Here is a 72,089-nt window from a genome sequence, read left to right on the forward strand (position 1 = left end):
GCGCACAACTGGATTATTTTGAAACGGGAACATTTTTAGCATGGGATAGCGCAGGAACGAAGGTATGTAGAACTAAACAGGTTGTTCCCTGTTTGAGTATACATATTTCCTTTCAAATTAGCCATACTATTGTCTCCATAGCTATAATATAGAATATACGATGGGTCTGCAAACAGTCTAGGTAATTAATGGGAAACCCTGTATAATTAATAATATAAGAAAACAGTACAAAATGTACAATGTTGTATGGTTCAGAATGTGCCTTAGTTTACCTTAAACCAATACTCCTTGCCAACTTAAAACATACCAACAAATATTTTCATAAATATTTATATTATATTATACTATTTATATATAAATATAAAAACGTAGCCAAGATGAATAGTTAGCTATAATGGTAAGATCAATAATACTCTTTCTCTCAATCCCAAATAATATTGCTGCATTACCCTCTTCCATCAACAATGATCAGTAAAGACGTGAGTTATTCCTTGGCAGTAGAGAAAGCTAACTGGAACTGCAGATAGTCATTTTCAGAGAGACAAATTCCAATTGCCTCGTGTAAATGGCTCAATAAAATCATCTTCTATCTCTTTCTCTGCCCTATTTCTGGGAAGGGATCAAAATAGACTGAAGAGAGAAAACCCAGAGGCTCCGAGCGGAACGTCGGCGGACCAGCCATTCTACAGAGGAACTTGTAGTGCAGTTTGGTCCATCTGGGATGGGCTCCAAATCTGGACATATCGACCCCTGGAGGCCATTCCGGCTGCTTGTCACTCCAAGTCAATCAAATTAAAAACGGGTCTGGAAGGCTGGTCCAAGGAGACCTGAGACTGGAGTGATGGCTGGGGGTCAGAAGTGTGTGTGTGTGTGTGTGTGTGTGTGTGTGTGTGTGTGTGTGTGTGTGTGTGTGTGTGTGTGTGTGTGTGTGTGTGTGTAGGTGTAGGTGTGTGTGTGTGTGTGTGTGTGTGTGTGTGTGTGTGTGTGTGTGTGTGTGTGTGTGAGTGTGAGTGTGAGTGTGAGTGTGTGTGTGTGTGTGTGTGTGTGTGTGTGTGTGTGTGTAGGTGTGTGTGTGTGTGTGTGTGTGTGTCAGTGTGTGTGTGTGTGTGTGTGTGTGTGTGTGTGTGTGTGTGTGTGTGTGTGTGTGTGTGTGTGTGTGTGTGTGTGTGTGGTGATCTGCGTGAAGGCCAGGGAAGAAAATGTAGACCAGTCATGGGGGAAAAGTATACAATTTCCCTATCCACCTAAAAGTAAAGTCCAAGTAAAAGTGGAAATACCCTAATAGATTTAATATTCTGAATTTGGGTAGGCGGCGTGGGGGGGGGTAACGGATAACTGTACATTGGGTTATCGACGAAACCTTACTTGGTCCCAAGAAGAGGGTCTCGTGTATTATTGGCTTAGGACATTTACTGTACATTGGAGGGGTTTTGGTTAGGACATTTACAGGGGCCAGTTTCGAATTGCAGCCTCCCGTAGGTGCTCTTTGAGAGTGGTTTTGAAAGTGGGTAGTGATTTACATTCCTTTACAGCTGTGGGTAGGGCTTTCCACATTGACGTGGCATAATTTGCCCAACGTTGTGTGGGCAAAAGGTTCTGGATTTGGGCTTAAATTACAACAAAACAAAAAAGAAAATATATTGAATGTACCTAAGGATTTTGGGTCAGGACTTTGGACCCCAAGCCCTATTGCTGTGCTTTCTCTCAGCAGGGTCCATGCTGTACTTCATATTGGATACCTGCAGCCCTGGCTAGTTTGCAGCAAGCCTAATGCAAAGTCAAAAGTTAAAGCCATGCTTCAGTCTGTACAAGCTCCTTCTCCACAGCGCACCAAATGCAAAGCAGTGTGTTTGCAAGTATGTTTAAGTGCTTGTTACAGTAGCCACTGACTTTCCATTCGTTTTGTGGCTGACTAAGGAGGAGCTGGGTATTCGGTATGAAGCATGGACTGTGCTGACAAAGGACTCCACCCTGTGATAAAATCATCAATGAATAGGACATAAGGTCCATCTGAACTTACCCCTTATAGGCTAAATCTACCTTGGAAAATGATTTACGTAGTTGAGTCAATATCTATAAACACAGACATCTGTCTCCCTAATCTAGAAATCAAAGCATAAAATACTTGAATTTGTGACCATCTGAAGTTGATCCATTGCTGATGAATTGGTGAAAACCAGAAAATGTGTCTATTGTTACACCCTTCATCACTTCCCAGAAGGAGGCTGGGGAGAGAGGAGAATGGGTACAATTTATATAACCTTTATATAATATTTTATCCAAAGCGCTTTACAACTTATGCCTCACATTTACCCATTCACTCACATACAGACAGCGGAGGCAACCATGCAAGGTGCCAACCTGCTCATCGGGAGCAGTTAGGGGGTTAAGTGTCTTACTCAAGGACACCTCGACACGCTGGCGGGAGGAGCAGGAATCGAACCGGGAACCATCCGATTACCAGACAACCTGCTCTACCTCCAGTGTGTGAGGATGAGGTGAGGGCAGAGGAGGGAGGGTGAAAGGGAGAGTTGAGAGAGAAAGAAAGAGAGAGAGGGGGCTCTGTACTGTGTCCTCTCAGTGTCCCTCCATCAAGAGACTTCTTTATTTGGCGAGGGGGGGGGGGGGGGGGGGGTGGGGGGGCAAACCCTCGCCAGCTGTCGAGTGGAACCGAGGCAGGAGGAGGAAGAGGATGGATGGAGCGAGGGAGCTGGAGAGACGGCGCTGGCACTCATCCCTTCCTGGCCCTCTCTTTACCCTCTCATCCCCCCCCCCCTCATCCCCCTCGGTCTCCGTTTCCCTTTTCTTCTTCCTGAATCTCTTTCTGTCATGGAGATAAGTGATGCCCCGATAAAAATAAAAAAACACAGACCGGACGGACTGCGGTGGGGAGGGGAGGGGTGAGGCTAGGGCTGGGTATGGGGGGTTAGGTTGAGGGTGGACGATAGGGTCTCCAGAGCTGCCAAGACTTTCTGCCCAGCGGTCTCGCCAGCTGTCAGTCCCTCTCGTCTCTCTCTCTCTCTCTCTCTCTCTCTCTCTCTCTCTCCCTCTCTCTCTCTCTCTCTCTCTCTCTCTCTCTCTCTCTCTCTCTCTCTCTCTCTCTCTCTCTCTCTCTCTCTTTCTCTCTCTCTCTCTCTCTCTCTCTCTCTCGCTCTCTCTCTCTCTCTCTCTCTCTCTGTGGGCTGTGTGGGTGTCTCTGTTTTTCTCTCTCTCTCTCTCTCTCTCTCTCTCTCTCTCTCTCTCTCTCTCTCTCTCTCTCTCTCTCTCTCTCTCTCTCTTCTCTCTCTCTCTCTCTCTCTCTCTCTCTCTCTCTCTCTCTCTCTCTCTCTCTCTCTCTCTCTCTCTCTCTCTCTCTCTCTCTCTCTCTCTCTCTCTGCTGCTGCTGACTCTGACCTGCACCAGCCAAGCATGGTGACACGTATTTGTTCATTCTAGTTCACATTGTACCTTCTAAATTAAATGTTGGTAAAATATCTAATTTTGTTGTAGGAGGCAAAAGTCTAGTGAAGCAAAAGTCTAAAGTCTTCTGCCATGACATCATGTCTCATTCAAAAATAATCATATCCGGTTTGCTATCTGCCATAGTCTGGAAGTAGCATTTCTCACTCAACTCAACTCAACTCAGTAACACACACACCATCTCTCTCTTTTATGTACTGCGTGTTTGTTTTATGCATTTACATTAAAACACATTTTTACAGGCCGTTTCTAACCACGATCCAGCCCCCTGATTCACATCACTTCTGCCCTTTCTTCAGAATTCCTATAATAATTCTATGATTCAGTTAAGGCGATTCCTCGCCTCCAGGGCTGATTCAGTTACAGTGATTCCTCTCCTCTAAGGCTGATAGTTATGGCGATTTCTCTCCTCCAAGGATAATCTGTTTTTTTTGTTAACATAACTGTAATCATTCTGTAAACATTCTTTTTTTGTTATATTTGTTTCAAACGCAACTAGCATGATGCCACTGTAAATTTACTGATCTTTGTGGTATTAACTGTATTCCTCAACTCCAGGGTGTTTGACCAACAACCTCCAGATGATGGCGAGAGCCCCTAAATAAAAGATACATAACTTTATTTATGATTATTATTGTAGCTTCTGTGATGCTAATTGAGTTGTTGTCTGCTCATTTATACTACTATATTTATGTATAACGCTTATTTGTTCAGATCTAGGTCTAGCTAGCTAGCTCCTATGATGCAAATGTCTACTAGTCTTCAAGTACTAGTCTTCAATAAGCCACCAGAAAGCATAGCAAGCAAGCATTTTGGCCCCTAAGTGCTGTTTTGCTTGCCCTTGTCACATTTAGCTAGCCCTTGCGCCTAAATTCTTATCCCAACCCATGTTTGCTTCCGCGTTCGCGTTTTGCGCTCTGATTGGCCACTGACGTTTCTGGTCGAACCAATCGTGTGATGGCAAGTTATTTCGCCGGTTAAGCTTAGGCACTCTTTCGAAGTTGGTTAAGGTTAGAGTGTGGATCGTAGGCGTTAGGTAGTTTGCTGCTGGTCGAGGCGGAAATGGGCGCGCCACGCGATTGGGCGCACATGTCACATGACCAGAAACGTCAGTGGCCAATCAGATCAATCAGAAGCAAACATGGGTTTGGTTAAGAATAGACACAGCCCTTGCCCATAGATATACTTAAATAAATAACATAGTTTGTTAGTTAGGGACTAGTCAATGGACCTCATGCTTGAACGGACTTACGAAAAAGTTACAAACAAATTTCTTCATAACTCCACTTGCAAAGAGATTTGTTTGTAGCTACAAATGCAGAAAGGCAGTCGTAAGACTGGTGTGCGCCTGCGTTCTTAACGGCTTCATTTGGGAGAAATCATTGGTGATGATTCATCGATTCTACAGACATCCGCGGAATTAAATAATTATAATAATAATAAATATGACAATATTTGTTTCACTACACACATGAGTGCATGCTTACCAACTGTTAGTCTGCAACACTACTATCACTGACATCTAAGAAGGGAGATCCCCCCTGACTGTGGTGCATTTTTCCCTATTGTTAGGTTTTAGTGAGTTTTTCCTTACCTTCGCGTGGGGTATGTCTGGGAGTGCTTGCATTCATAGACGACTACATAATGGAGCAGTCGAAGCAGGTGCCCCACCAGTATTGAGCTTGGGGGGGCAAACATCTGATTTTGCACCCCCACTTTTTGATCATATGAAAAATATGATATACCCCCCCCCCAATATATAAATCTAACCATAACTACGTAATTTCAATCAAATTAATAATACGCAATGACACTTAATAACAAGTTTTTAAGTTTCCAAAGATTGCGAACCCCCCCCCCCCTGCCCCATTATGGTTTGTGTTAGGGTTTGTAACCGACCCCAAGCGCAACGGCACAGAGAGAGTTGTTTCAGAGTTAGCCAAAGCAAGGGCGTATTTATTCTCAGAGTCACAAGATAGAATTAGGTTGAGCAACAGAACAAACGGGGAATCTGGCATGTGAAGAATGTTGCGGCTCTGCAGATTCTCCCAGTAGGTGGTGGTGAGGAATGAGCTTGTGACGTCTGAGCCGCTCTGCAGATCCTCCCAGCATACACTCCAGGTGGAAACGGAGGGAGAGAGAGAAATCCCAGTTAGCCCAGCGCACAACAGAAACAGAGAGGTGACTGATCCAAATAAATATCCAAGTGACTTGATCTTCGGTGTGATACACACAGTTAGCAGAGTCCAGAGAAAAAACAATACGGTAATCCAAGGTGTAAATCCAACAACAAAAATTAGGTGAGAACAGTATAACAAAAACGGGATCTCTTCGGTGTTTCACAAACACACAAAAAACCGGAGGACCAGGCGATGTGGGGCTCGTGCAGCGCGAGCCAGGGCCGGCCCAGGACTACTGGGACAAGAGGGGATCTGGTGATAAGGAACTGGAGTCTCTCGTACGGGGAATCAGGTTCTCCACAGGGATACTTCACGAAAGTCCTGGGGAGCAACAGACAGGGAACAGCGACGGGAAAGACAGGCAGATGCAGGGAATATTCAAAACGATCCAACATCGATACTAGGGGAATCAGGGTATATAAAGCCACAGGGCGCTGATGACAAGCTGTGACAGCTGCGGGATGAAATTGATCATTGCTCCAGAAGCGTGTGGTGGGAAGAGCACCAATCAACACGGCATCTTACAGGAAAGAAGCGTGTGGCGGGGAATGCAATTAATTAACAAAATACCTTAAAGGAACGGAGCGAGTGGGTGGGGAGCGGACCAAACCTCACAGTACCCCCCCCTCCACGGGAGCCACCCGGCGACCAGGCCGACCCGGCTCGCCCGGATGGGCACGATGGAAGTCGGTGATCAGGCCGGCGGGAGACCCAGCTCCGTTCCTCCGGACCGTACCCCTCCCAGTCCACCAGGTACTGGAACCCCCGACCCCGCCGTCGAACGCCCAACAACCGGCGGACCTGCCACTGGGGGTGACCGTCCACCATCTTGGGAGGAGGTGGTTCCGGAGCAGGAGGCATCAGGGGACTGAGAGAGACAGGCTTAACCCGGGACACATGGAAAACGGGGTGAATGTGCATGGACGCAGGAAGCTTAAGACGCACCGCCGCCGGACTGAGTACCTTCAGAACCTCGAAAGGTCCGACGAACCGGGGGTTAAGTTTCTTGGCCGAGGACCGAAGTGGGAGGTCCCTCGCGGAAAGCCACACCCTCTGCCCAGGGTGGTACGTCGGCGCAGGAACCCGGCGCCGGTCAGCCCCACGACAGGCGCGCTCTGATGACCGGAGCAGCGCGGTCCTGGCGATCTCCCAGACCCGACGCCACCGGTCGAGGTGGTCCTGTACGGAGGGAACTGCCACCTCCGTCTCCTGTGCAGGGAAAAGAGGGGGTTGGTAGCCCAGGGATACCTCAAAGGGTGAGAGGCCGGTGGCGGAACTGACCATGGAGTTGATGGAGTACTCGACCCAGGGAAGGAAACGGCTCCAAGAAGCTGGTCTCTCGGCAGCCACACACCGAAGAGCAGACTCCACGCTCTGGTTCATCCTCTCCGTTTGTCCGTTAGTCTGGGGATGATAACCAGAGGAAAGACTGACCGTTGCCCCCAATCCCTTGCAAAAAGCCCGCCATACCTGGGAAGTGAACTGGGGCCCCCGGTCCGAGACGACGTCCTGGGGAAAACCATGGAGGCGAAACACGTGGTGTGTCAGGAGGTCCGCCGTCTCGGCCGCCGAGGGAAGTTTGGGAAGGGCCACGAGGTGAACCCCCTTGCTGAACCGATCCACCACGGTCAGAAGGCACGTGTTCCCCTGGGAGGAGGGAAGACCCGTGACGAAGTCCAGCGCCACATGTGACCAAGGACGGCTCGGAATGGGAAGCGGCTGTAATAGCCCGGAGGGTGCCTGGTGGGAGGCCTTGCTGCGGGCGCAGACTGCGCAGGCCATTATGAACTCCTTGACGTCGTTCCTCATGGTGGGCCACCAGAATCGACGAGCCAGGAAGGAGAACGTGCGATGAACGCCCGGGTGGCAGGCGAACCGGCTGGTATGGCCCCACTGGAGGACCCGGGACCAGACCGAGTCGGGGACGAAGAGACGATGAACCGGTACATTGCCTGGAGCGCGATGGAAGCGTAGGGCACGCCTTACCACCCCCTCGATGCCCAAGGTGACGACTCCTACCACCCTGGCCTCTGGGAGGATGGGAGTCGGGTCCTCAGTGGTTGGAGCCCCCTTGGAGTGTAACCGGGACAGGGAGTCGGCCTTCGTGTTGCGGGAACCAGGGCGAAACGTCAGCGAGAAGTCGAACCGACTGAGGAAGCTGGCCCATCTTGCCTGCCGGCCATTGAGGCGCTTGGAAGCACGGATGTACGTCAGGTTCTTGTGGTCCGTCCAAATGGTAAACGGCTCCTCGGCCCCCTCTAGCCAATGACGCCACTCCTCCAAGGCAGCCACAACCGCCAGCAGCTCCCGATTGCCGATGTCATAGTTCCTCTCGGCAGGGAGGAACCGACGCGAGTAGAAGGCGCACGGATGTACCTTCTGGTCCGTTGCCAACCGCTGGGATAAGATAGCTCCCAGTCCAGTATCCGAGGCGTCCACCTCAACGATGAACTGTCTCTTGGGGTCTGGATGGAGCAAGATCGGGGCGGAAGTGAACCTCTTCTTGAGGGAGCGGAACGCAGCACACGCCGCTGGGGACCAGTCGAACGGCAGGGCGGGAGAGGTCAGTCTGGTAAGCGGTTCCGCCACTTGACTGTAGTTCCGGATGAACCTTCGGTAGAAGTTGGCGAACCCGAGGAAGCTCTGTAACTCCTTCCGAGAGGTGGGTTCCGGCCATTCCTCCACGGCCTGGATCTTGCGAGGATCAGCTCGGGTCAAGCCTTTCTCCACGATGAAGCCCAGGTAATCGACGGAGTCGGAGTGGAATCGGCACTTCTCCGCCTTGACGAAGAGCCGATTGTGGAGGAGGCGCTCCAGCACACGGCGGACATGCTGGATGTGTTCCTCGAGGGTCTTGGAGAAGATGAGGATGTCGTCTAGGTATACTACCACAAACTCCTCTAGCATGTCACGAAGGACGTCGTTCATGAGCGCCTGGAATACCGCCGGAGCGTTGGTGAGGCCGAACGGCATCACCAGGTACTCGTAGTGGCCCCTGGGAGTCTTGAAGGCGGTCTTCCATTCATCGCCCTCTCGGATACGGACTAGATGGTAGGCACTCCGGAGGTCCAGCTTGGTAAAGACGGTAGCCTGGGTGAGAGGCTCGAAGGTGGAGTTCATGAGAGGTAGAGGATACTTGTTCTTAATGGTGATCTCGTTGAGCTGGCGATAGTCGATGCAGGGTCGAAGATCTCCGTCCTTCTTCCCAACAAAGAAGAAACCGGCCGCCACAGGAGAGGAGGAAGGCCGAATGAGTCCTGCTTCCAAGGACTCAGAGATGTATTGATGGGGTATGGTCGAGAGGTCCGGAGGCGGCTCCCCAACGGATCTCCGGGGAGGGGGACAGGACGCCGCCTGAAGACACTGGGCATGACAGGAGGAGCTCCAACCCTTGATGGTACCGGAGGACCAGGCGATGTGGGGCTCGTGCAGCACGAGCCAGGGCCGGCCCAGGACTACTGGGACAAGAGGGGATCTGGTGATAAGGAACTGGAGTCTCTCGTACGGGGAATCAGGTTCTCCACAGGGATACTTCACGAAAGTCCTGGGGAGCAACAGACAGGGAACAGCGACGGGAAAGACAGGCAGATGCAGGGAATATTCAAAACGATCCAACATCGATACTAGGGGAATCAGGGTATATAAAGCCACAGGGCGCTGATGACAAGCTGTGACAGCTGCGGGATGAAATTGATCATTGCTCCAGAAGCGTGTGGTGGGAAGAGCACCAATCAACACGGCATCTTACAGGAAAGAAGCGTGTGGCGGGGAATGCAATTAATTAACAAAATACCTTAAAGGAACGGAGCGAGTGGGTGGGGAGCGGACCAAACCTCACAGTTTGATCCAGTGCCTCCCATCTCCAGCGCTTAGACCTTGGCGCACAGCGCTGCAGTCTGCAGGTAGGCTGAGTGTAAATATCAAAGCCCACAGAGTGTGTCATAATATTGGTGGCAGGCAGGCAGGCTTTTCCAGTAAGTTGTTCAAATAAAAGGATTATGTTAGACATGTCTTTACTATTGAGTGGTAGAACTTCTACGGTTCTACCACGCAATACAATAAAAGTGTTTCACGGTCCCGAAATGCGATCTGGTCATACGGTTTCCTCTAATAAATAATAATAACGTTTCCCTCTCTGGTTGGCGTTAGCTTTAGTGCTAGCCGCTAGCTAACGTTATCTAGATATGTGGTGTGAGCTGGATGACGTTGACTTCATTTGCAAACGTTAACGCTATCTATATGGCAGACGAGCAGGGCCGGATTAACGACGGCCGCAGCCCGTGGGCCTTTAGTGACGAGGGGCCTCCTCCTTTTTTTTTAACTTTTTTTTTTTTTTTTTTTTGATCGATGTCATGACTGTGCACTGCAGACTCAGGGAGGAGGCAGAGAAGGAGAGAAAGAGACACAAGAGTTACAGGTAATGGAAATATATCTTTTTTCTCTTTCTTATTAAAACGTGGCCTATTTGAAAGGAGATTGATTTAATAAAAATAAATGAGCGAAAAATCAATATACAGTGTATATACAGTATATATATTAATATATTATTATAGTAATTGGCTATCATACTGCAATATAAACTGAGTTTTATAGTGAAAAGAGCTGCTTTATTGGTCAAGATTGAAGGCTCTATATTGCAGGAAATTGCACGTACAGCCTTGACGAAGAGCCGATTGTGGAGGAGGCGCTCCAGCACACGGCGGACATGCTGGATGTGTTCCTCGAGGGTCTTGGAGAAGATGAGGATGTCGTCTAGGTATACTACCACAAACTCCTCCAGCATGTCACGAAGGACGTCGTTCATGAGCGCCTGGAATACCGCCGGAGCGTTGGTGAGGCCGAACGGCATCACCAGGTACTCGTAGTGGCCCCTGGGAGTCTTGAAGGCGGTCTTCCATTCATCGCCCTCTCGGATACGGACTAGATGGTAGGCACTCCGGAGGTCCAGCTTGGTAAAGACGGTAGCCTGGGTGAGAGGCTCGAAGGTGGAGTTCATGAGAGGTAGAGGATACTTGTTCTTAATGGTGATCTCGTTGAGCTGGCGATAGTCGATGCAGGGTCGAAGATCTCCGTCCTTCTTCCCAACAAAGAAGAAACCGGCCGCCACAGGAGAGGAGGAAGGCCGAATGAGTCCTGCTTCCAAGGACTCAGAGATGTATTGATCCATCGCTGCCTTCTCCGGGACGGTCAGACTGTAGAGGCGACTGCCGGGAAGGGGAGCCCCTGAGCGGAGGTCGATGGCACAGTCGTAAGGCCGGTGAGGCGGAAGGGCCTGAGCCCTGGACTTACTGAAAACCTCCATGAGGTCGTGGTACTCGGGGGGTATGGTCGAGAGGTCCGGAGGCGGCTCCCCAACGGATCTCCGGGGCGGGGGACAGGACGCCGCCTGAAGACACTGGGCATGACAGGAGGAGCTCCAACCCTTGATGGTACCGGAGGACCAGGCGATGTGGGGCTCGTGCAGCGCGAGCCAGGGCCGGCCCAGGACTACTGGGACAAGAGGGGATCTGGTGATAAGGAACTGGAGTCTCTCAACGTGGTTACCAGCAATGGTGAGCAGGACAGGGCAGGTGCGTTGAGTGATGTCAGCCAGGCGGTGTTGGTCCAATGCGAATACCTCCAATGGCCTCACTAGGTCCTCAAGTGGAATGTTGGCCCGGGTAGCAAACTCGAAGTCTAGGAAACTCTCGTCAGCCCCCGAGTCAATGAGTGTCTCCACCGTGGCCCGTTGGTCCGCCCAGGCCAGGGTGACGCTCATCAGATGGCCAGGTGGTGCACGGCTCTGGGAACGAGAAAAACGGCTCACCAGGATCTCCCGGGGTCCCGGCGAGCCTGGTCTTTTGGCCGGGTGGGGCAGTTGGCGATACGGTGTCCCTCCCGACCGCAGTAGAGGCAAAGGCCGGACCTGAACCTCGCCTCCCGTTCAGCTTGGCTAAGATGAGAACGTCCCAGCTGCATGGGTTCCTCCTCGGGTACCGAACGGGAGGGAGAAAAGCCACCAGTCGTGTTGGGAGCAGGGCGACCAGCAGTACCGTCACGAGTACGGGGGGTCCGGAGTACCTCTGGAGGTCCCTGTCGGGTTCTCTCACGTCTTCTCTCCTGGAGGCGTCCGTTGATGCGAATGGCGATGCTGAACAGGTCCTCGAGGGACTCAGGTTCCTCACGGGTCGCGAGCTGGTCCCTGACTGCGTCGTTGAGCCCCCTCATGAAGGTAAGACGAAGTGCTTGATCGTTCCAACCGCTCTCCGTAGCCGCCAGTCTGAACTCCAGCACGTAGTCTGTAACCCCGCCGCTGCCCTGCCGGAAGGTACCCAACCGGGCTCCAGGGTCCTGACCACGGGCTGGATGGTGGAAAACCCTGCGGAGCTCAGCCACGAAGTCTGGGTAGGAGAAACAGAAGTCTGCCTCCATTGCCCAGGAGGCAGTGACCCACTGGGCTGCTCGGCCTGAGAGCAAGTTAGTCATGTAGGCCACTCGGGCTCCCCTTGAAGTGAAACGACTAGGTTGATGACGAAAAACCAACTCACATTGCATGATGAATGTGGCACAATCCTCGAAGTTACCGTCGAACAGCCGTGGTTCGGAGAGACGGGGCTCCCGAGGTGCGGGATCGGGAGGCGCGGGCCCTGCCAGGGCTGCGGGTGATGCTCCGGCCAAGGCTCCTGAAGGAAGTGGGGTTACAAGCAAGGTGTTAACGGTTTCACTCAGCGTGTGTAAGTGGAGGAGAATACTAGACTGCTGGCTAGCCAGAGAGCCCAGGGACCCCTGAATAGGCAGGACCTGCTCTCGGAGTTCCTGTACAGCAGCCGCAGCCGCATCTAGCAGTAGGCTGTGGCCCTTGGTTAACTCTATCTGGCCTGCCAATGCTGTTCTGACTCTCTCTGTGTCGGCTGGGGTCGTCATGGTTGGATCGTAATGTTAGGGTTTGTAACCGACCCCAAGCGCAACGGCACAGAGAGAGTTGTTTCAGAGTTAGCCAAAGCAAGGGCGTATTTATTCTCAGAGTCACAAGATAGAATTAGGTTGAGCAACAGAACAAACGGGGAATCTGGCATGTGAAGAATGTTGCGGCTCTGCAGATTCTCCCAGTAGGTGGTGGTGAGGAATGAGCTTGTGACGTCTGAGCCGCTCTGCAGATCCTCCCAGCATACACTCCAGGTGGAAACGGAGGGAGAGAGAGAAATCCCAGTTAGCCCAGCGCACAACAGAAACAGAGAGGTGACTGATCCAAATAAATATCCAAGTGACTTGATCTTTGGTGTGATACACACAGTTAGCAGAGTCCAGAGAAAAAACAATACGGTAATCCAAGGTGTAAATCCAACAACAAAAATTAGGTGAGAACAGTATAACAAAAACGGGATCTCTTCGGTGTTTCACAAACACACAAAAAACGGGTGATCCAAAAGAACTGTTTCCAAAAACTCACCAGAGTGCAACGCGTAAAGCGGGCAGATAAACGAGGCGCAGCTTCGTACGGGGAATCGGGTTCTCCACAGGGATACTTCACAAAAGTCCTGGGGAGCAACAGACAGGGAACAGCGACGGGAAAGACAGGCAGATGCAGGGAATATTCAAAACGATCCAATATCGATACTAGGGGAATCAGGGTATATAAAGCCACAGGGCGCTGATGACAAGCTGTGACAGCTGCGGGATGAAATTGATCATTGCTCCAGAAGCGTGTGGTGGGAAGAGCACCAATCAACATGGCATCTTACAGGAAAGAAGCGTGTGGCGGGGAATGCAATTAATTAACAAAATACCTTAAAGGAACGGAGCGAGTGGGTGGGGAGCGGACCAAACCTCACAGTTTGATCCAGTGCCTCCCATCTCCAGCGCTTAGACCTTGGCGCACAGCGCTGCAGTCTGCAGGTAGGCTGAGTGTAAATATCAAAGCCCACAGAGTGTGTCATAATATTGGTGGCAGGCAGGCAGGCTTTTCCAGTAAGTTGTTCAAATAAAAGGATTATGTTAGACATGTCTTTACTATTGAGTGGTAGAACTTCTACGGTTCTACCACGCAATACAATAAAAGTGTTTCACGGTCCCGAAATGCGATCTGGTCATACGGTTTCCTCTAATAAATAATAATAACGTTTCCCTCTCTGGTTGGCGTTAGCTTTAGTGCTAGCCGCTAGCTAACGTTATCTAGATATGTGGTGTGAGCTGGATGACGTTGACTTCATTTGCAAACGTTAACGCTATCTATATGGCAGACGAGCAGGGCCGGATTAACGACGGCCGCAGCCCGTGGGCCTTTAGTGACAAGGGGCCTCCTCCTTTTTTTTTTTACTTTTTTTTTTTTTTTTTTTTTTTTTTTTTTTTTTTTAGATCGATGTCATGACTGTGCACTGCAGACTCAGGGAGGAGGCAGAGAAGGAGAGAAAGAGACACAAGAGTTACAGGTAATGGAAATATATCTTTTTTCTCTTTCTTATTAAAAACGTGGCCTATTTGAAAGGAGATTGATTTAATAAAAATAAATGAGCGAAAAATCAATATGCAGTGTATATACAGTATATATATTAATATATTATTATAGTAATTGGCTATCATACTGCAATATAAACTGAGTTTTATAGTGAAAAGAGCTGCTTTATTGGTCAAGATTGAAGGCTCTATATTGCAGGAAATTGCACGTACAGGTTCATTAAATTTAAAAAAAAATCACCCCTTGCCTGTCCAAAAAAATAAAAAAATAAAAAAATATAAAAAAATATCTTGCACCCCCACTTTCAACTATAACTAGGCGGCCATGCTTGCATTCATTCATTTATTTGCATTTATTTTACATTTGTTGGACCTTATGGTGTTCTTGTTTTGTTCTTGACTTATTGTTATGTTTCTTCTTGACTTGTTTAAAGAAGACGGGTCCGGCCCATGGGGACATTAACGTGTGTTGTCGGGCCTTACAAATAAATTTGATTTGATTTGATTTGATTTGATTAACAATTACGTTTTTTTTATTTATAGTCATGACTCAACGAGGCATCGTGAGCACTACACAAACACTGCAAACGACAGTGAATAAATAAATAAATCAGAACTAAACAAGTTCACGAGTTGAACCCACACAAATGACCATGCACAGACACAATGGTTAAGTTTAACAAATTCCATATAAATCGATAGTTTATTAACGATGCAGCAGCCTGATGACGGCTTGCTGAGGATGCATACAGAGCGCTCCTGGGCAGCTGAACTCCTGGGCAGCTGTGCTCAGCACGCGCATGCGCACGCACGCGCACACACACACACACACACACACACACACACACACACACACACACACACACACACACACACACACACACACACACACACACACACACACACACACACACACACACACACACACACACACACACACACACACACACACACACACACACACACACACACACACACACACACACACACACACACACACACTACATCTATTGCTGCTGGAAAATATATATATATATTGCTGATTGTGCACTGAGGAGCCGGACCAGATGCTCAAACCCTGTGCCACCACACGTCCAGGTACTGTCCACCTTGGGCACATGCGCATCAACCACCTGCTCTACGTGGTCTCACGCTTCCCAGGAGGTGTACATAACTCCTACATCTTACAGAACAGATTTGTAGGTGCACTGCAACCCTGCCCGAGCCCGACGGGACCCTACCCCATTGTGTAACAATGAATGAGGGTCTCTCCCCTTAACAGAGAGTGGCGCAGTTTCTATATATTCAACCATAAAGGTTACATTTGGCGCAGTTGACAGGATTCAGAGGTTTTTGTAGTCTCATGTGTGGTTTGGTTTTATTTGATTTTATTGTGAGGCACAGAGAGTCGTTTTTTGGGGTTTGAGGAAAAACAGTGGTTGTCCAGGAGAAGAGGACATCCACCGCACTCTACCAACAGTGAACATTCCTACCTTCCCTGTGTGTGCGGGAGACAAAGACAGTTAAAATGAGTCTGATGGATACTGACATTCAAGAACAAATGAAGGCCTTGACTGAGCTTGTTAAACAGCTGCAGGCAGAAAATACTCAGCTTCGAGACAGGGGAAATACACCAACCCCTAAAGCATCAGGCCAAGCAGGACCCTCTGGGCCTCTAGCCCCGACAGAGAGTAATAATGTCACTATTAACCCAGCACCTGAGAGAGTGTATATTTATGCACCCAGGGAGAGGAAGTGTCCATGTTTTTCCGGTGTTATTGCCCAGGATAATATGACTGTGGAGGAGTGGGTGGAGGAAGCACGAAAGTCACTGTCTGTGCAGCAAACATCCCTGGTAGAACAGACAGCATTTCTGTGTGATCTTTTAGATAGAGAGGCTAAGAGGGAGGTTAAGTTTAGCTCCGCTACAGATAGAGCTAACCCGGAGGCCATCTGTCACATAGTAATGTCTAAAGACAATATCGAATATAAGCTGGAGCGGGCTGTATGTGAAAAACAGCCCCTCCAGTAGTGCATTAAGCAAGGTCCCAGGCAGGTAAAGAAAATAAACACAAGGCGTTGTTCCATATAGTAAATGATATTTATTATAGCGGGGATTTAAACCCACTGTTCCCAAAGGGGAAATAATATTTATTATCGTGGGGATTGAAACCCACAGCACAAACACAAAGGGCAAAGGGTAATTGGAGAACAAACAGGCAATATCTAAATACGACCAAACAACACTAAGCAAAATATAAAGTAAACACTGGGAACCACCCAGCCATAGAGCACTACAGTATAAGGGAATACTAATAATATATATATATAATACAATATGATATAATATAATATACAGTATTCTACTTAGCACCAGAGCAACACAAATAGATATATATATATATATACTCACTTCCAAGCAGGTAGGCAAATGGCTCTAAGGCCCACAACAATAGTATATATATCCTGCTACTGGAGTCCACACACAGTGGCAAACAAAGCAATGGCAACCTCCCAATCCTCTGATCACTGGCAACTGACAGAGAATGAGGCGCCCCGATGTGTGCCACCTCCCAATCTCTTAACCACCCATCTCCACTGCTTGTCTTGAAGATGCACCAATCAGGGGCAACCAATCCAATCAGGGAGATGAGTGGCATCTGCGGAAACAGAAACAGCGATTAGGAGATGACACAACACCACCCATAGAAAACACAAATCGCTGCTGTCGGGACAAAACCTCATAACTCCAAAAACCCAACTTTTCAGCAGATGAAAAAAACTAACACAGATTTGAGGGTGAATAGAGTTAGGAGGTTTAGACAGATGATCGGTTTAATGCTTTCCCATTGTTTAAACTTTGTAAAACCCACACACACATATGGAGGATGATCTACAGAGTTGATTTATATAATAATAAAAAAATTCAATAAATGGAGTTATGAGGTTTTGGCCCGACAGCAGCGAAATAATATATTACCCTGATGTTACATGGTGTTAAAATATATGGCAATAATGATAATGAACAACCCACGTACGTGACACCTCCCCCCATAGAAGCGAACCCACCGGGTGAACAAAACATTATTTCCTATACAACCAACATCAGAGCAGTACCCCCAGACCTACCCTCTGGATAAGGCATCGGCCACAACATTGTCCACCCCCCTTTTTGTGACGGATGACAATGTTGTAGCCCTGCACCAACAGGGCCCAACGCATCAACCGCTGGTTGTGGTTATACATATGAGCCAAGAACACCAGGGGATTGTGGTCCGTGTGGACCAACACCGGAATAGCGCTGGAACCCACGTACACCTCGAAGTGCTGGAGAGCGAGGAGCATCGCCAGCGTCTCCTTCTCGATGGTCGAGAAGTTCAACTGATGCAGCTTGAACTTCACGAGAAGTAGCAAACCGGATGATGCACCTCGCCCTCTCCCGCCTGCAACAGCACAGCTCCTGCCCCAGCAGCACTCGCGTCGCCCTCCAGCTGAAAGGGTAACGCAAAGTCAGGGGCTGCCAGAACAGGTGCACTGCATAGGAGAGATTTAGCAGCCTCGAAGGCGCACTGACACTCCTCGGACCACACAAAAGGTACAATAGGACTACATAATGAAGTGAGGGGAGCCACCACCACAGAAAAATTCCTACAAAAACACCGGTAATACCCTGCCATCCCCAGGAAACGCCGTAGCTTGCGTCTCGTGGAAGGAGCCGGATACGCCAGGATCGCTGTCACCTTAGCGTCCACCGGGCGGACCTGTCCGTGACCCACCTGCTTCCCCAAGTATGTCACCGTGGCTTTCCCAAACTCACACTTGGCGAGGTTCAGAGTTAACGAAGCCTCCGCCAAGCGTGCAAAAACCACCCGTAATTTGTCAATGTGCTCCCCCCAAGTGTCCGAGTACACCACCACATCGTCCAAATAGACGTTACACTTAGACACACCCCCCAACACCATGTGCATCAAACGTTGGAACGTGGCTGGTGCGTTCCTCATTCCGAAGGCCATGACGGTGTACTGCAAAAAACAGTCTGGTGTAACGAACGCCGAAATATCAGATGCTCGCTCTGTCAGGGGAACCTGCCAGTACCCCTTCAAGAGATCGAGTTTCGTAATAAATACAGCGGGACCAATACTGTCAATGCAGTCATCCATTCTGGGCAACGGGAACGAGTCAGGCACAGTCACCGCGTTCACCTTCCTGTAATCAGTGCGAACCGGGGAGACCCATCAGCCTTAGGAGCTAAAAGGCAAGGAGAGCTCCAGGGACTACGGCTATCCTTAGCCATCCCATGTTCCATCAGATACTCAGCCTCCTTCCTCATCACCACCCTCTTCGCCACCGGACACCGATACGCGTGTTGTTTAATGGGGGTCGCACCCCCCACATCAATATCGTGCTCCAGGACGGTCGTTCTGGAAGGCACATCAGACAACAACACAGGATAGGACAACAACAGTTGACGTACATCATCACTCTGTGACTCGGGCAGATACAACAGATGGGCAGTGACCTCACTCATGAACTCCGAGTTAGTCAAACGCCCCGTCTGCTGACCCTCGGACAACGCCTTCAAATCGTCGTCCGGCAGGGGATTAACACACATTAACAAAACAGCTGGAACAGCTCCTGGGCTGCCAGACTGCACCTCCTGCTCACTCTCACCAGCACGGGTGAGATACTTCTTCAACATGTTAATATGACACAACCGTGTCTTCCTGCGCCTCTCGGGCGTACATATAACATAATTGGTGTCTGATACTTTCCTCTCCACCTTATAGGGCCCTGCAAACTGGGCAGAGAGAGCTGACCCAGGCATGGGCAGCAAAACCAGCACTTCATCGCCAGCCTCGAACTGCCGCCCCACCGCCTTCTTGTCAAACCTCACCTTCATCTCCCCCTGGGCAGAGGCGAGGGCCTCCCTAGCCAGCAAGGACGCACAGCGGAGACGCTCCTTGCACCGGGAGACAAAATCAAACACAGTCGATTTAGGAGAAGAACCAGACAACATCTTCTCTTTGAGCAGTTTCAATGGACCACGCACACTGTGACCAAACACTAACTCTGCTGGGCTAAACCCAAGTGACTCCTGTTTAGCATCCCGAATAGCAAACAGTACAAATGGCACACCCTCGTCCCAACCACAACCCGTATCAACACAGAACTTTTTTAGCATCGCCTTCAGCGTCTGGTGCCAGCGCTCTAGCGCCCCCTGCGATTCAGGATGGTACGCGCTTGACGGTGCCTGACTGATACCCAAAGCCTGTAACGATTGATTAAAGGTCTTAGACATGAAATTCGAGCCTTGATCACTTTGCACGGTTTTTGGTAAACCGTAAGTTGCAAAAAACTTGTTTAATGCCTTGGTAATTGCTGGGGCAGTAATCTTCCTCAGAGGTATTGCCTCTGGGAAACGGGTGGCAAGACACATAATAGTCAACATGTATTGGTGACCTGCCTTTGTCTTAGGCAGGGGGCCAACACAGTCAATGATCACATGTTCAAAAGGTTCCCCTATTGCTGGAATGGGGTGCAGGGGAGCTAAAGGAACCCCCTGATTTGGCTTCCCCACAATTTGACATGTACTACAAGTACTACAACATTTTACCACATCGGCCTTCAGACCGGGCCAAAAGAAATTTTGCAGTATTCTGTCATAAGTCTTTGAAATACCCAGATGACCAGACCAAATATGTTCATGAGCTAACATCAAAACGTGACGTCTACACTCCACTGGTAATACAACCTGGTGCACTACATTCCAGGCATCCCCACACTCTAAGCCTGTCACACCTGGCCTAGCTACCCAAGTTCGCATCAACACCCCTTCCTCTATTTAGAAGGTGTGTTTCCTACTATCAGTAGTGCTGGCTACTGCCACAAAACAACTTGTTAGGGAGGAATCATTTTTCTGAGCGTCAATCAACGCTTGACGCGTTAGAGGCAACGGCATGTCGAAAAACTGGGGATTTACCAGTTTCCCCTGAACGCTACTCACACCCCTTTTCATCTCGTCACTAGACGGCCACCTGTCCTCAGATGGAGTCATGCAGCGTCACCGCCTGCTCTCGTCTTTCCTGAGCCCTAGTCACAGCACAGATAGGAAAAACATTTGGGTGACTTTTAATCAGCGCATCGCACAGAAACTCAGACACTGGGGCGTCCACCATCTCCAGAAATGGAATTACCTTCCCCCCAGCTATATCATTCCCCATGATAAAATCAATTCCGGCTACCGGAAAAGATGAACGAACCGCCACGGAAAAACAACCTGTGACTAGTTCTGATCTCACATGTATCATATGCAACGGAGCGGGTGTGAAGCCCATTTCTATCTCGCGCACAATAGCACTTGAGTTACAAGACGACTCCTCATTTAACGGCAATACATCCGCCAGAATAAAGGACTGCGAACCACCTGTATCACGAAGAATCCTCACCTCGCGTTGGTCACAGACTTTACCCGACAGTGACACAAAACCAGAAAATATAAAAGGTTCAAAACAACTGTCTGGTTTCTCCTGCTCTGGGCGTGAGACAGTGCTAATCAACCCCACCCCTTTTGGTTTTTGAGCTGGCTTTTTAGTATCCTGCCGATCGCGCACAAATGCATAACAGTCCGCCACCAAATGACCTGGCTTCTTACAATAATTACAATGTCTCTTTTCAGACGGAGGCGAGCGTGGCCGATACGCACGCTCGCCATTTCCCCGAAATGGTAATTCCCGAGAGGGAAACGCACCGTTTTTAACATACACAGTATCGTTACGCACAGAAGCATGTTTGTGCGTCAACGCCAATTCATCCGCCAAAACAGCAGCGTCTTGGAGAGTAGACACTTTCTGTTCATTCAGATACAGCTCGGTTCGTTCGGGCATACAGAGTTTAAATTGTTCCATGAGTACTAACTCACTCATGGCTGCAAGATCCTGCACCTTACTCGCCGCGCACCATCGTTCAAAAAGATTCCTCTGTTCACGGGAGAAATCTGTATTTGTCTGAGAAGGGGATTTTCTGAGCGAGCGAAAACGCTGTCTATATGCTTCGGGAACCAACTCATACACACGTAAAACAGCATTCTTCACCCGCTCATAATTTTGACTGTCAGCCATAGTTAATGACGCTACCGCTGCACTGGCTTTGCCAGTGAGCCTGGTCTGAAGTAAAATCACCCACATATCCTCCGGCCAATGCAGAGCCTGTGCAATCCGCTCAAAAGCAGAAAAATAAGCCTCTACCTCTGACTCTCGGAACATGGGCACCAGATTAACGTGCTGGCCGATATTAAAGTGAGCCGGGGAAACCCCAGCTGGAGAGGAGGTAGCACTACCACTACCAGCCTCCAACCTCATCCTCTCTATGGTCAGTTGAAGTTCCCTGTCTTTCTCCCTCTCTTCCCTTCTCTCATCCCTGTCTCTCTCCTCCACTCTCTCCTCTCTATCTCGTACAGCCGCTTTGTCCTCTCTGTCTCGTACAGCTGCTCTCTCTTCCCTGTCTCGCTCCTCCCTGCGCAACATCGCTCTCTCCTCCATCTGGAGACAGGCAAAACGCAGGCTAGAGCGCGTATGGCCAGAAGACGTGGATTCTTTATCTGAATCGCCCGCGCCCTCACTTTCAGCTGTGAGTACTACCATTCTTCCTAATAGCACCACCCTCCGGGTTAAGATCATGCAAGGGAGATTTATCGCCAGTGTTTTTAACCTCCTGGTCCACAACGACGAGAGGGCCTACCTGGAAGAGGTCAAGGTCCTGGCGGGATGGTGCCAGGAAAACAGCCTCTCCCTGAACGTCAGCAAAACAAAGGAGATGATTGTGGACTTCAGGAGGTCGGGGGTCAAGGACTACAGCCCCCTCAGCATCGACGGGGCACCGGTTGAGAGAGTCAACAGCTTTAAGTACCTCTGAGCCTACATATCCGAGGATTTGACATGGACCACACACATTGACAGTGTTGTGAAGAAGGCACGACAACGCCTCTACTTCCTCAGGCGCCTAAGGAAGTTCCAAGTCAGTCAGAAGATCCTTAAGAACTTCTACTCATGTACAATAGAGAGCATCTTGACCGGCAACATCACCTCCTGGTTTGGGAATAGCACTGCACAAGACCGAAGCAGACTACAAAGAGTGACACGTTCAGCCGAACGCACAATTGGAGGGGGGCTCCCCACCCTCCAGAACATTTACAACAAGCGTTGCAAGGGCAAGGCGAAGAGAATCATTAAAGACTCCAGTCACCCGAACAACTGCCTCTTTGAACTGCTGCGGTCAGGCAAGCGATACCGGAGTCTCAAGGCGAGCACAGAAAGACTCAGAAGAAGCTTCTATCCCCAGGCCATCAGGCTGCTAAACGAACAATGAATGAACACTACACAACAACAACCACCAAACGCACATAGCACCAGGGGCGTTTTTAGGGTTAGAAAACATTGGGGGCTTCAGCCCCCCCCCCCCCCCCCCCCTTTTTTATTTTTTTAAACACAGAAATACGCAATTATTGAGTAATTAGAAATGAATACTGAAGAACTCGAATCATTAGAGGTTCTCAAAGTGAGGTCCATGTCCATGAGAGGGATCTGGGCAGTTCCCATAGAAAATTCAAAATTAACAGGACCAAATCATCAGTTTCTTATTTATTTATTTAACCTTTATTTTGCCAGATAAAACATTGATCTGGTCCAAGAGGCCCCAACAGGAGTACAAATATACATATATACACATATATATATACATATATATATATAATATATATACATATACTGTACATACATACACACATATACACCAATAACAAAATAAAAACAGTTAAGAATCATACACATAAGCAAATAAACAAACAAACAAACATTATGCACAGCCTATGTACAAAAGAAATAAACAGTTCATCTCTAGTCTTTACAGTTTTCTTCAATTGCATAAACACTCAAATCAAAAGTATTACACAATTATCAAAACCTTACACTCAAGGAGCAAAACGTAGGCCCAGATTTGCACCCCTATAAGCACAATGTCAGCCTCACACTTTTTGCAAAACAATACACACAGTGATTTGCAAAACACTAAACACACTTCCATTACATTAGACACAGAATGTCAAATTACCACACATATGAGCCAATTGGTTAAACACAGCCATCAGATGCACAAACACACCATTGCTTAATTGTAGATACACCAATCAGGTTTAAGCACTATAAAAATGCAGCAGGTGAGTTCACCTGTCTTCAACCAAAATGGAAAGAGAGTGAAGTACTGTACACAGAGAACGTGAAAATATACAATGCATTCACCAAACACTACACAAGACAACCAATGATGCAGACTGATGAAAATATACATTTTCTCCCATTTTCCCAAATCAGTCAACATGTCAACATGGAGAATCACAACAAAAAATTATCTTGCCAGATCCATAGGCAAAGAGATAATGTCTAGTATTTTCTGTACTCTATTTAAATTTTTTCAAAATTGTTTTTGTTTTACTGTAATTTTAACCTGTACTGGATACAGTATTTTATGTTTGTCTGATATTTGCTGAGCTTACAGTGTTATGCACATAGTAGCATGAAAACTGGGACATGTTTTGTTGTGATTCTCCATGTTGAAATGTTGACTGATTTGGTTATATGGAGAGAACATTTATATTTTCATCAGTCTGCATCATTGATTTGGGTATATGGAGAGAAAATGTTTTTTTTTAGCAGTCTGCATCATTGATTTGGGTATATGTAGATAAATAAATTATATTTTCATCAGTCTACTCTACAGCATTGGTCTTGTGTAGTGTTTGGTGAATTTATTGTATATTTGCACATTCTCTGCGTACTTCACTTACAGTACTCTAATCACTGAGAAGTAGAATTGCTAAATGTGTTTTAGGTTAAGCACAGCAGTGTGTGTAACTGGTTCAAACAGAATTGAGTCATATGAAACGTGTGTGTCATATGGTAACAAAATGTAGTTTTTATAAATTAGTGTATGGTTTTGACAAGTGTTTAATTTAGCAAAGGATCTGAGGTGTTCTGATAATTGTGTGTGTGGTTGTGCTAATTGTGTGTTTTGAAACACCGGGCCCCGTTTTCAAAATCATGCTTAAGCAATCGAAAAAAAACTATTGTGTGTTTCATTATAATTATGTTTCAGTCTTCTCATAAAAAAAATATTTGATTTTTGGGTCTTTTCCTGCCTTTGGTCCGCTTTGCATTCACATCTCAAATGAACCGTAGCAGGGTTCACTTGCAAGAGTGAATGAGCTTTCACACCACCCCAAACCAACCGGACTATCCGAGGAAATGAACCAGGGTTCGATTAAAGCTTATTATAGTTTATCACAGTATCATGAGCATGTCTTTGTCAGTGGACACTGGACATGGGTATGGATGGCTCCAGGTGCTGCTGTGTTAAAGTGCACATCTTCAAGTCCACAAATCGGTGAATGAAAGAATGATAGGATCAAATGAAAACTACTTACTAAAAATGGATTAAAAGTACTAAAAACCAACAAAAAATAACAAACACTAACAAACATTCAGCACAGACAATGGGGATACTAAAAATAAATAATAAAAAAAAAAAAAAAAAATGTAATTTTTTTTTTTTTTTTTTTTTTTTTAAAGGTCCGGGGCTAGGAGAAAAACATCCGGGGCTAAAGCCCCGGAAGCCCAGGGCTAACGACGCCATTGCATAGCACACACATCCACACGCACACACTCACTTTAAACAAACACACTGTAGCACCCACTCCACACACTTTATAGCACACACCCACTTTAAACAAACACACTGTAGCACCCATTCCCCACACTTTATATTTATTGATGAAGGATTGCACTACAACTCGTACACCTTACTGTAAATTGTACCTAAATTGTACCTCATCCCATTTCTGCTTTGCACTATATAGTACTGTACATTAGTACACTGCATAGTATTGTATATTATATGGTAACTCAGAACATTGTACATATGTCTATACCGAACACTGTGACCTCATTTTCTTCTTCTAAAATTACATGCTATACTATGTTATTTGATACTATCTTGTCTAGCACAGTCTCTGGAGCGTAACAGTAAGAAGCATTTTGTATGAAAGTATTCTGTACTTCTGTATGACAACTATTAAAGAAACTTGAAACTAAAGAAACTTGAAACTTGAACTAACAGTGAATCACTATGACTTACTACTCCCCGAGCCGTGCTGAACACCTGTTGCTCCACTAACCCACCTATTACAGCCGCCTTCATATCAGCCTTGGACTGGGAACTTTGCACAGTAATATTATAATGTTTAGCAACAAGGCATAATTCCGCCTTAGTGCAACCGTCCAAATGATCCTCTGACGGATCCACTACAAAGACCTCCAAAACAAACGCAGACGCAGCCATAATATGTCCTTATGCGTGACTATGATACACCAAAAAAAATATATATATAACGTCCTCACTTAGCCAACCATGACTGTTGTGAAGGGCCAGATTAAACTGAATATATATATATGTATCGTTTGATATACTTTGTATATTATTTATATATATACACAGAATATCCCTTTACCTGCGTACAGACCAGAGTAATATTCGCTCTCCTATTGGACAGCGCCCCCAGGCGCCAACGCGCAAGCCCCCAACGGCAAGTTCAAAGACATCTCCAGGCATGTCAGAACATGCCCAGAGTCTGCGTAGTAATACGAGACAAGGACTGAGGTTGGGACTAGATATTCACTTAAGTATAAATACGGCGCAGGTGTAAACAGCAGTAATTCAGTTCAGTACCTTACCACCTTCACCACGAGTCAACGTGCAGTGAAGTGAGCAACCTTGCGTCTAAATAGAGCATTGAGAACCGCGTGCGAATAGAATGTTAAAGTGTCAGAGTTTAATGAAGTAACGTTGAGTTCGACTTAATCTAATGTGAAGTAATAGTCGATAATTTATTGTATATCGTGCGGCCACAGTTCTTCCGTGTGTAGCATTACCCATCGGTTCGTCGTGTCTTTAGCTAGTGCACTTATCCAGGCTGTGTGGCCTAAATACGTCGCCCACACCCGAGGAGTCCTAGGCGAGAACCGTTGGACATGTACACAGGAGAATTGGCACCGGCGATTGCAGAACCATTCCTGGTTGGATTATATTGCTTTGGGACCGTGACTACCGGAGAAGAGCACCGTTGATTTCCACTATCATTTGGGATTTAACCTCGTGAGGATTACCACTCGGGCCTGCCTCGTGGAAGAGGCTGGCTAGCTGTCGTCAATGCTGTCGAGCATCTTGGATTACAACTATTGCTTTTGTCTGCGGATCAAGGGAGTACAAGCACCGACTCCTGTACCTGGAGCCTCTTTATTCCTCGTTGACTCAGACGGAGTACCCGAACATTCCTCTACCCATTGTCTCCAGTTGGTACCGGTGTTGCCCTATATAATTGCTACTATACAACAGGTGGCGTCAGCTTAGACCCATCATAGTATTCATACTATTCTTAGTGACTTATGCTCTTGACTGACTTTACGTATATTCTTCGCCATACAAGCGCGACCCTAATTCTCAATCTGTAACCTAACGTTGCCTAATAATAATAAATTACCCTCCAATAGTATTTCTGTGTCCATGCCGTGTTCTTGTGAGTGTTCACCATCAATATTTGATGTACTGTTTGGCCAGTAATTAAAGTACATAACTAGCAGTGGTTTAATATATCACAATCTTTAATACAGTCAGGGTTTTGTAACCCCTCAGTTACAATTGGTCCTTCGAGCCGGAGGGTATCAGTGTAATATTTAATATAATATTAATATTAACCATGGCCAGCGGTGAACACTCCCCAAGCGGCTCTCCAAAGCTAGAATGCCCGCAGCGCAAACGTCAGCCACCTCCATATCTAGAGGAATTCGCTTTCGTTCTACCCCCTAGCTTATCTAAACAGACGTTAAATACGGATAAAGCGGATAGTCAAAGCATGTCAAATCCTATCGACTTGGCGACCCTGCCAGTAGAGACCCCAGTGGGTTCAAACGAAACTGAATCAGCTCACGGGGGGGACCAGGTGGGACATGACATGACTATACCTCCAGACAGCGTCACCGGGATAGACCCCGGAGCGCTCCAGGATAAAGAAAGCGCTCCAGGGATAGAACCCGACACACAACCAAGAGAAGAGAAACGCGCCCAGGAGATGGACCTCGGGGCGCGCCAGGAGAACAGATCTCCAACGAGCCCTGTCAGCACCCGATCACCTCCGTCAGTGTCATCCCCCAGCGAGGTGGACCAGATACTGGCGCAAGCCTTGATCGCCACACTGACAGCCTCCACCGAACGCGATCGGCTTCAAGCAAAGACGCTTAGTGAGCGCGAACACTCCGCCACGGAAAGAGAGCGCCTCCACGCGCAACTCCAAGCGCAAGCCCTTAGTGAGCGGAACGAGAGCGCCTCCGGGCGCAACAATTAAGTGAGCGCGAACACTCTGCCATGGAACGAGAGCGCCTCCAGACTCAACAGATGAGCGAGCGCGAACAACGAGAGCGCCTCCAGGCGCAACAATTAAGCGAGCGCGAACACTCTGCAGCGGAACGAGAGCGCCTTCACGCGCAACTCCAAGCGCAAGCCCTTAGTGAACGCGAACACTCTGCAACTGAACGAGAGCGCTTCCAGGCGCAACAACGGAGTGAGGACGACCGCATAAGACTGGAGGAGAGGCGCCTTCAGACGGAAGAGAACATCGAACGAGACCGCGCCAATGCACAGCGCGACGCCGCCAATGCCCAGCGCGAAGCAGAGCGCGACCGGCTGCAGGCGCAGATGATAGAACAATTGATTGCCAGGGCGACACCCCCTCTCTCCGCACGGAGCTCCCGGAGATCATCACGACAAGGGTCTAGGGCACCTTCCCCTACCCGACAAAGCGACCGGGGACCCGCCAATAGGAGGAACCTGTCTACGTCTCCGACCCCCCTCCCCGACCGGTCCATACGAGACCCAGCCACCGGGAAGAACCGGCCTACGTCGCCGAGAGACTGACTAGAAGACTCCAGGACCTAGAAGAGGAAGAGGAAGAGGAGGAATGTCAAGCCCACCAGCAGCAACGTACTCTGGACCAGGAGGCCCAGTACAACCCCGACTTCAGCCCCGAGTCACTGCACTACAAACCCCCGACTCAACTCACGGGTGAGTTTGACGTACAGTCAGCACCGAGGAACAGCACCTGGGGACCCGGCCTCTGGTACCCACCAAGTACTAACCCACGACAACACGTACGGGGAGACTCGCCCAGGAGGCCTCTTCCCCTACGCTCACCAATGTGCCAGCCATCCATGGCATCGTACCTTGGCACACCGACGTTCCCAGACTTTACGCGCGAGGACAGAGCACAGTACACGGAATTACGCATGTGTTTGGAGACCATGATGTCCGATGTCCCCGACGAGTCGTACAAATATGCCATCCTCCTCAAGCATCTCAAGGTGCCCAGAGCGCATAACATAGCGCTGGCATATTCCAACTCAAGCACCCCATACTCCGCGGCTCTAGTGGCCCTCGACCAGCGTTATGGACGCATATGGGACTACGTGATCCAAGAAATAAGGGATATCGACCGCCTCCCCCCAGCCAAAGACAATAGAGCACTGGATGACCTCTCTATCAAGGTACAATCCCTAGTAGGGATGCTGGGGTCCCAAAAGGAGAAAGGGAGATATGAACTATATGCAAATTCTAATGTGGAGCGAATACTGGAGAAGCTCCCTCCAGCCCGCCAAGAGCGTTTTCGGCGGCAGAGAGACCACCGTGATCCCGACAACCCCGAGCCATCCCTCCTAGACCTGGCCGCTTTCCTCGCAAGGGAAGTCAGCAGCCTACGACTGGACACATTCGTGTGGAGTGGATCTAGCCCAAGAGATGGACCTCGGAGGTCCAACGATAACCGCCGGTCAGTGACCGTTATGCACCAAGCCGAGTCAGTGCCGCAGCACAAGAACCACAGCACCCCCCCGACCAAGGGGAAGTGGAAGATTGTATGCCAGTACTGTGAAAAGGAACATTGGCTGTCTCAATGTGACACTTTCAAGAAGCTGACCGCTGACGAGGTGAGTCAGTGGATCAAAGCCAACCGCCGCTGCTTCCGCTGCGCGCGCAGCCATATGGCAGCTGAGTGCCGTTTAAAGAAGAAATGCAGCAAGTGCGACGGCGCCCACTTGGAGGTCCTACACGACAGCAACAAGAAGAAACCCGTACCCCCAAGCAGCTCGAGAGTGAACGTCATGTACATATACCCTGCGAAGAGCGGGAGCTCCCGAGTGCTCTTGAAGGTGGTCCGAGTGATATTAAGCTACGAGGACAAGGTCATGGACACTTACGGCGTCCTAGACGATGGGTCAGAAAAGACTCTCCTCCTCGCATCCGCCGCAGCCCGGCTGGGTCTGCGGGGGAGCGAAGAAACAATGACAATCCGTACCATTAGAAGAGACCTGAAGACCATAAAGGGTGAAAATGTCTCCTTCACGATAGCAGCGGTCGGGCAGCCCGAGAAGCAGTATAGCATTACTAACGCCTTCACCAGCCACGACATAGGCCTGTCACAGTACACCTACCCCATCCCAAAGCTGATGGAAAAATACGTGCACCTACGTCAACTACCTATACCGCTCATCGACGACGCCACCCCGACCCTGCTCAAAGGATCCGACCACGCACACCTCATCGTCCCAACGGACCGGGTCCACATCGGGCCCAGAGGCTGTCCAGCAGCGGTCGAGATCCGCCTGGGTTGGACACTACAAGGCCCCCTCTCCGGGTCTTCCAACCGACCGACAGCCACTCGCTGCCTCCACTCAAGGATAAACGAAGAAGACACCACCCTCTTACAGCACGTCGAGAGGCTATGGACATTAGACGCGATGCCCTTTAAGAATGAAAAGAAACTCGTTCGCTCAAAGGAAGACACTTATGCCATAACCCTCCTCGAGCAGAGGACAAAGAGAGTCGAGGTCAATGGAGTGATGAGATACGCAACTCCACTCTTGAGGCGAGAGGGCATGCCCACCCTCCACGCCTCAAAAGAAGCGTCAGAGCGATATCTACTGAACACCGAGCGGCGTCTAGCCAAAGACCCCACTCAAGCCACTGTGTACCGCGCTGAGATCGACAAGCTGATCACAGCGGGACACATAAAGAAAATTGACATTCAAGAGGCCGACCAGACGATCGAATCATGGTACGTGCCCCACCACAAGGTCCACCACAACGGCAAGGATCGCATTGTATTCAACTGCAGCTACCAGATCGGACTACAGAATCTGAATAAAGAACTCTTGCCCGGCCCAACACTCTGCCCCTCTCTACTCGGCGTACTACTACGTTTCCGCCAAGACAAGGTGGCCATCAGCGGCGACATCAAAGGGATGTTCCTGCAGGTGCGACTAGTGGAGGAGGACAAGCCCTTGCTGCGGTTCCTATGGAGAGAGAGGATCAAAGATGAGCAACCATCCATCTACCAATGGGAGGTCCTCCCCTTCGGAACCACATGCAGCCCATGCTGTGCTACGTTCGCACTGCAAAAACATGTGACAGAAGACCCTGAAGCTGACGAGGAGGTCAGACAAAGTGTAGAGAGGAGTTTCTACGTGGACAACTGTCTGCAAAGCGTCTCGACGCCAGAAGAAGCCGAAGCCCTCCTACTCAAGCTCCGCGCCTCACTGATCAAAGGCGGCTTTGATCTCCGGCAGTGGGCCAGCAGTGACCCTCAAGTACTTCGCAGCCTCTCCCCAGAGACAAAGGCAGCAAGCAGCGAGACCTGGATGGCGACCATCCCAGGTGAAGCACAAGAAATGACATTAGGCCTAGTCTGGCGCTTCAAAACAGACTCGCTCCATTACAAATACACACCCCTGACCACGGAGCAGGGAAGGTCGACCCCTCTACCGACCACCAGACGGAGCGTATACAGAACACTCGCAAGGCAATACGACCCGCTGGGGTGTATCCTACCTTACACCACCCGGGCAAAAATGATTGTACGAGAGCTGTGGGACAAGGAACAGGGCTGGGACGACCCCATACCCGACCACCTCGCCTCCACCTGGAGAGAGTGGGAGAGAGAACTCAACTCGCTCCAAAATGTGAACATACGCCGAAGCTACTTCCCACCCACAGTGCGGCTGGAGACGTGCCAGATGGACCTGCACGTCTTCAGCGACGCCTCAGAAGTGGCCTACGGCTCGGTGGCTTACTTGCGGGCCCGAGAGGAGGGAGGAGAAATACACACAGCCTTCATCCTGGCTCGCTCAAGGATAGCCCCCCGCAAGCAACAATCGATCCCGCGTCTAGAGCTCTGCGCAGCTCTGGTAGGCGCGCAACTCGCCACGTTAATCCAACGTGAACTCACCATCCCGGTGCAAAGAACAATCCTGTGGTCAGACTCCATGACCGTACTCACATGGATCCAGTCCGATTCTTGTAGATACAAGGTCTTCGTGGGAGTCAGAATCACAGAGATCCAAGACTTACCAGAATCAGCATGCTGGAGGTACGTGGACACGAAACAGAACCCAGCAGATGTCATCACACGGGGGATGTCCCTAGATGACCTCACACGTCACAATATCTACAGTGACGGTCCTGAGTTCCTCAAGCTCCCGGAAGAAGAGTGGCCTAACCCCACCCCACGGGAGGCTAGTCAAGAGGAGGCAGAGACCAAGAAATCTATGTTCTGTGGGTTGACGCACACCCCAGTCCCCACTGACCCTAACATAGACGACTGCCTCACCTTTGAGAGTGCGCAGTTAAAGACATTCCTGTGGCACCACCCTGAGGTTCCCTCCACTACTGACATTAATGCAGCTAACTACGAAGAAGCAGAACTCCTTCTGCTACAGCGAGCCCAAAGAGACTCGTTCCCCGACGAGCTAGACTGTCTGCAGGGATCAAAGCCAGTCCCGTCAGACAGCAGACTGCTCCACTTGGCCCCTGAGCGCGACGCCCATGACCTCATCAGAGTGGGTGGTCGTCTGAGACGAGCCCCGGACTTAACGGATGACGTCAAGTTTCCTATAGTCCTCAACAGCCGACACAAGGTCACCGAGCTCATCATAAAGAAATACGACGAGGATGTGCACCACGCTGGGGCAGAGAGAGTCTTCGCTGAGATCCGACGTCGCTATTGGATACTGCAAGGAAGAGAAGCAGTACGACGCTTCCAGCGGACCTGTCTAGACTGTCGCAAGTGGCGAGCACAGCCCAGTATACCCAGGATGGCTGACCTGCCTCCCTGTCGCCTCCGACTTGGCGACAAGCCCTTTCACTCCACCGGCATGGACTGCTTCGGCCCGCTTTACGTGAAGAAAGGAAGAGGGACGGAGAAGAGGTGGGGCATTGTATTCAAATGCATGACCACCCAAGCAATACACATAGAACTCCTTCCGACCATGAGTACGGACTCATTCCTCATGGCCTTCCGGAGATTCACAGCGAGAAAAGGAAAACCGTCTATACTGTTGTCTGATCACGGGACAAACTTCAAAGGCGGAGAAAGAGAGCTGAGAGAGAGCTTCCAAGCCATGGGCCCAGAACTTAAGACCCACCTCGCTCTTTCTCAGATCGACCTCCAGTTTAACCCCCCGAACGCCCCTCACTTCGGGGGAACCTGGGAACGAGAAGTACGTTCAATAAAGACAGCCCTGTACGCCGTGCTTGGGGACCAGACCGTGGCTGAAGAAGTCCTCACGACAGTCCTCACAGAGATCGAGGGAGTATTGAACTCAAAGCCCCTCGGTTACGTCTCAAGTGATGTAGCAGATGTCGACCCAGTCACCCCCAACACTCTCTTGATGGGGCGGCTGGACCCCGCGCTCCCACAGACGGTGTACAGACCCGAAGAAGCGAACGGCCGAAGAATGTGGAGGTACAGTCAAGTATTGGCTGACAAGTTTTGGAACAGTTTCCTCCTCCACTACCTACCGTCTCTACAGACCCGCCAGAAATGGGTAAAAGATAGAGACAACTTGACGGAGGACACAGTCATTATGATCGTGGACCAGTCACTACCCCGAGCTATGTGGCCGGCCGGCCGCGTAAGCAAAGTGATCACTGGTGCCGACGGAAAGGTCAGAGCGGCAGAAGTTGTTGCCCAGGGACGGACATACACCCGACCCGTGGCGAGGCTGATAGAGTTGCCAAGGCTCCCTGACTCCCTTGATGACGATCATGACCCACTGACTTTGTAGATTGCCCTGCTCCCCACAACAGACATTGAGTAGTTGACAGGACGATTAATCTGTCTTTGCTTTATCTAATTAGGTGCAGACTAATTAGGAGGCGGCTGTTACAAAGGGTCAAATTAAACCGAATATATATATTTATTGCTTGAGATCCCTTGTATAATATTTGTATATCGTTTGATATCCCTTGTATATTATTTGTATATATACACGGAATATCCCTTTACCTGGGTACAAACCAGAGTGATATTCGCTCTCCTATTGGACAGCGACCCCTAGGCGCCAACGACCAAGCCCCCAACGGCAAGTTCAAAGGCAACTCCGGGCATGTCTCAACATGTCCAGAGTCTGCGCAGTGATACGAGACAGAACTGAGGTTGGCACTAGATAATTCACCTTACGTATAAATACGGCGCAGGTGGAAACAGCAGCAATTGGTTCATTACTAGTAAAGCCTTCACCACGAGACAACGTGCAGTGAAGTGAGCAACTTTGCCTCTAAATAGAGCCTTGAGAACCGCGTGCGAATAGATTGCTAAAGTGTCAGAGTTTAACGCAGTAACGTTGAGTTCGACTTATTCTAATGTGAAGTAATAGTCTATCATTTATAGTGTATCGTGCGGCTACCGTTCTTCAGTGACCAGCATTACCACCGGTTCGTTGTGTATATAGCTAGTGCACTTATCCAGGCTGGGCGGCCTAAACTCGTGCCCCCACCCGAGGAGTCCTAGACGAGAACCGTTGGATATGTACACCGGAGAACCTACACCGGCGACTGCAGAACCATTTCTGGTTGGATTATATTGCTTTGGGACCGTGACTGCTGGAGCAGAGAACCGTCGACCCCACTGTCGTTTGGGATCTACCCCCGTGAGGATCATCACTCGAGCCCGCCTCTAGGAAGAGGCTGGCTAGCTGTCTTCCATGCTGTCGAGAATACTGGATTATAGCTGTTGCTTTGTCTACTGATCAAGGGAGTACATGCACTGGCTCCTGTATCTGGAACCTTTTTATTCCTCGTTGACCCAGACTTTGTACCCGAACATTCCTCTACCCCTGCCGGCCTTACACCCGGAGGGAACCCCCCAGTGTCTCCAGCTGGTACTAGTGTGCCCTATGTAATTGCTATACCACAGGTGGCGTCAGTTTAGACCCATCCTAGTATTCATACTTACGCTCTTGACTTACTTTACGTGTGTTCTTCGCCATACAAGCGCGAGCCTAATTCTCAATCTGTAACCTAACGTTGCTTAATAATAATAAATACCCTCTAAATAGTACTTTATGTGTCAATGCCGTATTCTTGTGTGGGTGTTCACCATATATATTCATGTACTGTATGGCCAGTAATTAAAGTACATAACTAGTAGTGGTTTAATATATCATACTCTTTAATACAGTCAGGGAATTGTACCCCTCAGTTACAATGACCGTGCGCAATAATAATAGACACATTCTGCTTTTATACCTCTTAACCAAAACAATCCAACTGACCACATCTACTACAAATGAAAACAATAACAAATGTTCCTAACCACTCAACTAGGGTCACCTGTGTCACTCTAGCCTATCCCAGCTAAACTACTCCCCTAACGGGATGAGGGCTACACATATCTTCAGTCGCTTACCGATTTCATTGCGCGCTCCACCGGAATCACGACTCGTGCCCCCCACCCCCTAGCCAGGCAGGCGACCCCCCTGTTACCTATGTGGTAGAAAAAAGAGATCTGGTAAAGAGCATACACGAATGGTTAATTATTATACAAAAACACAGCATGGGATACATAAATACCAAAAAACAACAACGCCACTTTACCTGACACCATCAGCCCCTATGTCAAACGTACACAGCAGACCGGCATTGAGCCCCCCATGTCACAAGGACATGAAAGACCGGAAACGAGCCCCCATGTCACATAGTAATGTCTAAAGACAATATTGAATATAAGCTGGAGCGGGCTGTATGTGAAAACCAGCCCCTCCAGTAGTGCATTAAGCAAGGTCCCAGGCAGGTAAAGAAAATAAACACAAGGCGTTGTTCCAAATAGTAAATTATATTTATTATAGCGGGGATTTAAATCCACTGTTCCCAAAGGGGAAATAATATTTATTATCGTGGGGATTGAAACCCACAGCACAAACACAAAGGGCAAAGGGTAATTGGAGAACAAACAGGCAATATCTAAATACGACCAAACAACACTAAGCAAAATATAAAGTAAACACTGGGAACCACCCAGCCATAGAGCACTACAGTATAAGGGAATACTAATAATATATATATATAATACAATATGATATAATATAATATACAGTATTCTACTTAGCACCATTTACATTTACATTTAGCACCAGAGCAACACATATATATATATATATATATATATATATATATATATATATATATATATATATATATATATATATATATATATATATACTCACTTCCAAGCAGGAAGGCAAATGGCTCTAAGGCCCACAACAATAGTATATATATCCTGCTACTGGAGTCCACACACAGTGGCAAACAAAGCAATGGCAACCTCCCAATCCTCCGATCACTGGCAACTGACAGAGAATGAGGCGCCCCGATGTGTGCCACCTCCCAATCTCTTAACCACCCATCTCCACTGCTTGTCTTGAAGATGCACCAATCAGGGGCAACCAATCCAATCAGGGAGATGAGTGGCATCTGCGGAAACAGAAACAGCGATTAGGAGATGACACAACACCACCCATAGAAAACACAAATAATATATTACCCTGATGTTACATGGTGTTAAAATATATGGCAATAATGATAATGAACAACCCATGTACGTGACACCATCTTTACTATGCTGTTGGATAATTGTGGCTGTGATCAGACATATGTGCAAAAACAGTTCTTTCAGTGGCAGCAACGAGGAAATTAATCCATTCGTGAATTTGCTCAGGCACTGTTGGAGTTATTGGATTTGCTTAAAAGCAAAGATCCACGGGGTGTTCCAAACCCAGACATGGTCTTTCGTGACACCTTTGTTGAGAATGTACGGGACGCTAAACTACAGCGTGAATTGACATATCTAGTCCGGCAGCACCCCACCCATTCATTTAAAGCTATACGTGAAGTTGCCATTAAATGGGAAAAACGAAGGCCCCCTATTGACACCCACAGAGCACGAGCATATTCATCTGACCTACACACTAGAGGATGACATCTTTTCGGGATTCCCACGGGATGGGAGTCAATTTCACTTTGAATCCCGTGATTGGGCAGGACCGGGAGTAAAAGTCAACGGGAGCAGAAGGGAGTGGGAACTATGACAACTAATGTAAATGTGCAACATTTACGGTGCAACATGTGTTTATGGAATGTGCCAAATACACATGGAAGAGGAGTGTGCTGTTCACTGCAGTACTGGATGCAGGGCTGCCTTGCATCTCACTGAGGAGTATATTAGGACCTGAGGAACAGCAAAGGGTGAAAGCTGTCATGGAATTTCTTGTGGACACAGGCCTGCATCTTAAGATGCACTATTGACACATCTATAGGAATTGCAGATATCACACCTTGAATGAAGGAATGAATCAATGAATGAAAACTTTATTTAACAGATTGCAGAATGGGTACAATATACAGTACTGCTCAATACACACAATTGTTAAGGGGATGCAGACCAGAGAAAGACGTTTGTCTTGTTTACATCAGGGTCCCCCATTTTCAATTCATAGTGAACCATTCGAATCATCTTTTTATCGTTAATCAAAGTTGCTTGTACCTTTTTACCTTCGAGCAAAGTAAGCCTAATAGCCTTGCCTTGTTGTGAACCATCCCTGCAAAGAATTAGAAGCGATCCATTCCATAGAACTCTTGCACTATTCACCTCACCTATCATTCTCTTTATAGCTGACCTCCGACCGTGACACCGGCAATTGTCGGATCTGGAGAAGTTTCTCTCAGGGACAGAGTGCCTTCACTAGAGTGGGAAATGGACGACAGCTTTCTGTCAGGAGCCCTGACCCCTCCTCTGAACCAGCAGGACCAGCAGCAAGTGGAACCAGCACTAGAGCCCCGACCTCAAGAGACTGGCCCCGTATCAGCCCCCCTCCCCTTAGTCGAGGACTGCCCTGCCCTGCAGCCATCAGAATCACCCCCTTCCTTTGCCCCGCAGCCATCAGGACTAATGACCGGTTTGCAACCAGGACTGGCGGCTGGGAGACGGTCAAACAGAACAACGGCAGGTCAGCATTCTAACCCTTTCAACCTGCCCCGGCCTTTAGCCCCATCCAGCTCCACCGTTAATTCCCACCAAGTAGTCTTCAGGCCATGGGACTAAGATTAGGGTAAATTATGTTGCGGGGATGGCAACCTTTTAAAGTGGGGGTGTATGTAACCTGAGGTACACTAGGACCCAGGAGTTCTCTGGCCAGGTACTGCTAAAGGAAGTCCCGTGAGACTTTGACCAAACTCATGTTTGTTCTCGTCAGCTGGCATTTACACTCCAGGGCCCTCATTCATCAACGTGACGTAGAAAATGTTCTATTTCCACACGTAAGCACAGAATTTAGAATGTGTGTACGCACAGAAATATTGGGATTTATCAACCGTGCGTACACAGGTCCTATGCTCCTCCGTGTTGATAAATACCTCTTTGTTCTACCGTCAATGCTCGTGCATGATTATCCATATATGGTCATGAAACACCCCCCTTGGGATGTGAAATAATGGACTGACCCGAGCGGAACTCTGAGAAACTCCACGGGAGATTGTTCACTGAGGCGCTGCCGAACCAAGAAGACACAACGCGTGTTATGGGATAAATAAAAGGCGGACTTGTACACGGTGATGTCAGATATCAACGGCTCCCTAAGACCATTGCTGCAATTCTGCCTGGACAGCTCAAAACACTAATAAAGACCGTGCTGGAATATGACTGCCTTTTCCCGTTTTGTTTGATTAATACCCAGGGATTAAAGTTCTCCTCAATTTTATTCCAAATCGCGACGGATTTTCCGTATATTTTCTACCTGCTGCATATGATTTCTAGAGGCATACAATCTATTTTGATGTCAGTATTGGGTAGCCTATATAAACAATAATACAAGAGCATATACAAGAACAATGAATCTCACTGCCATGTATGATGTAGCCTATACGCCATGTGTAGCCTGCCTATATGTGATCAATACAAACTTGAACTTGAATTCCATCATGTCTGTGTGCGGGTCACTGCGGGAACTCACAAGGCTGTTGTCACAATGTAAATAAGAACGTGCACTGAAAAGTTACAGTATGTAGTTGGTTGATTATTTGTATGACAGTCAGTAAACCCTTGCAAAAAGTATCCGTTTTATTTAATGAATTGAAAACATGCAGCATGCCTTTCCTCCCGGCATGCAGCAACAACATGTATCAGGCAAATGCGCATCGCAACATTGACTGAGTGGAATCCCTTTCTATTCACATAACTGCATTTGTGATAGAGCTTTGACAGCTACAGTAACAGTCTATTGCTCGATCCATCTCCAATATCACGATGGACCGTGCCGGTGGCAAAGACCCGAGGGTGGAGAGGACTTGAATGAATTCCATCATCATATTTATATGTTGTGTCTGTCCACTATGTTTGTTACTTTGTTATTCCCCCCCACCTATCTATGTAAAGCGACCTTGGGTCTCTTGAAAGGCGCTATATAAAATGAAGCTATTATTATTATTATTCTCACATCTGTGCGGGAGCTCACAAATAGACTGTTAGTCTCAGTGAAGTTTCAACGGAGGTCATCTATTCTAACCAACAAATTGAAGTAGAAAGCATTTCGTGACCAATCTTATTTGGAAACATGACACAAAATAATTCGCTTTTTATTTGAAACAATATTTAATCGCGTTTGGAGGTTGGTGTTCTGCGTCTGCCCCCCTGTGCCAAACAAGCAGGCCAACCTCTTGTTCGCGTGTGAGCCCGTTATAATTACACTACTGTCGCTATTTTACAATGAACTATAATGAATTACGGGTCATACAGAAGTTGAACACGCCAGTGTTGAAACTAATGCACGGAAGCTTATTTCCGCGTTGAAACTAATGCATGAACTGAGCAGCGCATATGCCGTAGTAACGATATTCTACCACTGGGCGTCAGCTAAGCATGCTCAGAGCTGTGCGTACACATAAGCACAAAGTCAAGTTCAAGTTGAAATTGATGAATCCCACACTTTGCTTAGAAATGGTCGTACGCACAGGTTAAGCACATATCTGTGCGTAAGTCACGTTGATGAATGAGGGCCCAGGTGATTACAGTTGCAGAGGAGGTTGTGCTGCCCCACAGGTTTTTAAGGTATGAGCAGGTTAAAACACAATAATTCGATAGATCTGTTCACCCTGGCCAACTTCCATTTATCTTTTATCATTTATCAGTTATTCTATCTATTTTTTATCATTTATCAGTTATTCTATCTATCTTTTGTAGACGTGTTTTGTGTGGCCAACCATCCTGGTGTCTGGGAGCACAGTTCCTGGCTGGCAATTGGGAGCTTGAGGTGGGCATGACATTTTAATTGTTAACTTCTCTGTGCGTCAAGTAATTTCCTTTTTAGAGTTTTAATTAGTTTCCATTTTTACCTCTGTGCCATCTGACCGCTTTATTTGATTGTGTATTTTATCCAGCAGTGCAGTGATGTTTCCTATTTATTAGACGTGCTGTGTGTGTGCTCTATAGCGGTGCAGTGCTGAGTTTGTGTGCAATATTCGCTTTAATTACTAGTAATGGTGGTCTAGATTGGTCCAGTTGGGTATGATCCCTTTTTAGTGTTTACTCTTCTGCCCCCTTAGCGACTATTTTGTGTTTTTGCCTATATGTATTTGTGTTTCTGTGTACAACGATGGCTGTGTTGATTATTATGTCATGAAATTGGGTCAGATTGGTCATCTTTGATATATATTCAATATATAAAAGGATCATCATTAGAATACCTCTAAAAAAAAGGTTATACACTTTAGCCTGGCAAAAACCTTGGTGTTCTTTTTCTTCCCATAGACTCCAATGTTAAAATGCAGATTTTTTATCTGCACTTATTCATTCAATTGCCGCTGTAATGATCAAATAAATGCTATTTTCGTACCACCGAGAGCCTGTTGCTCTGTCAGTATGTCCGTTACCGTTTATGACACACGGTGGCGCAGTTGCACTATGGCTGGTGTAGGCCGTCAAAGCACCCTGGCATTCGACTACCTAGACTCATCGGCACATCTCTCAGCCCTGGTGCCGGGGTGGAAGCTCCCTCGCGCGGCTTCGCTCTGACGAGCAGAGTGCAGGAGTGCGGAAGTAGGCTGGCTCTTCCACAATCAGCGATGAGCTTTCCAGAATGTATCGGGGGGTTCATTTACTGTATCCCTGCGAGTATAATAGCCAAAAAGCAGTGCTTACTAACGTTATTAGTTACGCTATTTCTGACCGAATTAGTCATTCATTTGTAAATATGAATACATATTCTTTTTCACACGGACTCTGTGCATGTTTTCGACGCTGAACTCTGGCGTTGAAAACGTGTATGTGAACTAAATGCAGATGTCTGCGTTTTTTTTGTCATAAAAAGGGATTTACTATCAAACAAACAGGAATATAAGTGGTTAAAATTCGGAAATAGTTGTAATCTTTTACAGATATATTGAGGTTAGTGCTGTTAGGCTGTTCCTGAAAAGATTTTTTTTTAAATATTAAAAATTAATAATGATATGGCCTTGAACTTGATGCAAACATTTCATGCTTACGATTACAACTCTGCAAAGTCGTTAGGGGGGCATAAGGGTTGTCAAATCTTGGGAATACAAAAACCTCTGTTGTACGCCTGTTCTTTTATTAGAAAACCTGTGTGGTCTGGGAACTCAGAACATAAATGTGTAACAATGAATGAGGGTCTCTCCCCTTAACAGAGAGTGGTGCAGTTTCTATATATTCTACCATTAAGGTTACATATAAAACTGTGTTTTGAATATTTAAAACAAATAAAAATGTAAAATACATTTTTAAGTCTAATAATTTTTTTTTCTTTTTCGGGCTTTCACTCGGGCTAGGGCTTCAAATGTTGCATTACAGTTGGGCTTATTGTCGGGCAGGGCCTGAACGTCATGGGCTCGGCCTGGGCACAGGCTTAATGTCAAGGCCCTTGCAGACCACTACTGTGCACCTAGAGCAAGGAGATGCTGGAGACGCATGGCTAATTGGTACGTACTGTATAGCCTACGTGCGTAATGAATCGTTCCAGCAACAGTAGGCTTCTATTATTCTAATGACTTTTGTATTAAGAGATTGCGGATATGCGCGGCCCCCCTTGTTCATGACCACACTCGCCAACCCCCAGACGGAACAGGAGGCAGCCTTGAGAGCCAAGCGGCGCTGTGCTAAATAAGATGTCATGCTAAGTTGTCATGTTCTACAGTATGACTTACTACTAGAGGGTATTTATACCTGTATTACTGTACATATTAATACTACAACTCTGTACATGCATCTGATTAAGCACTATTACCCAGTAGTATTTATATATTTTATATCCAGTTTAATCACCTGTGTTACTATGTTACTATTGCACTTTACTGTTACATCTGTACTCTGGTTAGGTGGCACATTTATTTTCGTTGTATTGTACTTGTGCTGTATAATGACAATACATTTCAATCTAATCTTTTTTTTATCCACTTTTTTCTCCCATTTTCTATTTTTCTCCCATCCCAATTTCGTATCATCCAATTCAACCCTCCCCTGTCTCGAACGCTGTTTCTTGCCTCCCACAAGCTGGCTGCAATGTGGACTAAGTCATACATAGCACGAGTCCCCTCCGATACTCGAGGTAACAGCAGTCGCATCTTTTCGCCTGCGCGGCGTGATCTTTCAGCGTCAGGGGTCTGCGCTTCCTGATTCTACTGCGCAGGCGCACCAACCGACCTGTAGGAGTCGCTGTCCACAACGCCCGATCCCCACCCATCAGTTTCCCACCCCCTAATACTGCCAATGTGTATTAGTACGGACGACCAGCTAAACTGAAAGCAATGTGGAGCGCTGGGCTCGAACAGGCGAACCCAGCGTCTCCGCATTCGTGGCGAGCGCCTTGCCCACTACGCCACGTAGCCGCCCTAACTACTAGCTACTTATAAAAATGAAATAATAAAAACATTTAAAAAGCTACATCCACTAAAAAGGAGCTGCCAATAAAGTGTGATCTGATCACGCCCCTAAAGAGACAACCGGCCAATCACAGCACAATATCGGAGACATGGCAGTTTGTCACACTATGGTGGTGTGGGTTAGGAAGGGGGTAAAGGGGATAGCACACCATTGAGAGGAGACCACGGGACACTGTGTCTCGTCTGTCACAAAGTAAACGAAGAGGAAAACCACAGAACACGCTCTTTACCCTTTCACTGCCACACGACAGAAGGTTAACCCTTTACTATCACACAACCTTGCCCACTGCGCCTCTTAGCCGCCCTAGCTATATGGAATTCTTTTGTTGTTTTCCAAAAACGTCTAGCCTCCCTTTGTGTCAAGAGTGAATAATGATTCAAACTCTCAAAAAATAAGGTGTTTTCTGTAACCATAGTAACCCTGCTATCCTAGAGGAGGACAGTATGGGATGCCAGTGTAGTAAGGGCTGAAACAAGCCTGTGTGTGTGTGTGTGTGTGTGCGTGTGTGTGTGTGTGTGTGTGTGTGTGTGTGTGTGTGTGTGTGTGTGTGTGTGTGTGTGTGTGTGTGTGTGTGTGTGTGTGTGCGTGTGTGTGTGTGTGTGTGTGTGTGTGTGTGTGTGTGTGTGTGTATGCATGTGAGTGCACAAACAATGTACTAATAATACAGAGTTTAGTGTGTGTGTGTTTGTATGTCTGTGTGTGTGTGTGTACACCTGTGTTTTTGTATGTCTGTGTGTTTGTGTGTATGCACATCTGCATGTTTGTATGTACATCTGTGTGTTTGTATGGCTGTGTGTGTGTGTGTGTGTGTGTGTGTGTACATCTGTGTGTGTGTGTGCGTGTGTGTGTGTGTGTGTGTGTGTGTGTGTATGCATGTGAGTGCACAAACAATGTACTAATAATACAGAGTTTAGTGTGTGTGTGTGTGTGTTTGTATGTCTTTGTGTGTGTGTGTGTGTGTGTGTACACCTGTGTTTTTGTATGTCTGTGTGTTTGTGTGTATGTACATCTGCATGATTGTATATACATCTGTGTGTTTGTATGGCTGTGTGTGTGTGTGTGTGTGTGTGTGTGTGTGTGTACACCTGTGTTTTTCTGTGTGTGTGTGTGTGTGTGTGTGTGTGTGTGTGTGTGTGTGTGTGTGTGTGTGTGTGTGTGTGTGTGTGTGTGTGTGTGTGTGTGTGTGTGTGTGTGTGTGTGTGTGTGTGTGAGGTTAGTCCAAGGTAAGAGAGGAGGAGGGAACCAGGAGCAGCCTGTAGTTTAGTAGGCAAACAGCCTCTTTCCTGAAGGTTATCAGTAGCTGCAGGGCAGCACAGACGCCTGCCAGAGGGCAGCCATTAGGAGGCATTATGCATGTATGTATTACTGTTAACTCCTTAACAGTCCTACATATTTTGCATAAAACGCCTGTTGATTGCATACCCTAAGTAATTAGCGATTTATTATACTTTATACTTATAGCACATGCATGAGTCTGGTCTCTTTTGAAAGGTAACATTCTGAAGTTTCTTACACACTTTGAGTGCTAATGTAATAGAAAAACAGAGGTTTGAATAAATATAATATATTTGCTCCTTACTTTTGTGTTGACTTGTTGCCAGATGCCTGTATAGGTTCTAGCTGAGAGGTAGGAGCTGGAAACTATAACGGTTCCATAGCCTGAAGTCTTAGTACAGGTCCAAAGTTTATAAAAATCCCACGGAAAATTTGTGTTTAACAAAGGTTCTTGTAATGTGTGTAGCGCAATAATTCAGCGTGATTATCCAAAATGGCCGTCCACTTCCATTCATTGAAACGTGCGAGTCAAAACAAAGAACTCGTCTTCTTCTGCCTCCTTCTCATTGCAATTAGTACTAGTCTGGGATCGCTTTCGGAGCAGACGCTCCTTGGCTACAACGGTGGTCAATCATTTTCGCCATCAGCAGTGACTGGTCAGTTCCGTTTACAACCGGACGTGGTCACTCGTTGGTACGGCTTGTCAAATGACGCTCGCCGGATATTTCGTCTTGTAACTCGAGAGCCGAAGCACACAATAGGTTGAGTGTGGTGCAGATCGAGAGGTGGCAAATTCAACTTTCAAACAATGTATTGGTTGATCGGCGAAAAATGCAGCCATTCGAGACCATTTTCAAATGTCCAATCTAATGAATTTTGTTTGCTTATAAAATGCTTAAAATGTTAAATGTGATTATAATAAATCTATAGCGACGTGCACGGGGCTGACTGCCTGCAGACAGGCCATCGGAATGCTCATTTGGGATAGGTAAATAATAATGGGTTTATTGATTCATTTATTTTCGTTGTATTGTGCTTGTGCTGCATGATGACATACATAATCATAGTCATTTCATCCCCAAATTAATTATTTTGAGCAGAATTGTCAATGGTGCTGAATCTTTAGACCGAAGTTAGGCACTGTGCCAGTGAGAAAGTTGTATTTAATGTTAAGAGTTAGTTAAGAGAATAGAACCCACATTATCATATACAGTACTATATATATCATATCCAGGGGTCACCAACACGGTGCCCGCGGGCACCAGGTAGCCCCCAAGGACCACATGAGTCGCCCGCGGAAAGCCTTGTGTTTCTAATTACATTTAGCCTCTTTCATTTCTCCATCACCGCAAATCCGCCCCTCAATTAATATCGCCCCGGGGGGGCATAATCCCACGGGACAATGCATTGGGAACTTGTGTCCCCCGTGAATATGATTTTCGCGGATCGGAATACGGGCGTGCACGTGGAAGCTTGCGCAAAATCACCCAAATTTAGCTCTTGTCTGCCGGCTCACACCAGATTACAATACACTGGTGAACAGCATGCAATGCCAGTCTTCCCACTAACAAAGAAACCAGATGTTGTCAGTGGCAACATGGAAGTGCCATGGCAAAGTTGAATACAATATTTAAATACTAAATAAGATTGCATGGCATCTCTGGGTGGCTGGCTCAATATCATCCTTGATTTCATCGAGTAGATCAAGAATTGCTTGAGGTGGCAACCTGTGTCTCCGGTTGATTTTGGTCTCACCTAAATCAAAAAGTGATATTCTCATTAGAAATATTCTTTCACGAGCACGCCTGGCATTACGACGCCTTCGCCTGGCAAGTGGCAAAAATTACTGCTGCCATGATCACCTGAGATGCTGGCAATGACACCCCTTTATAATGCGCTTAGTTACAACCAAATCTCAAGATGTAAAATCGCTTTTTTTTTAACTGCACGGTGCAATTAGCACTGACCTTTGGGAATTGGGAGTGTTTTTTGAGGAGACTCATTTGCATAGAAAGGAGCACATGTTCCTCCCATATTACCTCATTTAAATACCCGCAAATAACACCGACGCACCGAGACACAATGCTGATGGAACGCAATTACCACCGCATTTCACCCGTTGCACTTCCTTTGTGAGTAGCAAACTATGTTTCAGAGCTATTTGCCTAGTTGATTTTTTATATAACAAATAGGGCTGGTCGCTGATCATTACTATACTTATTTTTTTTATATATTATTTTTAGCATTTTTACAGCTTTTCTGGTCACGGAGGAGAGGGGGCGAACGGGAGGAGATGTGGGGAAGACATGCGACAAATATCACCGGGAGCGGGAGGCGAACCCGGGACAGACGCGTAGGTGTGCGAGGCACTATGCGGTGCGCCACGAGGGCGCCCTCATTACTATACTTCTGAGGAGTATTTGGTATTCATCCACTTACCCTAACCTTAAAGGAACACGCCAACTTTTTGGGAAATTAGCTTATTTGCCATCTACCCTGGAGTTAGACAAGCAGATACATACCCTTTTCTTCACTGTGAGAGAGAGAAGTAGGACACACATCCTGTCTCATTATGCAAAACACGCCCCTTTTAGTTTGATTGATTGAAGGGTACCCTTTTATGACCCTAAACCCGCCCCCTTTTCTGATGGGTCGAGGGGCCCGAGGAGGTGGGACTTCCGGTTTCGGAGGGGAGGTACTTCCGGTTTAGGAAGGGGCGGGGCTATAGGGGGAGGGACATCCGGAGGCGGGACAAAATGGAGGCAGGATTTTCAGAATAAATCTGCCGAAAACTTCTGTCAGACCATATATGGATTTAAGATTTATGACCCTGTGTGGGTGTGTGTGTGTGTGTGTGTGTGGGAATATTTTTAAGAAAAATACAATGTGTCTAAATGTCACAATTTTTAGACACTTCTCCTTAACATTTCTTTTTTATGGATTATAATGTATATGTGTAAATCAACAAATGTTTCGTAGAAACCTGTGTGATTCCCCTCTGAAGGCTGTCAAAGTGCACCTTCTCAGTATGCAGGATATCTCTCTGTCAAACTGAGTCCCCTTCGCTGTGACAGTCACACTAGGAGGAGGGGGCATTAGGAGGCGGGAGAAATGGAAGAGGACAGCGAATCAGGAAAGCTGAAAGCTTCTGTCAATGCCAGGGTAAGTATTGATTTACGACCTTGTATACATGTGTGTGTGTGTGTGTGTGTGTGTGTGTGTGTGTGTGTGTGTGTGTGTGTGTGTGTGTGTGTGTGTGTGTGTGTGTGTGTGTGTGTGTGTGTGTGTGTGTGTGTGTGTGTGTGTGTGTGTGTGTGTGTGTGTGTGCGGGGTTATTTTTAAGAAAAAATACAAATGGTCTATAATGTGGCTTCCTGGAGAATATCACAATCTTTAGACAATTATCTTGTAGATATCATTTATGTGTAGATAAAGAGAAAAAAGTATCATAGAAACCTGTTTGGCTGTCAAAGTGAACCATCTCACTATGCAGGATGTCTCTCTGCCAATCTGAAACCCATGATGTTTTTACAGCAGAGACCTACTTCTGCTAATGTAGCATTAATACGGCCCAGTGATCAGAACGAGGGGGGAGTTGTTAAAGTCAGTCATAGGTGTGACCTCAGCAGGTTCACCAGATAATCTTCCTTGCGAATATCTGTCACAACACAGCGTTATTGTCTTAGTTATAAAAGTGGAAGTAGATGACCACTAACTGAACGCTTAGAGGGGTACCTGCCCCCCTTACATTCAGAAAAAAGGCGTAAGTTTGAACAATCAGAGGACTTACCACTAAATGTTTTTTAAAAGCCCCCAGTTATAAATTACCCCACATGTATAAGGAAACTCAAAGCGTAGACTCTACATTCAACCAACAGTAATGGCTTTCGAAAACGGTATACTTGGAGGGCTGTGTTTTAAAACAATACAATTTATAAAACTCTAGACTTCATTTAAACAACTATAATTTCTTCTATCGTTATAGATTCCTACCCTATGCTGTGGGATGAAAGTTTACTGCCCAATGGTAAGTACAAATTAACAAATGCATGTCTATTTTAAACCTAATTAAAACATATTTTTGTATGATATTGTTTCTAACATATTTTAATTTTAATTTTTTTTAAAGCCAGGGCCTTTTTGACAGGCCGAGAAACGGTGCAGTGGCTGGATACTGTTACACAAGGTACGTTTATACATAGAGAATATCATTTCTGAATTAATATTACAAAAGGGACTTATGCTAATAGAACTAATATTTTTAAAACTCTTCTCAGGTGGAGCTGCATCGCTGGATTTTGGAGACGATTGGGATACCGATATCTTGACACAGCTTGATAGCTTCGATAAATGTGGTACGTACATAACGAGTCTAATGGTAGATCATAAATACGTATGCCTTGATTCTTTAAAATGTTAATTAGGACCTTTTTTTATTCGTTTCTACACAGCTCGTGCCATAGAGGCTGAATGGGATCCTGCAACGATTTGCGAACTGGACATCATAGATAAGCAGGCTGTCGAAGATCTACTCCGAGCTCTACACCCTGAACCGTCTGTCGTCCATCAAGATTTTAATGATGAATGGGGACTTGACATCCTGAACCAGCTTAACAGTTTTGACAAGTCTGGTATGTACAAAACGAACCTCCTGCTAGATCATAAATAGTTGTGCTTTGATTCTTTAAAATGCTAATTATATTTATTCTTTTATTCTTGTTATACACAGCTCCTACCATAGATGACGAATGGGATCCTGCAATGCTAGAGGAACTAGACATCATTGATAAACAGGCTATCGAAGATCTACTCGCCCTGCAGAAACCAGAGGGCCTTGTTCAAGATCTAACCCGGGGCCCGGATGTGCGTCAGCCTCACGTCAAGAAGAGCAAACGTATAGTAATATCATCTCATGCGAGACTCCACGGTGCACTACCCTATTACAGTGAAAATGTTCAACAGAAATGCAGATACCTGAGAATGTAATTAGATAGAGGCTGGTCTTTGTAAACAGCTATAGCTAAATATGGATGAATATATGATTCTTGAGAAACATCTGACCGCTACAGAAATACAGGATGTCCTCAATATCCTAGATAACTCTATACACGATCCTACCGAATTTGAAGCGTATCTACTGTCTACTGATGCTATCGATGGGGGATTTAACATATCTATAGATAATCAACAAGATGTGATTGACGCTATCACAAATACCCCTGTAGATAACCCGTTAGACTTTGAAGAATATCTTCTTTCGACAGCGATGAATAATGTAATTACAGCGTTGAATAATTCTGTAGAAATTACCCCTGTAACTGAAATCTTAGAAGAGGAATTAACAGGGTTACGGTCGCTCCCTGCTCAGGTCAACACTGATTCATTACTCAGAGCTATACAAGAGACAGAGTTTAATCTTGTAAATCTAGGCGTTTTGATGAATGGCCATGATAGTAACCCTCCTGAAGATTCAACTGAACTAGACGAACTCTTTGCAGAATTAAAAGATATACAAACATCAGTCCCACCGTGCATGCACAATCAGTCCCCTGCACACATCGTAAATCACGCCCCATCAACCCCATCAGTAACACCTTTAACAGCCACTTCGACACCTCTCTCAACTGAAGAGAGTTCGTATACCAACACCGCTCGCGACTTCTTTATCATCCTCATCCTCTCCTCACTCAAGCGCGGACAACCCTCCAGCACCAGCGAACCCTGTACATACAGGTCGTGGCATGGCAGAAGTACATAACAGAGAACCTTTTAATAATACTGAGATAAGGGAGTACTTCAACTTCCAACCAATGAATGGCGTACCAGACTTCCGTATATTCCACGATAGTGTCGTGGGCACCATGGAACGTATGTTAACAACACTCCAAAGTGTTACAAATGATAGGGATATCATACAGGTATCCTTAACAGGAGATGGTGTGGGAGACGAGGTCTATAAATTCCTACGAAACGGCCATGAGAATCTTGATGATTTTTACCAGATACTCGATAAAGTAGTGCAATCAAATCTCGCACTTCTCGCTGATAGCTCTTTACAACTAGTAGCCCAGATCGTGCGCTGCCCTACGGGGATGGGGGTCAGAAGAAAAATCGAGGGTGTATTAACTAGCGAAGTCCTCGCCAAGAAGAGACGTTTCTTAAACATCATAAGTAACCCAAACGATCAACAATGCTTCGCAACGAATCTGGCAATGCTCCTAGATCCATCTATAGATCAGGATGTAGGTTACCTACGCGGCAGAGATATGCATAAGCTTGCGAATGTCCCTGAAGGGGCTGTGGCCTTTACCGATATACAACACTTTGAGAGGGCTCTAAAACGTCCGATAGTCGTATTTAGCATCCGAAATGCTAAAGGTTTGTTGCATTATAAATCGGGGTTTGAAGGACCAGAACCTACCCTGCATTTACTGCTGCACTGTGAACATTACTACGGTATAACCCAACTAAATTCGTTCATGGGTACATCGTACGTGTGTCCTGGATGTTTTACAGGGTACAGTAGAAAGGGAGGGCACACTTGTAATGCTACCTGCAGTATTTGTCATAACGTTCAATGCCACACCAAACCAAAAGCGTTACAGAAATGCAAGGACTGTAATCGTGTTTGTCATTCGTCTTTCTGTTATGATGAACATAAAGCAAAGCGCACAAACGCTCTAAAACAACGAAGTGTTTGTGAAACCAACAAAAAATTTGAAAAATGTGGTGACATCGTCTACATCGCGGCCTCTAAACCCAAAGAGCATAAATGCAGGGTGCTTATCTGCTATACATGCAAGGAGCCCTTAGCTGACGCAGCCGCCAGACGCGATCATAAATGTTATTTCAAAACAGTGCCCGTCGACACAAAGTCTAAAGCTAACATACTGTTTTATGACATTGAGACATTTGTAGGTGCTAACAACAAACATGTACCTTATCTCATATGTAGTCAGACTAATGATCGAAAAGAATCATGGAAAGGACCCGACTGTGTTAAACGCTTCCTTAAACATTTTCGAAGACCACGCTATCACGGTTACACGTTCATTGCCCATAATAGCCGTGGTTTCGATAGTTATCTGGTGTTAAATCCGTTGGTTAAAGAGGGTTTAACCCCTGATCTAATTACACAAGGTAGTAAAATCTTATGTTTCGACGATAAAACATATCGACAGAGATATATTGACTCTGTGTCCTTTCTACCCATGAAATTAGCAAAAATACCTCAAGCCATGGGGTTCAAGGACAAAGTGAAGGGTTATTTCCAACATTCCTTCAGCTCTCTAGAGAACCTAGAGTATATAGGTCCATATCCATCACCAGAGGATTATAATCCTGATCGAATGTCATCGTCAGAACGAGAGACATTTTTTATCTGGTACGCTACCGTTAAGACAGGTGTCTTTAATTTTGCAGCAGAGGCAAAGCGTTATTGTACCAACGATGTAGATATCCTTAGCCGAGGTTGTCTGAAATTTCGGGACGATTTCATTAAAGAAACATCTGTGGATCCTTTTAAATCAATTACCATCGCTGCGGCGTGCTTACGAGTTTTCAAAACAAAATATCTAAAGCCAGAGACCTTAGCCATACCGGACCCCGACAACTATAGAAGCCAGAAATGTTACTCTAATGCTGCCATACAATGGATGGAATACATGTCTAAAAAACATGGTATTTCTATAACACATGCCTTGAACGGCGGAGAAAAAAAGTAGGGCCCTACTTTATCGATGCTATCATGAGAGAGACCTAGAGAGCGGTGGTAAAGAGAGACATGCCTACGAATTTTATGGATGTTTTTTTCATGGTTGTACAGAATGTTACAAGGCCCATGATTTGAATCCTTTGACCTGTAAACTGTATGGCGAGATGTATACAGATAGTCTAGCTAAGATAGCTGATTTAAAGGCCACGTACAGTCTCGATACAACGGTCATATGGGAGCATGAATGGAAGGAATTGAAAGATACAGATGTACAAGTCATAGATTTCCTAAAACAATACCCGGCCAGTCTAACCGAAGAACCTTTGAACCCTCGAGATGCTTTGTATGGAGGTCATACATCTGCTATAAGACTACGCTACATAACCCCACCTGATGAGACAGTATCGTACAATGACGTGTGTTCATTATATCCACACATGATGCGCAGTTCCGAATATTTCTATCCCGCCGGACACCCCGTTATTATACGAAGCGATTTCAAAGACCTAAACACTTATTTCGGGCTGATCAAAGCCACCGTCATACCCCCTAGAGAACTATACTTTCCGGTCTTGCCCTACCGAGGGAACGGTAAACTCCTTTTCCCCTTGTGTCGAACGTGCGCTCTCGCGAATAATCAGAATACTGACTGCCTACACACAGATGTAGAGAGAGCGTTAACAGGTGTATGGATTACCCCTGAGTTTAACAAAGCTATAGAGTTAGGTTATCGCGTAGCAGAAATCCATCAAGTATGGGATTTCACGGAACGTAGCAACGATATCTTTACCTCTTACATCCAAGCTTTTCTGAAGGGAAGACAGAAGCTAGTGGATACCCCACTGATGTGGTCACCGAGGTTGATATAGATCGATACATTGCCGAATACCAGAGACGCGAGGGTATACTATTAGATAAAACATCAATCTCTTCGAACCCTTCAAAGAGGTGTCTGTTCAAATTGATGTTGAATTCCTTTTGGGGGAAATTCGTGCAACGCTCTAATTTACCACACACGGTGCTCTTAAGAGACCCTTCTGAGTTTTTCAAACTTTTATTCTCAGAAGAGTACGATGTTAAATATATGGCATTCCTGAGCGATGATGTGGCATTAGTTCAGTGGTGTTACACAGAGCGTCATCTTCTCAGTCAAAGAAATACCAACATTTTCATCGCATCCTTTGTGACAGGCTACGGACGTATGCATTTGCATAACTATCTGCATAAACTTGGTGAAGATGTTTTATATCACGATACTGATAGTGTGATTTATAAGACACATAAGGATAGCGAGAGTCTACCCCTGGGGTCCTACCTAGGCGAGTTGACTAGTGAGCTCTGACCGGGGGAATCCATCATAGACTGGGTGACTTGTGGACCAAAGTCATACGCATATCTTACTAACCAAGATAATGTTGTTTTGAAAGCAAAAGGAATAACACAAACTTATGAGAGTTGTAAACAGGTTTCATGTGTGGTTTAGTTGAAAACTATCTAAACCCTGACCCTTCTGCACCCGAACACATCCTATACGCTGCCCAGTTCACCATAAACAGGTGTAAAAAAAGATCTCTCTCTCTCTAATGCCTCAGTCTTAAAGAGAGTCCGAGTGGTTTACGATAAACGCAGGTTGTACTTTAACGGGACCACAAGACCTTTTGGGTATTGAGAGAGTAAAAATGGCCTTTACAGCAGAATATGATTTCGACTCCCGTTTGGAGCTTCCTATGTCTACAATTATAGCGGGCCAGAGTGAGTGTGGCAAAACATATCTTGTACAGAAACTGTTACAACATTGTAAAGAATCTTTGTCGAATGTACCGGATAATATCGTGTGGATTTATGATTGTTACCAACCAATGTATGATGATTTGTTGAAAACAATAAAAACGTTTGTCAAAGGGTTGCCAGAATCATTCATCGATGAGACATTGTTCCCTAGCAGTATGGAGCATCACCTAATTATTCTGGATGATATGGTATTCTCAGCGGGAGAGCATCTCGAAGTGGCTAAAATGTTCACCCAGTACAGACATCATCGTAAAATGAGTGTAATAATGCTTACACAGAATCTATTTCAACAGGGTAAACATAATCGTACAATTAGTCTTAATGCAAGCTACTTGATTTTATTTAAAAACCCTTGAGATAGATTACAACTTTCAGTATTAGCGGGCCAAATGTATCCGGGCGAGCGCTCAATCCTATTGGATAGTTTCAAAGAGGCTACAATGCAACCGTATTCCTATCTATTAATAGATCTGCGTCCACATTGCCCTGATCAGTTGCGACTTAGAACCGGCTTACTACCCCAGGAAGGACCCCCGGTCGTCTACATTAGAAAATAATAAAGATGTCGTGTCGTATAAGGAGTCATATGTCCGTATTGAAAGCTTTATATAACACAACCCAATCCATTCGGAAACAGATGTTGGCCAGATCTTCACCCGATCTATTAAGGTGTATGTGTGAGATAGCATTAAATGTCCTGAAAGGTGTCATACCCCTTAAAAACGCCCACACACACAAACTAAGAAGAAAAAAGAAAATCCTAAAGCTATTAGCTGATAGCAAAGTTAATCTTTCTAAAAAGAGAAGAGCCCTTATGCAAACAGGGGACTTTTTTTTTTTATCCCTTTACTTAGCGCTGCCATCCCATTTCTGGCGTCTTTATTCACAAAAAAAAGTTAATAATGACTAGCATGCAGAAGATGGTTCTTATCCCTAAAAGTCAGTGGATCCAGGCCTCATCCACAGGGGTTATACCTCCTACTAATATCATTGATAAAGCTTCAGATAAAATACATACAGGGATGTATAATATTCTGAACGATATTACAGTTAAAGAGGAACATGTGCTATCTCCAGTTGACACCAACGCATCGCGATTACATACCAGAATGTGTATGCAACGGATTCGGAAAAAGCTAAAAAAATTTATATTCTTCTACATCGATATCTAGGTTTACTTAGACAGAAAGAACAAGATACCTACAAGCTCACACCTCCAGATACAAGGGTGAGCGAAGCTACGGTCAGAAACCCTGACGATATAGAACAATTAGTTTCTGCCCTCCCCGTTAGAAGTCAAGTAAAGGCAAGGTTTATCCTACAGCAACTAAATGTTCTACCCAACAAATCATGGAAGCTTAGAGGCGAGTTTATTCATAAAGGTACAATCATTAAGGGGTCTCACATATTGGATTATCTAAAAACTCTGACCAGTATCTCTAAGCATTCTACACCAGGCCCTGGTTTTGAGGTATTTCTACAAGCCTTATCTGAGGTTAATATACCTTTATCATATATAGGAAATAAAGAGGCACGTAATTCCTTGAATGCTCTAAAGACTCGCTCTGATGCTAATGAGGAGAGACCTCTCTACGACATGAATTTGCCCTCTTAAAGTCTTATACCCCAAAGAAAGAAGAGACGGTTTAATGAACCATTCGGGGATAGATCTACTGTTAAAAGATGGCTCAGTTTGTGAAATGTATTTGTGCTATGTATTTTAAATAAAAAACAACAAAAATACCTTCAGAATGTGTGTGTTTTATTATATTTATTACATACGTTCATTTAACATTCTTAAACTACAGCACGCTTGTCTATGGGCACCTCTGCATTTTAATATACATTTCTTATATTTTAGGACAAATGTACTGACTAGGAGGTCATTTCTCAAAGTGTCCCCTGTATAATGTTTAAATATGATATCGTTCAGACAGTATCCTCTTGCTCTTTGACATAGAAAATATACACAATGATGTCCACAATAGGCTGTGAGTTCATTCTGCACACTACGAGTTGAATAATAATAGGATTCTGTAACATTTTGTTCTAGAAATTCTCGGATATGTGAAGGATATGCCTTAGAATTTGGACTAAGGCCGAAGGAATAAAAAAAGACACCCTCTCGCTCGTTATCAAGACTCACAGCGAGCCAGTGCACCCCTGGTTTATTGCTAGGATCCGTATTAAAAATAAAATAGAAGGGTCTAATCAGTGTATTCTGTAAATTGCTTTTTAACTCATCACAGGCCCATACACCTTGAAAACGAGACCCCAACAAGGATGAACATAACGTTTGTAATTCTACATTATTCATTTTCTAATAATAGTCTACCAACACTTGTCGTCGGTCATTGATTTCAAGAATTGAGTCAAAACACGCATATACGATCAGAGTTTCAGTGGTGTGCAGAGGCTGTCGGAATCTCATCTCCAGATGTGGATTCCATGTAGATGCGGGTGAGGACGCTAACCCATCCTCGTCTGGGTCCAGATTAAAATAATACAATCCATATCCTGCTAGAAAGTCACTTCGATCAAAAATCAGAGCAGAATCCTTCAGATGTCGGCCTGTGGCTGTGAATAAACTGTAGAACTCCCTAATAGCGTTCCCCTGTGCAAACTGAGGTTGATAAGCTTTTGAAGGAATCTGTCATCCGTCTTGGCTTAAAGCTGCATATTCTAAGTTAAAATGCTGGAAATTAAAAGGAGTTCTATTAGATACCCCGTTATAGGACTCGTGTTCGACTAGAGTTAGTATTACGTACTTTGGCAGTAACCCCAGGAAAATATTCTCGTGGGTTGATACTCTAGAATTAATAGGAATCGAGAATGTCTTTACATTAATACGTGATAATGGATATAATGCATTCCCCTTCTGTAACGCTGATGCGTGACCTAACTGTACAGCTGGCGATATTACAACCTTCTTGACGAATAATGTAGCACTAAGAATATGTAGAATATAACCCCCAGCGGCCGCCGACATTATACAGAAATCGTCTTTAGCCCTAGTGAGCTTTAATTTAATAAATAGAAAAAATATATCTGAATGGATTCCTCCCAGGAGATGGAACTCTCTGGATAAAGCACATTCACGATCCCTGATTTTCAACCCCTTATTTCCCCCATCAGCTGTTAGACGTATATCCTCCATAGCACCGGCAGTATCTTTAGCGAATAAACCAGCACTGAACTGGCTTTTCAGACTATCTGGGGAGTAATTTAATAATGTCTCAATCATTGCCCGATAGGGATGTGTAGAGCTAGACTGACTGATTAAACGATCCTGCACTGTGACATCCACTTGGCAATTTTTTTTATTTAGAGGGTAGTTGATTAGAGACACATTAGCATCGGCGGCCAGATTACTACCATCAGGATTGGTGATCTTGGCCTTTAAATATAATAACGTATTATTGAGATCCAAGTATCTCTCTCCCTCACCGGGTATATGCAATTCTATAGGTGAATCCCTAGTCAGAGCAGTTATAGGTGATACTTCAATATAATCGCTTCGTTCGATTGATAACTGTGTATAGGGAGCTGCGAAAATATCCAGCTCGGACCTTGAGCATTCTTGCGACCTATGGTGAATCATGCTTCAGTTAGAATATATCCTTTGCACGGACACGCTTCTTTGACGGACGTCTCCTCTGACTAACGGGTCTAGCTCTACCTTTTTTCTTTTTATAAGATCTCTTATTTTTCCTAGCTGTCGATCTGCATCCAGGAGGGATCCTTCCTCTCGATGACCTCACGCCATACCCGGAACCGCTCTGTTCACCCATCCTAGTGGTCACTTTCTGGATCACGTCATGTAAAACATCTTTTCCGATATTGCCTGCAGTGGTCTTTATGTGGGGTTTAGCTATGTTAATACCAGTTTTAAGAAAAGGCATCACAAACTTGAATAATCTTGAGAAAATAGAACCCACGCCTCGGCCATATTGTACTGGTGCCCCGGCGAATCCTGCTAATCCATGCCCCACCTGATTTACATAATAATTAACGAACCGGCTGGGTTTTGATATAGGTCTCCATAATGTCTTTACTTCTTTTTATTATACGCTTACGTTCAGAGGTTTCAAATGTAATTTTACAATTACTTTCCCATACGTAAAATTAACTAGCTTATCTCTATCTGTCTTGATCTCTATTTGAATAGTATTTATATCGGTTTTTGAGACCCTCGAATAATGCGCCTTATCATAACGTATGTTAACGATGTCTCCATACGTCCCTCTGATTTGTACGGTGGATAATAGAGGAACGAACGTGTCGCCGACGAGTTGGTGCTCTGAGAGGTTCGAATAGACAAGGCCGTTTTAGAGGTCTATACTCAAAATAGGCTGATTCACCCCCGGTATATTGTCCCAGGTATGTGGATAGGTTATTTCTGCCAAACCCACTAACCATTCTCCTTTTAAATGTAGGACTTTAGCTAGATTAATACTGAAACTGGAGCACATATTCTTGGGGAAAACTCTCATGCATGCGTTGGAAGGGAGAGTGACGTAGAACCCTTCCATTATGATAACCAGGGTTGACAAACAAAAATCCTGAATGAATTCCTCCTTCAAAGTTTAGGATTATATAAGGACATTGTTCATACAGCTGTGAGAGTACTCTTTAAGATATAAGAGTTAAATTTCGTCGGCCAACCCCTCCATTTCACTAGAGTGAATATTTTACCATTTAGTTTCTTATCCCCCAGACACTTCTCTATCATATATCTCTTGTTCTTTGACTCTACAATTTTCTGTAACTCTACTTCATAGAATGTGCCGCTTATAGTCTCATCATCCTGGTCCTTCAGTACATACACTACCGGTACACGGGGTATACGTTTCTCTATAATAAATGTCTCATGCGTATATGTTTGTTCATAGCGTTTGTCGAAGACACCCCTATATTTAGAGAGGTGTACAACCGTACCGATATCAAACTTAAATCTAGGTGGTTTCTTAGGAGTTAGAGGTGTTGAACCATACAGGTTCTGGAATACCTGTTGTAGGTTATTTTTAGAAACCTCTATGGGTTTCATTTTAATACTGGAATGATACGAATTGTTATAGCTCTCTACCATATCCGGCAACATATCAATATAACGGAAACTATTTTTAGCTGTAAAAAATCTCCACATCCGGTCCTTCAATGTGCGGTTCAGCCGCTCGATGACGCTCGCTTTTAAATCGCTTCCGGTAGCAAAGTGGTGGATGTTATGTTTTTTTAACAACTGTTTAAAATGTTTGTTAAAAATTCTTTGCCTTCATCTGTTTGTATTTTTACCGGTGCACCACTTTCATCTAAAACTGTAGCGAAAGCCTTTGTAACAGTTAAACCCGTTTTACTTTTTAGCGGTCTGACGTATACCATCTTTGAGAATACATCAATTACAGTCATCAGATATTTAAAACCATCGTTATCCTGCGCTAAGTTTTGCATATCGCATAAATCAATTTGAAATTGATAAAGAGGTCTTGGAACAAACACTCTATTTCTATTAAAATGTATTCTAGCAGGTTTATGCAGAGTATAACTATCCTGTTTTGAAAGCCATGCTTTGATAACCTTTGTTCCAATTCTAACCCCTGTAGAGGTCTCCACAGCCTTTCGTAGGCGGTCTACTCCCCCATACGATCCTGGGTTAGCTGGATCATAATATATTTTGGCCAATACACTATCCATATTTTCTAGCACCTCTTCCCTAGGATTATTATACAGGAGTGAATAAGTATATAGCAAACATTTCTCTAAAGAAGGAGAGACAAGGTATTTTCTTTTTTTTAAACACACCATTTTATTGATTGTACAGAAGCATAAAAAACATTTCATTACAGCAATCAATCATTCTCGATACACTTTTGCCAGTTTTGGCACTGTGGACATGAATTTAACTACAGAGTCGTAGACAGCGTCAGCATCGATCTCAGGGTAATCTAGATGTATATCCTTAATCACTTCTTTCAGACATTCGCTATTCTTAAATGACTGAAACTCTAACAGCAATCCTTCACAGATCCCTTGCAGTCGTAGCGGGGACGGGATGGGTAAACTCATACGCCCCAGAAAGGCGCTGATTGTCGGTGTCAGCTGGCCACTCCACAGCATTGTCAACAACGCAGCTTCATTGACAATGTAGTACAGCGATGGTTCAAAGAGACATTCATGTTGTCGCTGACTGGGATGTTGTATGCTACAGCCATAGCATTGCTCGATGAGATGTTGATCGATACAGCACTTCAGTATTTCGGCCAGAACTAATTTAATACTAGATCTAACTAATCATTAGATGGTCCAGGAAACCGGCTCTCTCGTCAACCACTACCGGTAGTATTGTAAGCCTTCTCGATGGCGATGGGGAATTCACGGTCCCCTCAGCGACAGGTATTTCTGCAAGATAGCCCGATTCAGGTGTGTGTGATCGCCAGGGGATGCCAGGAATCCAGGAGCTATTTAGGGGTGTGTAGACAGCCTCTGCATCGACGATGGTCAACTGTGATGACAGGTCTGGTGCTTCGGGGGTCCTCATCGTTACCCCACTCCAGATAATTGAAGACATGTCTCCCTGAGGTGTTGATGGCTCCGCGATTCTGTATAGACAGGCTGGTATCTGTACCCCAGGAGAGGCAGTACTGGTTAGAGGAATGTAGAGTAGCGGAGAGCTGGATTCTTCAGAGTCCAGTTCGTATCCAGTGTAGAGTTCGTACGGGAAGTAGGTCATGATTGCTCTCTAGAAGGTACATGGGCAATGTAACTCTTTTTTAAAAGGATGATTTACGGATAACACGCCCCTTCTATCGCCCCCTCGCTGGGACAGTCACACTCCAGTTCCCCTAATTCGAGGTCCGGAAAGAGACGTCTCCTAAGGTGATCCAGATCCGATCGCACCTTTAGCATCTCACTCGTGACAGCTCCACAGGTGTGAAGACATTCTAACCATGTGTTTATAGGAACACGAAATAGGGTGCGTCCTGGTCCCATCACATACCTTTTGAAAATAGTTAAATCTCCTACCCCGCTAAGTCCAGGGGTGGTATGTATAGAGATACGACCGGCGTAATAGATATAGTAACCATCAATATCATTCGGACCCGATAACAGAGTGATTAGTTGACCATCCTTAAGCCTTCTAGCTATTAAGCCATCCATAGCCTCAAACGATGCTTTTTTTAGTTGCCAAAACTCTCTCTCACTTAAATAGATCTCGGGCCTTCTTCCAACGCCTTGGAAGTCAGCTAAAGCCATTTTATAGATCGCAACTCGCTCTACCCGTCCATCATACTCCAAACTTAACACACCATCGGTGACCGGCCATAATTCATTATAAATATCCTGTCCATATCTGCATGGTGCCAGCAGCAATGCTTTAATACAAGCAAGTCTGTCTGATGTGTGTATAGCGGGTGTAGACATATTGTCAGCCATTATGTTCTTCATTCAGGGAACACTATCTCTAGGAGGCCTCACTCTAGATATATATGTAGATCGTTTTTTATACAATGCCCACGTCTATGTCACGCGTAATATCACACACCCCCCATAAACACAGACATAGGCCTATACCAGTGCCTAGACATAGACCTACTAAACCTACCCGTATCAGTAGTTTATTAGCAGTATTTAGGGAGATAATACTATTTTGATCACATTCTGAGAGATCTAGTGTAGTCACGTCTTCTCTGGAAAGCCGGAGCGGCATCACCTCTTTCGGTGTTGTTGTCGACATATTGACCTTGATTTATAACTAAGACAATAACGCTGTGTTGTGACAGATATTCGCAAAGAAGATTATCTGGTGAACCTGCTGAGGTCACACCTATGACTGACTTTAACAACTCCCCCCTCGTTCTGATCACTGGGCCGTATTAACGCTACATTAGCAGCAGTAGGTCTCTGCTGTAAAAACATCATGGGTTTCAGATTGGCAGAGAGACATCCTGCATACTGAGATGGTTCACTTTGACAGCCAAACAGGTTTCTATGATACTTTTTTCTCTTTATCTACACATAAATTATATCTTCAAGATAATTGTCTAAAGATTGTGAGATTCTCCAGGAAGCCACATTATAGACCATTTGTATTTTTTCTTAAAAATAACCCTGCACACACACACACACACACACACACACACACACACACACACACACACACACACACCACACGTATACAAGGTCGTAAATCAATACTTACCCTGGCATTGACAGAAGCTTTCAGCTTTCCTGATTCGCTGTCCTCTTCCATTTCTCCCGCCTCCTAATGCCCCCTCCTCCTAGTGTGACTGTTACAGCGAAGGGGACTCAGTTTGACAGAGAGATATCCTGCATACTGAGAAGGTGCACTTTTACAGCCTTCAGAGGGGAATCACACAGGTTTCTACGAAACATTTGTTTATTTACACATATACATTATAATCCATAAAAAATAAATGTTAAGGAGAAGTGTCTAAAGATTGTGACATTCTACACTTTATAGACACATTGTATTTTTCTTAAAAATATTCCCACACACACACACACACACACACACACACAGACACACACACACACACATACACACACAGGGTCATAAATCATAAATCCATATATGGTCTGACAGAAGTTTTCGGCTGATTTATTCTGAAAATCCCGCCTCCATTTTGTCCCGCCTCCGGATGTCCCTCCTCCTATAGCCCCGCCCCTTCCTAAACCGGAAGTCCCTCCTTCCGAAACCGGAAGTCCCGCCTCATTGTGCCCCTCGACCAATCAGAAAAGGGGATGGGGCGTAATGTCATAAATCATCTCAAAAGGGGGCGTGGCTTCAATCGATCAAACTAAAATGGGCGTGTTTTGCATAATGAGACAGGATGTGTGTCCTACTTCTCTCTCTACTGTGCATGCAACAGCCGCACCGTTAGCCTAGCTTAGCGTCATTCACTGGAAGTCATGTGCCTGTGTAGCCTAGTTCCCAACAGTCACTCCAAATACAACTCCAAAACATTCCTGTAAACATGTTGTGACCTGTATATTTACCACGTGAAAAAGAATAAAAAATAATTTGACATTTTCGTTTTCTAAGCAGATATATACTGTGAATTTTTTTTTGCCAAACCACTGTTGCCTGGGCGCAGTGATTTCATCAACTCAAAAGCCCTGTTGTTTTTTTGAAAAACAGGACTTTTGAGGGACTTGTGGGGACATTTGGTGAATGTAAACTTAACCTTGAAATATAGCCACTTGTGAAAGTGAGGACCGACACTGAAGGATACTCTTCATCTTTCTGTCTATAATGAGAACACACACATACAAACTCTCATCCGTTCTCTCTCTCTCTCTTTCCGCATCACACTCACTCCGCCGTTTCAAGACAATAGCTCACAGAACCTGATTAGCTGTTCCCATGGTGCCCCACACAACAACAGATGAAGTCTGAATCAAGGTTATCTCTATCAGTAAGTCGGACAGACTGTTGAGCGCCATGTTCTTAATTTTAAGGGCTTTATTTGCGTTCACATCGATTTTACAGATATCCTCTTGTAGCAGGGTGGATTATCCCTGCTTTATGGGAGTGGTTGTACACGGCCACCTGGTAGCGGGATGCAGTAGATTCTAATCTATCTGAACCCCCGTCTTTGGGCCCGGAACGTCGAACTGGAGGGCGGGCAGCAGGAGCGGATGGGGCCCAGGATTTACTAACCTGGGGGGTGGTACTCTGGTCCTCCTCGCCTTCCAGGGCGGTCAGCAATAGCTCCCCACACACTCTCACTTCCCCCAGTACCTCCGTTAGCCCTCCCACACCAGGTGACTGTTAGTTGACTAAAGATATTGCGCTCCCCCAAAGCAGTACCCTTCCTTGACAACCTGTAGAGACCTTTAACCATGTGATACGAATAGGGTGGGAAGGGTTAAATAGTAATGCTGATAGTCATATATTTACCCGGTCAACAAAGGTTAGAACAAGGCTCAGTAATAGACACACACACCGTGCTCCCATCTACGTCTCCTTTATATAAGGCCGGGTCAAGTAGCAATTACAGATCATAACTTCATGTGGTTCATATGCAGTATAATCACAGTAGGCACCGGGTGCTCTCACTCACAATACAGGGGACGCTATTCCCAAAATAGGCACCTAGTGCTCAGTACATTAATTCAAGAGCCCCGCTTTGAGTAGGGGAAGACCCAGGCACATATTAAGGAGTTCAATGGGAATTCAAGAACAGCACAATATTATTACCATACAAAAATAAATCACATGTGGGCCCACGTTACCAAATAAAAGACCTAAGCTAAAGCCGGCTTATAATGGTGGGGGTACCCCTAGACGCTGGTTGCTAGCGTTCGCTTCAAATGAATATTGTTTTGGCACACGAAGTACCGCTGTACTTAACCGAGATGGCGGGTCCACTCTCACCACCCCTCATCCGGGTGACAAGATGGCCGTCGGGCGATCCCGCGAGAACAGCCAGCGGGCGGGGGTAGGCAGCAGGGGCAGTGGCTGAACTGGAGGAGCGGGCTGTGTTGTGGCGACCTCTGCTGGAAGAAGAGGTGTCCTCGGCTGCGTCGACGAGACGTCCACTGCGGGGCTGCTGACTGAGCTGGCGCACTCTAAACCAGGGGTGTCAAACTCATTTTCACAGAGGGCCACATCAGCATTATGGTTGCCCTCAAAGGGCCAAAGACCGTATAAATGTTAATGTAATGTAAAATAAATGTAGCTACACATTTACATATTGTTAAACATGGTGTTTCTGTATTTATTACTTATTCAAGTTATACATATTGCATATTCATTTGCATAAATGTAAAAATATATGTTAGCTTATGTTATTTTAACAAATAATTTTAGTTTATCAGAACCCCATATTACTCCACCAATCAATGATCAAACCATTCAAGTAAATAACAAAGAAGAATATCATCAAATACAAGCTATGACATTAAGTTTGTTCAAAACCTTTTTGTCACAGTCAAGAGGGGCAGAACTAACAACTGTGAGCTGCAAAGAACACGTCGGACAGATTTTTGGGTGGGACTTGTTTGCGTCCCTACAGCTTCTTATTCAATTGAGCGAGATGCTCGGTTATGTCACACAGCCAGTTTGCATCTGACAGTTCAGACAATATTTCTTCAACCCTTTGTTACCTATTCCGCCTGGATCTTTTTTGTATTTTGGGCTGTAAAATTGTCAAAGAATGTCTGAGGAGTAAGTGCTTTTGGCTTTTTTCCTTTGTTACCTCAGATGTTCAACATACATGTATGTGTAAGAATGTGTAATAACTAAGGCTGTCAAAGTTAAAGCTTTATTAACGCATTAACCCACAATTATTTTAACACTGCTATTTTTTAACCCAATATTAATGTAATTTTTTTTTTTTTTTTTTTTTTTTTTTAGCTCTTGGGGGGCCACATCAAATGACGTGGCGGGCCGGATTTGGCCCGCGGGCCGTGAGTTTGACACCTATGCTCTAAACTGTTTGCTACCTTAAACACTGCTAAACCGTTGGGTCTTGGTTGACCCTCCTGCTGTCGCCTATACAGCTAACGCAACGTGCTATAGGCACCACCTGTCTTCAGCGACGCTTGCCTTGTGGTGTACTCAGAGTCACTATAGCCGTTAGCAGCAAGCTAATATACCGCTTAAACTTCTAGGATAACACGTTATTTACTGAAGTTGGTTCTTCTTTCCGTTTCGCTTATTCACACACTTCTCTATCGCTTGTACTTCTAGGATAACACGTTTCACTTATTCACACACTTCTCTATCGCTTGTACTTCTAGGATAACCCGTTTCACTTATTCACACACTTCTCTATCGCTTGTACTTCTAGGATAACCCGTGTTATAGCAAAGTACTTGTTATCTCCCGTTGCTCTTCAACGGGGCTCTTCGAGAGCACACGTCCGCTCACGTTCGAGTTCACTGTCGAAGAGGACTTCCTCCTGTTCCGCCCTCCAGGTAACTAGCTTCTCACTCGCTGCTCCTTTCTCCTTCGCTCCGCCTGCCACCACTGCCCCCTGCTGGCGACCGCAAACTAGTCCCACTATGGGACACTCAAGGCAGGAAGAAAGATGATTCAATGTCACGTTAATGGTCCATATCGAAGCCGGAGGAAGAAGAGCACCTCGCATCATTAGTCCGGGCGAGATATCAAAGAGGAACACTGTTAATCATGTCTTTGTGCACACAGGGGAAGTAACAGGTTAAGTCAGCACTTAAATAAATAGCAGAATATTCAGGATGCTACACTCGGAATTAAATAATAATAATAAATACACAAATCTTTGTCTCGTTAAAAATTACATTTGACATTTACAGTCATGCCTCAGCGAGGCATCGAAAATATCCGAAACATCTGAAAATAAATAAAAGCAATGCACCACCACTGCAAATGGCAGTGAATAAATAAATAAGAACTAAACCCAAATTGTGCGGATATAGCTAGCAACTAAATTTAATCCAATCAGCGTCTTCAAATATGATGCCTGTGGGTGATTTTCTCTAGCGCCTGAAGTAGAGTAATTTTTCACTCTATTGCCTGACATCACGTCCACCAGGAAAATCCCATATGCTCCACTCGGCTACTAGTTGTTGTCATAGATATATCGTCGTTGTAAATTGATAATAATCACAAGATACTCTTCAGACAGTGTTGGACTTGGATCTAATAAAATGTATTTATATGGACACATTAATGGAAAGTTCAAGCCGGCTTTTTTTCACGGATTAAGGCTTGTGGACTCACTGAATGTGGACATCAACAAGGCTGTATGCTCAAAGGTAAGGTAAGCTAGCGAAAAATATACTTCAGTATGCAACATTTGAGTTAAACAGAAGTCATCACTTGTTATCTTATATATAGATAGATAGATGGCTAGCCAATCGTTAGGTAGCCAGCTAATCTTCTCTCCTCTCCAGACCTCCACCACACAACAGTAGCGAGCTAACACTAATGCTATAATCAGGACAAAACATGGTATAACGTCGCCTAAAAGAGTTCCCTAAAACATTCAGATCAATTCATGAGCTGAAGGAAAACTACATATACGTTAGCTACTTAGTCAACACCATTGGAAATTATGAATTTGGAAGTTGTCTGGTTGATCTGAGCTAACGTTAGCTATCTGCTCCATCCGAAATCCGAGTTTCATGGATATATCCTTGGGTAAAATAGTTTGTTTATTCAACATAATAATAATAACAACAATACATTTCATTTGTAGTGCACTTTACATTTGGAACCAAATCTCAAAGTGCTATGATTTGACATCAATAAAACATCATCATATCATCTTAAAACTGTCTGCTTGCTAATGCTAGCTAACCAGAATTGATTTGCCGAGAGCAACCAACAATATTGTCCGTGCGGAACCCTACAGATAGTTCCGCCCCACCTAGAATAATTTTCACCAGCCGCCACTGTGCTGATGTCATTGTTGGGACTTGCGGTGTGCCACTTACAGATTTTATTTGGTTTTGGAGCCTAGTGGTGAAGTTCAGATATAGCCATTGCTGTAATTTAAGTTAGAAGAAGAAGAAGGTGGATGTCCAAAGCCATCTACGCACTTAACCTCAACTTAAGTAAATGGAAGATTGCTCCGCTTTTACAAGGTCCATTTGCATGTTTTTGGTATCTAGGGACATCTATGGATCTCAGGGAATGTATTCCCAGTGAAATATTGTGTCTGTTACTAGGCTTGAGTAAATCGTAATGAACCAAAGGAGAATATCAATTATTATTATTATTATTTTTTTTTATCTTTGACGGTGAATAACACCATGCTAACATTGACCAGACGTGAAAAATGTTGCTCATTCAGCGGCTTCTTGCGATCAAGTGTATATAAAATATAGAATATCAGGCCTATAAATTACCTTAGTATGGCCGAGTAATAAATCTACTGTATGGATCGGGCCAAATCTCCCTTTTCCAATGGCAGAATTCAATCTGGATTTAGTACCACGAAACGCCCGTAACAGGGCAGCAAAGACAGTGAATGAAATCTACTGTAAGTACAGTTACTTTTTTGTAATACAAAATGCTCTGCCATGTTTCATCAGATTGAGACGAGTTTTTTTTATTTTTTATTTTTTTTTTACAGAAAGGTAAATAAATAAATGGCAATAACGTTCCGGTTTGTTCGACCCAGTGCAGCTCTCTGGGAAGTGGGTTGACGTGGGCTGACTTCGGTAGATCAGAGATCAGGAAGGCCACTGCGTTCTGTATGAGTTGAAGCGCCTTGGTGGCGCAAGCTGGTAATCCAGCTAGCGGAGCATTGCAATAGTCGATGTGAGACATGACAGTGTAACGGTCCCAGACAGGACAATATGAACAGTGGCCACAATATGAACAATGGTGACCGTTGGCGTTGCAGTATCCTACCTCCTTCCATGGCGCCATCTGACGGGCACCATTTTGTGTTGGTTACATGTTATTGAGTTAATTTCCACTTGTTTGTTATCCTGGGCTTTTCCTTCCTTTGTTTAAATGTCGTCCTCCTGTCTGGTTGTTGTTTGTGAGATTGCTTTGGTTGTTGTTATGTTATTGCTTTTGTGTTTAGTTGGGTGTTAATTGTTTCTGTGTTTTAGACTGGCCTGCCAGGTGTTTTCAATTGTAATTAGTCTGTGTATATTAGTGTGTCCTGTTCCCACTTCCTGTGTGGTGTCATACCTCCGTGTTCCCGTTCCTGTTGTTCATTGCTGTCGTCTGCCTTGCCCTGCTGTTTGTTAAGTCTTAGTAAGTTTTATTAGTATTCTGTTTTGTTCATCTTTGTTTTTGTGTATCAGTCCGTGTTTGTATTTAGCGCCAGCGCGGCTGTGCCTTTTGTTTTGTATTTGTATATTCCTGCCTTGCTCCTGAGTTTTGATATTAAAAGAACACCACGTTGAGAAGAGCAACCACCGTCTCCTTCCTCCTGTCATTCCGCAGTTTCGGTGCTCTCCTGTCAAGCCGCATATTGGGTTCTACTTCCCCCCCAGCCTCGCAAAACAGACAATTAATAATAATAATAATAATAATAATAATAATAATAATAATAATAATAATAATAATAATAATAATAATAATAATAATAATAATAATAATAATAATAATAATAATAATACATCTATCTTATATAGCGCTTTTCCAGGTGCTCAAAGACGCTTTACATGGGTAGGAGAGACAAAACTATGGCAAAACAAAAAACTGAACAAAAACAGAACAAAAATAATACATGACAAAATAAAATAAAACCGACAGAATTAGAGGTCAAAAGCAAGATTGAAAAGGTGGGTTTTGAGGGCTGATTTAAAAGGTGTCACGGTGTTTGCATCACGGATATGGCTGGGGGGGGGGGGGCATTCCAGAGGGAGGGGGCAGCAGCAGCAAAGGCCCTGTCGCCCCAGGTCCGGAGCCTGGTCGTGGGAGGTGTTAGGAGGTTGGCATCTGCAGACCTAAGGCGACGGGTGGGAATGTGACGGTGGAGGAGGTCGGACAGGTAGGGAGGGGCAAGGTTGTTGAGGGCTTTAAATGTGATGAGTAGTATTTTAAATTGTATTCTGTATTTGATTGGAAGCCAGTGGAGGTCGTGGAGGACAGGGGTGATGTGATCAGAGCGACGGGTGGAGGTGAGCATGCGGGCAGCAGAGTTTTGGACATATTGGAGTTTATTGAGGATAGTGTTTGGTGAGCCGTAGAGGATGCTGTTACAGTAATCTAGTCTTGATGATATGAATGCATTAACCAGTGTTTCAGCAGCGGAGAGTGATAGGGAGGGGCGGAGACGAGCAGTTGATTGCAGAAGGAGTTGGGTCCCTTTTATTCATACATATTGATAACATGCAAACACTCAAGACCCCCTCCTGGACACAAACAAACACAGACAGACAGACAGACACACACAGACACACACATGCATGTGTACACACACGCACACACACACACACACACACACACACACACACACACACACACACACACACACACACACACACACACACACACACACACACACACACACACACACACACACACACACACACATAAACGGACACACACACAATGCACACACGTTTTTAATACATATTGATAATAACATGCAAATAGTCAAGACCCCCTTAGATACAGAAACACACACATACCACCACACACATACTAGTCACACACACACACACACACACACACGCACACACACACACACACACACACACACACACACACACACACACACACACACACACACACACACACACACACACACACACACACACACACACACACACACACACTGACACACACACACACACTCACACTCACACTCACACTCACACTCACACTCACTCACTCTTTTATACAAATCAAATTCTTCAGACCATCCACACATAATGCATATGTGCATACACAGAGCACACAGTATACAGATTGCACCCATTATTTCACAACACATCGATCACACTCGACCACTCCACACCCACACACGCCTCATTCATACACTCTCCGCGGTGGCTTCTGGAGCATAGGCTCGTGTACAGTATATGTATGAGATTACCTCAAACCCATCATACTGCCCACCAGGCCGGGAAGAAAGACGTGGTGCGTGAGGTAAAGACAATAGAGACAAGCAGCAGCAGCTACAGACCTGCCTGCAAGATGTTATGAGGTTAGCCTGAGTTGCACATAGAAAGATTATATATATATATAGATAGACAGATAGATAGATAGATACTGTAGAAAGATATATAGATATACTGTAGAAAGATTAGATAGATAGATAGATAGATAGATAGATAGATAGATAGATAGATAGATAGATAGATAGATAGATAGATAGATAGATAGATAGATAGATAGATAGATAGATAGATAGATAGATAGATAGATAGATAGATAGATAGATAGATAGATAGATAGATAGATAGATAGATAGATAGATAGATAGATAGATAGATAGATAGATAGATAGATAGATAGATAGATAGATAGATAGATAGATAGATAGATAGATAGATAGATAGATAGATAGATAGATAGATAGATAGATAGATAGATAGATACTGTAGAAATATTATATATGTAGCAGGGTGGATTATCCCTGGTTTGTGGGAACGGGTGGGCACAATCACTGGGTAGCGAGACACAGTAGAGCTCTGTCTGACTGCACCTCCGTCTTTGAGTCTGGAGCTTCGACTGGAGGCTGGTAGTGTGAGTGGATGGGGCCCGGGATTTACCAACCTGGTCTGGTACTCTGGTCTTCCTCCCCTGCAGCAGGGCGGTCAGCAGTACTCCCCAACACGCTCCCACTTCCCCCAATTGCTCCTTAAACCCTCCCACACCTAGTGACTGAATTGTAAATAAATACCCTGGGTTCCCCCCGCAAGCAGTACCCTCCCTCAATGACCCTAGAAACCTTACAATGAAAAGGGAAAGGTGGAATAGGAAGGGGTTAATTATGTTAACGTTACCCACACCAAAAGAGTTGTTAAACGGCTCATGGATAGACACGCACACAGAACTCCCATCTAATTCTTTAATGTTAATTATACTGGTCAGTTACAATGATTTAATAATAGTGACCAAATGGACTGAAGTCCCACTATAATTCCGTTTGTAACTCAATACCTCATAAACCCGTATATTACACCCACCTCTGAGTTAGTATCAGGGGTAATATACTGCAATGTGTTTGACTCCTCACCCACGTCTGGGTCGCCCTGTATAATACCTCTGACAGGCTTTAATTATACGGCAAGAATAATACCTCTCTAGGCTTTACTTGTAATGCAACAGGTCTGTAACCTCCCCACAGGGAAAGGGTTAATTAGATGGGAAAATATTATTAAACACAAACACGTTATCACACTCAAAGGAAATCAAAATGTGGGCCCACAAATACCTAACAAAGTCCTATGCTAATGCCGGCATGTATTGTTAATGGGGTACCCCTAGAACTGTAGTTAGCAACCATTAGCTTCGCCCGCAGGCTGCACCACACTGTGTACTGTGTAATAGCTCCAGAGCATTGATGCTCAATTGTACTCAACCCAAAATGGCGGCCGCGCCGCACCACCACCGTCCGGGTGGCAAGATGGCGTTGAACGCTCTCGGCGAGGGTGCTAGCAGGCGGAGCTGGAGCAGAGAGGCAGTGCTGGGCTGAGAGCGTGTGCTGGGTGATGGCGACCTCTGTTGGTCGCGACAAACTCCCGTGTGCTGAAGGCAGCCTGGTGCAGATCTGGTTGTAGCCGGCCGGAGCAGACTGGTTGTAGGCAGCTGGTGCTGGGTCCATGCGCGTATCTAAACCAGAGATACTGCGTATAATCCATATTCCAGCCGATAGAAGAAAGAGACACCCGTGTCATTGTTCGTGAGAATATCAATGGAAACTAGTCAACATGTCTTTGTGCACAAAGGGGAGATAAAAGGCAAGTCAGCACATCTGAATAATAGGCATATTTTCAGGTTGCTACATATATGGGGATCTATTTTGCATAATTTATAATCTCACACACATCCAAAAACGATTTTGCACACATTAATTTAGTTTGACAGTTATTGAGAGTAAATTAGTTTGAATATGGCCACCAGTCATATTCAACAAGGTATTACTATTTATTACATCATTTCATGGAGCTGTAATTAACACAACACAAGGATTCAATGTCCCCCCCGATGACATCACTGGTGGCCATATTCAAACTTTACTTTACTCTCAATAACTATCAAACTAAATGAATGTGTGCAAAATGGGTTTTGAGATAACAAATCAGCATTGTTTTTCGGTGAAGTGCCCTTTTAACAACAATATTTTAAGCCACACTACAAGAATGCAAACAAACGTGTTATCCGTCCACAACAGACCTTGTGTATTTCGACTTGATTCTTCTTTCAGACCGATTGAAAACC

The sequence above is a fragment of the Notolepis coatsorum genome (genome assembly GCF_963971535.1).
Source record: "Notolepis coatsorum genome assembly, chromosome: 6".
NCBI classification, from domain to species: domain Eukaryota; kingdom Metazoa; phylum Chordata; class Actinopteri; order Aulopiformes; family Paralepididae; genus Notolepis; species Notolepis coatsorum.